Here is a 72,089-nt window from a genome sequence, read left to right as displayed (position 1 = left end):
TAATATTATATTTATCAGGTTGCGTTTAATTTGTAAGTAAGTTACTAAATTCTACTTTAAATAATAAACACTGCGAATGTAAACAATTTTGAATCGAATTATAGATTCATATTATCTCCTGCAAATTGTTTGTGCTTGCTAATAATTAGGTCATATAACAGTTAAATTAAAGGAAACATTCGTGACCAAGCATTTACATATTTAATAACAGACTTCTTTGTATGCACACATGATTTATCCAATGCATACGAAGTTGAGAAATAGTTTTTTCGCAATTTTCTGCACCTTTGTACACACACACGTGGTGTTATCTAAAGTAACTGCAAGCAGATCAATCGTAGGAGGAACGTGCCTTGGTGAAAAATAATGCAGTGCATTGATGCAGTGCGTTTACATAACCGCAAATGAAACTGACATACTGTAAACGACTAGTTTGAGTTTGTGTGTGTGCAGTTTCAGTTTCCTATGGGTAACCTCGACTTATCGGAGCGTGCACTATTAAAAAATATTTATGCCTCGGCCACTCCTCGCCGCGCGCGTATAGTACTTATGTTATAAAAGGTTGGCGAAACAATTTATAATATTATTAGTGCCGACAATCGTATTGCATGGTCGAGACAGCTTTGTATTGTGTATCAGCGCGCGTTTCAAAATCCATCTCTCGTCGTAGCCTCTTGGTCGTCATCGTTGGGCATCGTTTAAAGGGGGCCAGGCGCACACTTAAATCTAGCATTACTTGTGCTCTCTAATTAGACCGCGTACCTCATCGGATACATTATGCCCATTCACGTCCATGTCTCGCACACCTATATCGCATTGTCTGAGCGGAGAGTTTGATGCTCAGCGTAGATACCTAATGACTTTTCAGATGAATTATTAACTTTTCCAGTTTGCTTCACTGCACATACAATTCACGCACGATATTTGCGGGTGGGAAATTGACAAAAATTGTAGTTATTCTTAATTTTTCTGAAAGTTTTGCTTCACATTATTTGAAAAACATGTCTGTTTATAAAATGAAATAAATGTTGATTGTGTCCATTAAGTTCTGCAACGTAATTGAAGATTGTCGCCCATTTGTAATGAAAGACGCAACGCGCAAATTTCAGATGCGGCGGTGTCTCTATTTGGACTGTTTTACGAGTGCACTCACTGCAGCGCAAGCAATTTACCCTGCAATTAAAGAATTAGAAATTCAATTAGTATAAGCCAATATTTTCGGTTGCCTAATTTTAGTCACGTCTGCCGCTCCTAGCACGTATTGCCGCGCTCGTCGAAAAGGTGATGGACGTAGTTTTTATTTTCGACTGCCTAACGAGCGCCGTGATTTATCACATGCTAGTAGCTTTTAATTTCCTGTCAATATCTACACTGCGGCAACGTAAATGTTATAATAACATACTTCAGCTAGATAAATAAACAATTATCAAATAAATAGTTGCAAATTGATGCCTTTACAATCATAATTACAGACGCCGAAGCAAATTTAATATTCACAATGACGACGGAAACGATTACTGGGCCAAGATTAACATCGCACAACATGTCATGAAACATCATACACTCACTGATGAATACGTTTTACAAACAAGTTGGCTTTAAAAAGATGCCTATGTGAATATCATTTTGGGTGCTGTGTCGCCAATGAAATGCACGATTCGCCTTCGACGAGCGAGCATTAAACCGTAGAGGATCGCGGCGCGTACACAACAAGAAATGTTGAGCGGCGTGGCGCGGTGAGCTCCTTGGCTAATCGGCGTGACTTGCCGGACCAAGGTCCTTAGGTTCACCGGCCCCTCTGCGAGCCGCCGCTGCCGCCGCCACGTCGCGCCATCCGCATCCGACGTGTTTCCAACTCGCAGCCGTTCACTAACAAGTATTGATCATCAAACGGCCCAAGTTCACATACACGTGAGCAACCCAAACGAGCGCACTAAGGGATATATACAATTCAAGGGCGAGAATTGTTGCTGTTGCTTTTTATTTGGCAATTGAGTGATTGCTAATTAAATTGCCTCCGATGCATAATGGGAATCTGGCTGGGAAATGCGCGTTGAAAGTGACGACGTCGTGAGCATCGTATGATCATCATTTATGAAGTTATTACAATACACGCATTAATATAAGTGACTTGCTCACTATGACGATGCGCATCCAGTCAATTACGATCGCAGCGCGCGCGCTCGCACTCTTCGAAGACGTAAACTTTATTGCGGCCACGAAAGACAATCGTAATGGTGTACGGCGGGTCGACAATGGCCGAGTGACTAATACGTGCTTTTAACGATTGATTTATTAGTTTAATAACTGAAAGTACTCGCACTTTACAGCACGTTACAATAGATTGCACATTTAGAAAGCAACATCAACTACATGTGTTCGTTTCTTTTTGATTAAGGAAAAAACTTGGGCAAAAAAATTACCATCGCCGATTACCTATACCTGCGTGTAGGTAAATATTATGATAAAAACTATTTGTTAACATAATTTATTAAGTTGATAGGGCATTTTATGGAGGCATTTTTCATGCGATGGAGAAAATGTATGCAAATATATTATTATTATCATTATTATTATAATATTAAGAGTGTTGCCCTGGCGTTCCCTCGCATTTCCGCTTTCCGCGATTGAAATAAGTCATACGTGCCGCACAATAGATCCCCGCGCCGAGGCGTCATACGCGATAATCATCAGTAATTATGAACTGCGATGGAAAATTAAATTTTTCCAAGAGCACACAAACATTCAAAACACACATATAACTGGCCTTAAAAAGTCCCTGTTAAATATTCAAATGAGTCAAGGAATACGCACACTTTTCATTGCCCAGCACCGCGATCTAGATAAGTATGGTAATGGACTCCGGTGGATGCCAGCGACCAGGAAAAAATCCTGACCGTCAGAAGTTAAAGAAGCATATGGGTTGGTTCTTCTCTTCGTGCGCCTGTGAGTGTGTGTATAGTCGTCGCGCGCGCACGATAAGCGAGTGTATACTGCAGTCGGTAAAAACATAAAAAAGAACATTAATTTAAAAAAAGTTTAACAAAAACAGCATCGAAGTGAGTATAGAGGTTCGTAGACATACACGACCACGACTACCTCAACATATGCTAACTATCTATTTACATGTAGATTTTTGTGTACGAAACTTCACACCTCAACACCCACAAGACAACAAAACAACCAAAAGTAATTGAGCAAAAAGTACAATTTGTGATTTTTTGTTTCTTCCAGATGATTGTTGCCCACAGTCAAAACAAGTTTAAACCGTAGAAGCAGAGCAACTAGCTGAAATCGCCATCAACATTGTTTCACAGTATTTAACCATAACTTTAAAAATAATAACAAAAAATGTGTAAGACATTTAAGATATGTAATTTATAAGATCGTGTATAGATGGCGTTAGACGGTAGTATATTATTTCAGGAAATAAAACCGAAATTTAAATGTGTTTGTGTCACGCGTTGCCATACAAACTTGTAGGCACATGCTAATTGAAAATTTTACGTGTAATTATCCACATGATATAATTTAATTTCTTCCCCCTGGCACCCCAAATATCAAATTGGTATCTGACACGACAGCCTCAAACAATTCTGCTTGATAAAATACAAGTAAAGCAAATACCAGCAGAAGTCTGGATTCGCCGCCAAAATAAAAAGTAAAACATTTGTATACACATTTTCACCCCCGGTCTGCGGTCGTGCGTTTCTCCCTGACTGGCCCTGTCGTCGGTTGGGTGGCAAGCGCGCACAATTCTTAAAATATAAGCATCCACATAAAAGTTTTGCGCCGTCCTTAATAAATCATTGCGCCTCTGCGCGCCGCGGCACGCTCATTCGCATTACACATCTAGCATTTTAACGGCGTGTTTGATGTGTATATTTGGCTTTTATCGCTCGAACGGCGCAATTTTATATCCTGCATGCATTAATATCCTCCTAACTTCTGCGGCAAAGTATATTCGTGATGAAGTTTGTTCACGTGAAAATCTACCACGCACGAAGCAAAAAATCTAATAACACATTACATTTTTGGCGTCACAATTTCTATAAATCGTCAAGTCACATCTTAATATACATAAATTCATAAATGTACATCATAAACTTTTCCAATAAGTAATTCCGTCTAATGCATTTTAGTGTGTTGCTTTATTTTTTCTCGAAAATCATTCCGAATATTACAAACGCGTACCACATTGTCAATGTCTGAAACGCGTATGCATTGGAAACTATAAAATATTCAATCGCATTTCATATTAAAGCAATAATTCATGCATACGTTGTCTATTTAGTCAACGTTTGTTTGCGCTGACCGTCATTCTCGTCTGCGACTGCTCGAACTTTGGAAGAGTGTTCCGATTGCAGTTCTAATGCGTCTACGAACTGCATTTATCACTTGCACTGGTTATTTTTCTTCAACTTATTCAAATAATCGAATAACATTTATTGATCCAAGCATAAATTATTCGGCGTGTAAAACATTCAACTTATTGCGCAATTATTGAGATTTATGTCGAAACAAATTAGTTCAAAGTTATCCGTTTTAATTATTTATTTTCATTTAGTAATGTTTTTTTAAATTTATCTTACCATGAGCACCTCTCACGATATTACGCAAAGTCGGTTGTCTATAATATTTATACGCGCGATTTGTAATATTCGTGCGCATGAATTATTAATGGCGGCGACTAAAAATCTTAGCGCCATGCGGAGAAGAAAATCCAAGTAGAACATGCAAATGAGCATACGTTGTTTTCCATATTCAAAGCTAACATCTCACATAGTGTTTGTTTATGCATTGTACTTGTGTTTGTATGGAGTTGTTGTGCAAGACGAGTCTACAAATTGTAATCATTCTCACATTTCTCCTATAAGGTCAGCAAATGCTAATAGTTATTTAAATTAATCTATGTTATAACACAATATTTATATCATGAGCACCTTTATAAATCAATAAAATCAGCGCAAAATTATTAATTTTAAATCAGACAAGAAGAAACTAGCGCAGAAAAAGTCATACTATGTGTTTCCTGACAATCGGTGGCAAACCAATGAGTGTGAGCTGGCCGACAAACGTAGGATGCGGTTTGTATTCAATTTTTTTAGGAATTTTCAACACTAAGTAGTCATTCACACATCACTGCCACGTGATAATACATACATGTATGACCAATACACTCGACTGAGCCAAATAAACGTCTAGATGACAAGACATGGACGAATGCGGGAAGTTGGACTTTTAAAGATGGAAGAAGGTGCACATTCTGGATCCATTCGAATTGAACAGGACGAAGCGCATAAGCTCCACATAAAGCAGTCTGAAAATAGTCTACTTAATCTACGAGATGCACTTCGGCGCAAAATTGTTTCATCCTCGGAGACAGATGTTGCTGTGCAAACATATAATTGTGTCAATCTCAAAGGGAAACGTAGCCCAATTTTTTATAAGCATATAATATGAGGTAATAATTAAAATAAACGTGCGTGCGCACATTGCTTTGAGGTGCCGATAAATCCGTCGTCCGGCGGTGGATAAGCTACTAGAACGTGTGGCGCGTGGATTTTTTTCATAGCGGCTTTACTCTGAATTGAGTTAGCAGAATAAGGAAAGAAACACACAGCGCGGTTGTACACACATTCAATCAGAGTACGAATCGTTTGTCAAAGATCTGCCCGGCGAGACTTGTCAGCGCGTCCGACATCGTAAAGGATGTGACGTCAGTTCCTACACCTTTCGATGAAACCATTTGATCAGGGCTCGCGCGTTTAGATGACTATTCATCGCTTCTCACTTTTTCGGCTTCTTTGTGCATTTTATATGAATATCTAGTAAATGTAGAAGAAGAAAAAACGTAATTTTTCATCCGCCAGCATGTTAAATCAACTTTTCGCCTCCATTTTTGAATCGTAAATATGCATAACATTTGCTAAATCCAATTAAACATGTTAGCTGCCTTTGGGCATTAAACACTTATCTGACTACAAAATGAACCAATACTTACTATATGGTGATCAGTATTAGAACTAAAATTACGAACAAAACGATTTGTTTGAAATTCCCATGCATATTATTTCGTAAATAATAAATAATATTTAATGTGTGTCTATTATATGCGTGAGTATTGTACTTATAAATGAATTAAGCCTACTTCCTACCGTGCACACATACCTAGCATACACGATGTAATGCAAACAGCGTATTAATGTAAATTACTTGATAAACTTTTACTGCTCAACTAACTGTAAAATTGCGCCGCAACAAAACGTTGTGTGTTTGCATGGGTGCAATACTTGTTCGAGAAAACGTGATTGCGTGATGTTATAAATTGCGCATCTTATCGCATTTATTATAATTTCCTAAAGGTGTTATCACATGCAGACGTGGTCGTCAAGACTTCAAAATTAAATACCTACAATGTACACGATGCCGAGTATATAGTTATCACACACGATCAATACTGACATATGTGTTATTTATTGCTAATTTATTCGAGGTGAACGCATGCGCCTCGCCGTTGACTCAAAATTGAATTACATCATTGAATTGTTGGTGCTGATTATAGAGTGATATGACGTTGGGAAGATTTATATTCTACCTCCAGTAAAAACTGATCATACATCAATCCATGGTTAAAAACAAGAAAAAACCTGTTTCATACTCATGAGTTTTCAATGGTAGATATACTTCCGCTCCATAGCGCAGCATACGTACATAAGTGATGACGTCACATTTTCTAGGTAAGTCCTGCTTTGCCCTGAACCTTAAAAAAAGTTGATACTAAAGGTATAACAATGTTACTAATCGATAAAGAGCAAAGTGAAGAGTCGCGGAGGATATTTATTTATGTACACCACAACATACACTTGCATGAACAGGTCGCATCGCGTCAGTTCGATGAGGAACCGAGAAACACATTAGCTAAATTGTAGTTTTATAGTCTTGCAAGAAGCGAGGGTTTTATTCCGACGGAGAGCAGGCGAGACTTTTATACACGTCATTATAAACTATTTTTCCCTATCTATCCACGATGATATAGACGTGAGCCGTTAACGTGCTACGGCAGTCAAGTGGAGTTCCGAGTTAGGCGGTAATAACAAAGCGACTTTAAAACAAAACTACTATGTTTTACGCTATTTTCATATAATAGCCCTAGGAGTGGTTTCACCCTTTCCGATTGCCGGTCAAAACCAGCGACCTTTTTTTAACAATAAAAATTTTCAGCCAGTAATTAAATCGTTATAGAGAGGTGCGACGTACATCCTTGGTGGTCCGCGTGCGCAGACAATTCGGCGAGTTTACTGGCAATTAAAAAAACGCAAGCAATCACGCAGTGGAAAGATCCATGAGAATGCGATTTGGGTTGTTTGCTGGTAAACGTCCCGGGAAATATTTTGCGCGCGCCGGCAAATATTCAGCAGGAAAAGCACGGCTCACCGCTGATAATCGATCGTTTGATGGTGCCGCGCTTCGACGCGGATGAAACACATTTCTAAGAAGCGCCGCCAACCGACCGGTCCGATTACTGTACGCGTACTAAGACAGTTTATCGGGCCGACGTCGTTGTGTGTGCATCAATGTTGGTCACATTTATCATCTGTGCGATTCCTTGCACAACAACTTCCTGCAGCAAACCACACGATTCCAAAAATTGCTACAGCACACACATACGCGTAAAAGTAAAACAAAACCGCGTTGATGTCGCACAATGTTTCTGACAGATTCTAAACGTCGCATCGCATTGAGGGAGGCGAGGAGATTTTTATTTTTCCCTACAATTGTACATGTACTTTTTATTTACATAGCGCTTGCCGCACGTCGCCGTTCTGTGACGCTAAACACTCGTGGCGTTCGCGCATTTCGTAGCACAAATCGCAAATAAAAAATGCTTGGAAACTTCTCCAAGCACCACACTTGATGTAGAACTGGCTGCGTATGTTTTGAATGATTAGTTCTGTAAGCGTTACATGCGTTTCAGATATATATTTTATATATAGTTTCATTTTACTGCAGACTGAAATTGAAATGTACAGAGTGTAATTTTCATTGAAAGTTCGTTTCTTTAATGTATATATTTATATTTAATAAATAAAACATTCTCATTGTGTTCGACGCACAACGGACCCAACTAAATTTATTTTGTGTCGGCGTTTCTCGAAAATATTGTAAACGCAGTTGCGCAGTCAATGAAAACAAGCGATGCAATGACATCGAATGAATAATTTCGGTTTTGTGTCGGCGAGATGCCACAGCGCGATATTGTGCGTAAGTCGTGCTGAAATAGGAACGTGTTCTGTGGTTTTTTTTCTCTCGCGTTACTCGATTTTCTCCCCGAACAAAAACGCTTGTTGTGCACGGACTCTCGCGAATTCGTGCAGCCATGGCCTTTGGCAAAGTTCAAGATACCTGCAGTTTATTTATATTTGCACACACATTTCGCTCCAGACGTGCAGGCTTTAAATGCCTGCGCGGCCCCGCGGTGTTAACGTTAACCCTGTGTCCAGATAAAAATAGCAGTCGCGCGCGCGCCACTGATGCAACATCGTCGGCGCGATTATCACGTCGAGTGTAAATATCTCAACAGAAGGCCCCGCACAAGATATTAGCATTAATGCGGTTGGGTTGTGAAGATGATTGAAGATGGTGCAGTGTGACCTAAAATCACAGTACGATGGAATTTTGTCATATCACCGTACATAATGCACACGCAAGCCCACCAAAAAGCAGGATGTGATTTATTTGCCATAAAGCAATCTGACTGAAAATATCAGATGACGCTCTGCTGGGCTTTGGCTTAATGGAAATCCTTGGGGCCCAGATGGTAAGCGGCGCGATGCGGTCGAGGGTTACAGTGTCTGGGGCCCGCACGACACGGCGCGTATTCATTTACATCTTATACACATCTTGCTGTCCGAAAGGACATCAGGGGACTACGGATTGGTCAACATTTCCGTCCTGTGTATTACCTCTGCATTCCACATTCTCACTGACGTTAAACATCCCAGAACTTGAGTTACATTTGAAAAAAATTGGAAACCTGCCCGAATAGGATGCTAGTTGGTAATGACAATGAAACTTAAAAGTAGCACCTGTTACAGATTCGAAGAAAAATAATATGAGTAAATGTTCACTGAAAATTTGTATCTGACTACAAATTCCAGGGCAACGACATGTTGTCTAGTGCTACTTGCGTCAAGGGTGCAATTAAAGTTCAGAAGTCGCTAGAAATATGCAAAACCTTGAACGATGTTAGAGGTGCCGAATAGAGTAACATCCGCTAAGGTGGCGTATTGCCAAAGTGAGTCGCGTTCGCGGCCACGAGAAATGTTTACGTGGATGAAGATAAAATAAGCTTGTACCCAGTTGAAGTTTTTGGGCTGTCAGTGTCCGCATATTCCGAGAATGCGATTATTTCTGTTTGAAATGCACACGACCACACACGAATCGTCAACTGAGGCGCGCACGCCGCGACACAATTATCAATCTAACGACAACTAGTTGTCCACGATCTTGCATCCAGCAAGAGTACCGCGCAAGTTTAATCTTCCGATTACTTGCCTACCTCAGCAGCCGGCTGAAACGAGGCAATAAAGGCCAAAGGAAGTATTTATTTACAAACGCCTGTAAACATAGCAGCGCAGCGGCGTTTATTTGCGTTATTTTGCTTTTTCGTAATTCAAGAAAAGAGAAAGAAAGAGAGAGCAACAGCGATCTTTGCAGCGCACGGTTTTAAAGGTCCGCGTCGATCCCGATCGTATCGCGGGCCCACGGAATGGGATGTTTACGGTTTGGTTACCGACCCCTTGGCGTAAGAGTTTATCAGAGTGCGCGCACTCGCGCGACCGCAAACGCAGCAGGTAGCACCGTGTGCAGCACACACCTACAATTACATCGAACTCAGTGTGCTCTCTAGCTGTAGCTTTCAGTTTCCATTTGGAGTCTCTATAAAAAAAATTTCTACCGAAAGAAGAGCGCCCAAAGTGATTTAAATTTTCGCAAATCTGCTAGTGAGCCAACTCGCCGCAAACACGATATCAAACAACTTTGATTTCGTAGAAACGAAAATATTAGGCGTACAACGCCAGTGTCTTAAAAGCACATATAGATACTTATTGCATGTAGGTACCTACTTTAACATCGTGGCACGATACAAGCTCTTTGTTATTATTTTCAAAGCAAATCAACACACACACGCATAACGAAAGTAAGAAATAAAATGAAACACACACATAGACACAAAAACAAAAGTAGAGGTGCCTTTCGGTGTGTGTTCATAAGTGTATAATACATGCATGTAAAATTGCTACATATTTTAGTTGATTGAATATAAAACAATAAATTATAATAAAAATAAAACTACGTAATAAAAGAAAGAACGTGTAGGTCGATCTTGCAGGGATATTCACGAATTGAATTCCCATCCTGGCCCTAATGTTACACCGCGTGTAAAAGAATACGCATTGGTGGTTTGCTTGTATTATGGCTGTGTTGAACGACGAGCGAAATGTCAACGAGATTATTTCGTTTTCGCTTTTATGCCCGCTTTTATGCGATGCTAATTCAAATAATGTTACGTATTTATTGTTATGATTGTCGAGAGACTTTGCGCGAAATATGAACCCGATACACGGCCGTGTTCTGCACACAATTTGCGATGAAATTTATTAAAATCATTTTCATGGACGCCTTATACGTCCGAACAAACCACGTATCCACAAGAAAATGTGCGCATCTATACGAAATGCATGAAATGGTTAACATATTGGTAAACATATTGCGTCAATTAAAAATGTCGTCGATAATTGGACAATTTATTCACAGCTTATATTTTACAATGTGGTGATATTAATAAATAAATAAGTAAAAAAAAATAGGAAAATTAACTGTGAGAATACATCTTCTGAGTGAGCACTCCAATTTATACAATTTTGACAAATTAAATATGAATGTTTGTACTTGCCGATAATTTAATCAAATGATGGTAATATTTGCAAGTATATTAGGGATTGTCCATTAATCACGTGAGTCATGAAGGGGAGGGGTTTGTTAAAATCACCAGGGGAGGGAGTGGAGTAAGATATCACGTGTATTTATTTTTCGTCAAACGCACGATTTCTAAAGAGAAAACCGGCGTGTTGTTGTTGGGATTAAAATACACGTGATGATGGGGTGGGGGTGGGGTAATCTTAAACCTCACGACGTATCACCAAGGGGAGGGGTCCAAAAATGAAAAAAAGATCACGTGATTAATGGACAGCCCTTATGTACATTATTTATGCATGCGATTAAGAATATTATTTCTAGTTATCGGTTATAATTCGACGAAATGTGCGGATGCCAGACGGGGCCCATAAGTTGTACTCCAGCGCGTTGACGACAGGACGAGATAAAATCGAAGCGAAAACTCGTAAAACTACAGAAATGAGTAGCCGCGCAATATGCGCGCTGTACAACAGTGACATACACGTGGTTATTTACGACGTTTCAATATTTTTACACACGACGCACTTCAGCGAACACAATGCGCTCGTTTATTGCTAAGTAATTATGCAATAGTGTGAAATTAAATCACATGCACTTTAATGCATGTTGCATTCAGGCCAGATTTGTTGCGTTCGAAATGGGAAAACGCTGGAAAACAAAACACCGCCAACAACACAACAAGCACACACACTCCTCTAAGAGAACATCGATGATGAAAGTTGTCGATGTTGCAATGTTGCACGGGTCGCGCGCGCGCACGCGTACATAGCCTATTGAAATTTATGCTTCTTTCAATGCAAAATAACAAAATAAATGTTAACCTTCGCCCACGTGAGCGGCACAAGACGCAATCGCCTGCCGACGTCGACAAAACATCGTCGACATTAAATTGAAAGAAATCGATTTTTGAAAACTGATTAATACGCCCCTGATGCTAGGTGATACGAGCGAGTGCAACGGCCATTAGAAAGGGCAAAGGTCAAGGATTCAGATTCTACCTGGAAGATCAAATTAAAACATGCAGTTACTAGAAGCGGTTGAAAGTTTTGCGGCAACAAACGCAGAATTAACTACGTAAGTATTGCCCAAGTGACGGTGTTGAATGAGATTCGCGACGTACCCAAGAAATGTGGATCCTCGAGCAAAAACGACGACGAGGGAAGAAATATCCAAACGCCGGCAGTGAGAGAGCGCGCACCGCAGCGAAACGGGCGAGCATCGACTTGACTCCAAGCAATAATAACGTAGATTGAAAACTTACATAGTTTCGTCACGTCGACAGGATTCACTCTGGGATAACAGGCGCAACAGGATCCAGCGTGCGGGCCGCGTAGTACGAAACGAGTGTAGGTTTCAAGCACTTAAGTCCCACTGGAACAACAAAAATACGTTTTTCGTTTAACTAAAATGTACAAGAAGAAGAAAAAAAACACACACACATACTTGTAGGGCTTTGATTTAATTTCTGTTTTTTTTCCTCCTCCTAAATCGTGAAAAACACAATGTGTAACTAGGAAAATAATGACGTGTTTAGCACAAAGCGAATAAAACAAATGGAAGCGTCGAAAAATAAATGGATATTTTCGTAGTAGGATGTTCGAATATTTTTAAACACACATTCGTCTTGCTCGTCTCCGAACGATATTATACGAAATATGCAGATAATTTAGAAGCGAATGTTTGCACAGCCCGAAACACATCGCCGGTTGAGTATATAACTTTATTTAGTACATGAAAAAAATACGTTAAATGTGTACAAGTACATCATACGGAGTATGTGTACGTTCGAGTGCAGCGTAAACGCAAACGGAAAAAACAATTCGCTCGGCCGAGATTAAAAACAAGGTGGCGGAGTCTTTGATGTCGCTCACACTTATATCTGTACGTGCGCATACCGATATCGCACGTTTCAACATATTCTTCGACGAAAATCAGCGATGCGTCCAGAAAAAAATAATAAGATGTTCGTGCACAGTATATTTCTGAAGGTGCAACGATCCTGGTTGTATTTTCCATTTAAACCACCTAAACTGACTTTGAAACATTTGAATTATTAAGTAGGTATTGTTATAAAAGAAACTCAACTTTAATTTGAACATACTAGATATTGAAACTGAATGGATTTTTTTCGCTTGGTTGATTTGGAATATTTCAATTAACAATCGTCATAACTTATGTTCTAATTCAAATAACGCCACTTCCCTACGTTTCAGCTTTTCGTTAAATACCGCAACTTTAAAATGCAGAAAACTGTTCCAACTTATCAGATATCTTAAACTGTTTTAAATACACAGCGATTTGAATCCTGACTTTAATTCCTGGTGAATATATTATATCCTGATATCTCGATCGTGCAGACTGGTTTTTTTGTCAGCCGCAACATAAGGAGTTCTGCCACCAATGAATGTCGCGCTTGTGGTTTAGTTTGCTCGCATAACAACTAGATCCTTGCTGCAGCAACAAACTTTTAAGTCATGCTTTTTTTCGTTTCTTGCTTGCCTGTACCACTGAGACTTCAACGTCGCTGTCAGGAAGCGCTGCGACAGCGCGCAGTAACTTCATTTATTATTACATTATAGCCGAATGAACAGGACATCAACTATACCCAATTGACAATTAATTTGCTTAATTAATTTAACTTTCACAGAGTTTTTAAAACTTTTTTCTGTTTGCTGAATGTTCAACGAAAAGGCATTAATTAACAAGTGCAGGAACTGAAGATGTAAACAGCATTTGTTAATTATTTCATCAACCTTTAACTTTAATTAAAGCATGAATGAAGGAGATGGTTTATATCGCATTAAAGTCGAGTTCATCTTGTGCAAACACAACATTAGCCATTAGAAAATTTGCAGCGCTATGATTTTGAAAAACCGACCGATTCAGGGCTTCCTCAATCGAGACGGTTTGGTTAGCTGGCTGGCACGAAATAATATATCACGATATGCTTCATTATTTATAGGATATACATTCCGGCTTGTATCCGCGCACACATCATGTCTGCCTCCCGGCCGTTTCATCATCTCTAGCTATATCTCTATATCAGTGTATCGCATGCAAACCGAGCATTTTACTTATTATATCTCTTTCTTCGGTTATTACTGCTGTACACTGTATACGTGTATACCATATATGTAGGGAAACGTAGGGTAAAATGCGTTAGGAAAATATTGAGTTTTTTTGCCCATTTTGCCAAACTTTTCTCAATTCTATGATTTTTAATGTACAGAGTAAATAATTAAGGTCAAATACTTGACAAGGGACTAAAAAAAAAATTGAAAAAACTGAGTATATGTCCGGTAAATGTACACATTTGCCTGGTATACGTATACATTTACCACTGCATTTGGTAAATGTGTATTGCACGTGCACTTCTCATCGGTACTATTACCATTCTATATTCACATTTACTACCATAGGTTGGTAAATGTTTTTTGAACAAGGCGCATGTACCTACATATATATAAATAAAGATATATAAACTGTACATATATAAAAAAACTAAAATTGAGAGAAAATATTTGAAAAAATATTGCGTTGAAAAACAGAAATTACTCTCAGTGAATCAAAGCTGCGTTTAAGCTCCGCAGAACCAGTAAGAATTTATAAAACTGCAGTAACAGGTTTTGTTCCTGAGAGCGCAGCCTCAGCATCGGCGTCTCGGGTTCGTGTTTTATGCCTTTACTGAGGTTTACGTTTTTATTTGACCGGTTCTCGGCTGGCTGCTTGCACAGATTATGATCAAGTTAACAGCAATAAGGGTAGTGTAACTTAGACAAAATCACAAAAACACCATTTTTAAAAATGGTTAATAGGAAAAATGAGAAACGAATGTTGAAGACTTGGGATGACCATGAACATAGCATCGCATTCTACCCTCAAATAATTTAGATTATAATATGCTGAGTTATATTTTTTATGAAGATGGGAAAGTCACATGTTCGCATAAAACACGTTGAGTTCCTCCACAAACGCGTAGCATTTTTGTACACTGATTTCATCGACAGTGTGCGGTGGTTTTATGCACATGGGCACCTACAAGCTCGACTTTGCGACATACGAATTTACATAATTGAAACTACCGCCTGCAATGGTGTAGATTTTATTATAATCTTATTATGCTTTAATATATTTTTACGAGCGCGTGTTAAAGTTTCGGCATTTTACGAGTTGTTTTAGTAGTTTTTTAGGCCTGAATAAGCCATTACATATCATTAGAAAGAGTCCTTTGTTGGGTCGCTATTTTTTTTTATATTTGTTTTGAAACGAAGTCATGTGTGTGTATTTATTTCGTTCGTACGGAAACCTGAAACTTATATACAAATATTAATCTCAACCAAAAAATAAAATAAACCGAAAGCACCACCCGACGTATACTTTACGACTCTCTCATTATTTGTACCGTATTTTGACATTTTGCAGTGCTGTGCCTAAGTACGTTTATATGCCGTTTGATATTAAACTTATAATTAAGTTTGATAAAGTCATAACCACGCGCTACTGAAGTTCATCTTCGGGTACAAATACCACCCGGACAAGGCAGCACAGAAAAACCACCAAGTATCCATCGAGGGCGTAAAAAAGTCGTCGCGAGCGTCGGTTTTGCGGGTTTTAAAAGCGGGCCGCCCCTCCTGCCGGGAGAGCATAAAAATTATAGTTTTTCGAATGCTCTCGCCTCAATCGACGCGCTGTTTTCGGGAGACGGGCACTTAAAAACTTGTGCAAGCGAAACGAAAATTTTAAGAGTGTTTATCGGCGTGTATAAAACTCTCCCCAAGTTTGCGACTCGCGAGTTTTACTTCTTCCATCGGGAGGGTACACACACTCAGCACACATTTACGCAAGTAAGTACAAGTGGGGCAGCGGGAAATTGCCGCCGTAAAATGCGCCGGCGCACTTTTCTGACCGATTGGTATAAGAATAATAATCATAACAACTTTAAACGAGCGCATTTTTTTAACGACACTATTGCGGAAATTTTTACTTACGTTTACGACGCATTCAAAATGTGTGCGTGTGTGCTTGTGGTGGGCGCTCGCGGCGCGAAAACACTTAACGAATAATTACCATGTCGGATGGATGGTTGATGGACGTAGTAAAATCGATTTATTCGATTTACGCTGCGCCCACGTTGCAAATTCAAATTATCTGTTAAATTATTACCTTCGCATATACACGAATAATACGCTTATAATTCACTAGTGCGTTATGCAACGCCTGACTACCATTTTTCGCCAGCGATGCATAATTACTTTTATTACCTTGAAAAACCTAATCCCCGAGTCGGACGGTTTGGCACGACTCGGATTCCCAGAATCCAATGGTCAGCTTTCCCTCTCTTCAATGTCATACACTTTCTTCTACCAATCCAATCTATTACTTTCTTCCTACTTCCAAATTTCTTGTCACCACCCATCAACCTGAAGGGTTGCTGGTGAGGGACAAGGGTTTAGGAAGGTCAGTTATTCTACACATTTCACAAGCGACACTTCTACAGTTATTCCACACACTTCAAACTCTACAGTTCTACTAACTTCACTTCTCTTCATACTTCTTAATAAACATTGTTCGTGATAATAAACATCGTGTCTTTTAACACACATCAATTACAACATTTGCACTCACTCACCGATCCCACATTGCTAATCCAAAATAGTGCGCCCCAGTCGAACGGTAGTGCTTTACAATGAATACACACACACACGCCAACACACGCGCAGGTTTAGCGATTATGCTGCGCGCTGACTTGGTCGTAATAAAGCCGTGACGAAATTAGAGCAATTTTAAAGTTTCTCGCCGGTTGGCTGCCGAGTTCGCGAGTTTCGTTAGATGTCGTCGACTACGCTGGTTGCTCCCTTCGCAGTCGCACAAGAGGCACCTCTACGTGCCTGTTATTAAATGAACGCGAACCCCGGCGGAACAGTGACGGCCCCACAAAAGGGAACTTACCGGATTAAAGCTTTGTTTTAACGCTTCGCGGTTTCATAGACTTGTCAAACTTTGTGTCTCGACCCCAAGAGTGAGGAGCGCAGGCGCGCGCTTAACTTGTCTCTTACTCCCATTCCTCTCAATCCCGAAAGATTTTATTTACAGGACAAAAATGTGCAGCATTTAAAAATTAAGTTAAGACATTTTTTCCATAGCAAATTATTCCAATTCACCACTGCAGCCAGAAAAAGAAGAACATGTAACAGGTGTTCGAAATCGTTAGTCAACTAATTCCGCATCGTGTCCGCCTCGTATTCATGGTCTTCGTTGATGTGGGTATTGTGTGTTGTGATTTGTTGCTTTCGCTTCTCCTTCGTTGGAAAGATCGAGCTTTAAGCTTTGGACTGATTTTTGATGTGGTTTATTTTTATTATCGTGCTCGAAGGCTCACAATAGTAGTTGCAACATAAATGCCGGACGTGATTGAACGATTGTCATTTATAAACTTTAATATGTCCTTCTTGCTTCTTATAACGTCGTAAATGCGTTTTTATTGACGTGCCTATGCTGCGCGAAGACAGCGTCAAAAGACAATCATTCGGACATAATTAAACATGCTCTACGTTCCTCTCCAGCCGAACTGAATAACTGAATCTAGACCCTTATACTAAATCCAACCAAGAAATAAGAAATATATAGATATACAGAACAATATGATAAGGACGTGAGATCGTAAAAGCGTACGTATTTAAATTAATTTGGCTGTACCAAGCAGGTTCCTTTCAATGCGTATCTGTAATCTGATGAATAGATAGGACCACACTGCGCACAACTGGCTGAAAATAGGTCTCCTACCTACCTACCTACCGCTTTCATTCGCTTTCATTTGCCTACGTCTATTATGTTGACGTAACTACACTTGATCCGTATCATGAGCAAAAGTTGGAGCACGTTGTATGAATGTTTTAACAATCTCAGGCATTGTGTGTTTGATATTGGTTTCCGAGTTGGCGAATATCGTATTTCTTGAGCGCATAAATAAGGCAATTATTCCAAAAGCTTTATTTCTATTTCTATGGCTTTCAGAAAAAGTTTACTTTTATTGTGCGATTTAACTTCAAAATAGATTTAATTTCCTTTTGCACGTGAATCAGCAAAATTGATTTTTTTCAACACCAATGCAATTCAAACTTCAAAAATTAGTTTGCATGCACGTAATGATCTAAATGTCTGTAATTGCAATGAAAAGTGTCCATGTTCGAAATTAATTAATGAATTTTACTTATAGTTAAAAGTTAATTTAATGTCTGATTTTAATGGATTCCTTTTTTACGTAAACACTCATAAAGGAATCACTGTATTCTCGGATTGTCATTACCAACGAGTTCTTTCTCCTCCCTATCGACCATTAACCAGGCGACCCATCAAAAAGCAGTCTCTAGCCTCTCACACTAAAAATGCAATTCATTACGGTCGAATGTGAAATAAAAACACGAACATGCACACAAAATCGTCGCGATGACAGAGTGGCAACACGGCAACAAGTGTATTGTGGACCTGTGAGGCGGCCAACAGCGCCAACAACACAACAGTCCGGTTCTGCACACACTCTATAAGAAAAGAGAGACGCAAAAAAATAACCGCAGTCTTTTAAATAATGTTTTATCCTTATGTTAGGTACATTGGTTGGTGCAGAGTGCTGCACACTATACCTGGCGATGCTGGGATGTGCTCCAATCGTTCACACATATCGCCGGCATGAATTCAATACCCGTCGCTTGGATGGTTCTCCGTGGCCGACTGTAAATACACGCTTGCAGGGGGCAGATTTTGTAACGTTTCGAGAGTGCGCCAGCTCGGTAGACCCGCGAGCAGAATCGACATCGGTGCATGCCTTTGCATGGCCGAGCACGAAACACTGTTAAGGTTTACAATCACTATATGAAGACCTTTGCTGAGCACTGCTGCCGTCTGTGTGGGTCCCTCCGTCGTTCAATGAGTATTGAATTATAGGGATAAAATTTCTCTGGGGTATATTTAGAGTTACATGTTGGAAGGTAGACGAACCGACGTTTTCTGGATTTTAACAGATGGCGCTATATCGCGCAGATATTAATTGTAACGTCATGATTGGTAAGAAAATAAGTAAGTGTAATTAGAACTTAATATGTACTAAACAACGCGTTTTCACGTGTTATGTACCAGCGTTTTCAATCACTTGTAAGTTTTGCTTTGGCAATAATCACACTTAAGTTGATACTGTAAACATTTAATTACCCCCATTTGTCAATAACGGTATTAAATCTTTGCGTCTTATCGACATGAATGAAATGATTATAATAAATAATGTGGGCATTGTGCGGTCTAATTGCGACGATTTATTTGATAGTAATCGCCGCTTTGACATAATACAATTTCGGGCGATTTATTTCGCGCAGTTTGTGCATAAGTGTTCTTAATTTAAAGCAACAATATAAAATAAAATAAAATAACTAGGTTTATGCGTTTTCTTTTTTATCATTTTCTTTGTCATGCGCAGTAATCGATCTTGAATCAAGAATTTCGCAATAAAATACGAACTTAACTAGAAGCGACTTTTATTGCTAATTTATTTCGCGTTATTACGACCGTTCTCCTAACGAAAATAAAGAGTCCAAGTCCGAAATTATTTTATTATGCCTATTTACCTTCGCAGCGTTATTAAAATGTATCATAAATAAAAATCAGGCTAAAATTATAGACGGATAATTAAATGCGGCTGTAAAAGACGTGTTTTATTTCCGCAATCTTGGTGTACTGATATAGAACCGATTCATTTGCCATGCGCACGATTTGCTTCAAGCGAAATACTTGAACGAACGAATAATGAACCAAATATTTTACTTTTTCGTTCAGATTATTACTAAACTACTTAATTGTTATGTTTCATAATTCGAAGTCGTTTTTTTTAAATTACAGCTAAAACAAATATTGCCAAGCAAAATTTGATTGTGTGGATATTGAGTATTGTAACACAACTTTTAGGCAATAGTGAAACATTATAAGCAGTGTTTGAAAGTGCACAAATTTTAAACCCTCACTGGGGATTTCTGCTTAAAATGTGAAGTTATCATTCGAAATCCGTATGTTAATAGATAAAGTAAAATAAATAAAAATGTTTAATTTGAAATTATATACAACTAATAACTACCCAATTACTGACAATGACATTGAACATTTAAGAAAAATTATTTCATCTAGAGTTACAATGGTTCCATGAGTCAAAAGTTGTTAAGCGATTCGTAATTGGTCGTTAAAAGTTGCGCTTATTTGTTTGTTACTGCGGCGTTTTCCACGCTCTTCTTTTTTTTGTTTACACTAAAGAGCGGAAATGAAGTGACTAACTTTTATCGGGTGGGATGTAAATAGTAGGTTTACGGCAGGTAACAGGTGGTCCTTAAATCATGATTTTGCATTCGTTTTATGTTCATAAAATACTGCATTTTAATTAATGAATATGTCGATATGTTAATTTGGTATAATTTACTTCTCATGGTGAAGTTTTTGTTTACAATTCACCACCAAATATAACAAAAAACGCTGAAGAATGTAAACGGTGAAGACTCGCCGAGTTATCATATAAATGTTGAAAAACAAGTATAACAGCGACGTGGCGCAACACAATCTTGATTCATCAGATAAATACACATGAGGACGGGTGGGTTTTGCGTTTAGGGCTTGGGCCTCCTAGAAAGATTCCATAGAATTTTTTTTTCCAGTCTCGGAAGCGCGTCATAGCAAATCTACGCAAACGAAACACACACAACACACCGGCCCTGAAAAGGGTTCTTTTATCTTTTATAAATAATAACTGAAGAGGAACGTGAGGGCATCTTGATGCGGGTTCGCCGCATGTTTTCCAGCGCACAGCGGCTCGAAAACGAAGCCGACGTTTATTCAAAATAAGAAAAAGCAAACGCACGAGTACAACTTGTTCAAAGTATTATCTACATACTCGCAGGTTTATTCACAAATTCCTTTCAAATAAATACCCGGAAAGAATATTCAGTTTTCAGTTCATCTTTTACATTAGTGATGGCATTTGCAGCCAAGAGTGAAAATTCAAAAATGGGGTGAACGCGAATCATATAGAAATTCACAGTGAAGTTCCTTCAACCTTCAACTAAAAGATCATTGTGGTTCAAAAGAAAGCAATATGTTTACTCGTACAGTGAATTCGATTCAGAATACTAGTATCATCCTGCCCATCCACATGTACAATGCTTACACTCTGCTATTATACAAAAACAATGCTACGTATAAACATGGGCCGGCCATCTTTGGAAATACAATGGGTGCCATCCTCAATGGCGTAGATATCAAATTCGCGAATATTATATAGGAAAATAACTTATCCAAACGTTATCCGCGTGCGGTCTTTGCCTATTTTAGGTTTGCGTGACGTGGACGTGAAAAATACGCGTTTCTATGAGCACACGGCACACAAACCACTCACACCCACGCAAACAAGTGAACAAAGTGCATACAACCTAGACGAGTCGGCTTGGAGCAGTCACCAAATATTGATTTGCGACCTGGGTCTTGCGGCGCACTGAATTTGATGCATTTTGTGCGCTGCAACTGTCGATGTAGGTATATGTGCAGAGGCATTAATTGGATGTAATATCCGTGTTCGAAGCGACGTGAATAATCCTATTAAGGGATTTCGGTCTCCCTCGTGTGATTACAATTTGTTTATAACGTGCAGTGTTTTAGTACGTTATGCATTATTTTTTTTATTAATTGCTTACAAAAATAAAAGTAGAGGGCACAGTTGGATAAATCATGACGTTGAAATAATATCATTGGTATGTGCGTTTTGCCGAAAAGTGATTAGTTGTAATGAACGTCCAGGTAAATATGAATTACTGTCATTCGGATGATGAATTGCTTTTATTAGAGAGTGCTTTAATATGTTCCAACTCTGTTTCGGGCCGGACGGATGGACAATTGACCAAGGTACACTTTCCTAAACTTGCTGGCATACACCTATTTATGAATGACAGTTTATTTCGATGCACAGCCATCCATCTTGTTACTTTTAAGGCAGTTCCACTAATAAATTGCGGCTTTTGAAAATCGTAAATATATTAGAGTTTAAAGTAATACCTAATATTTGTCTTATAGTTAACCTTGCGCATTATTCTAATTTGTGACACCCAAGACCACCCTATTAGTTGAGTGTATGTTGTTTTTTAATTACGGGGGAATGTAAAAATAGTTTTACAACCGCCAGACGTTGGAGCACTTGGAAAAAATTCTACGCTGCCGTTTAGTTTAGGGAGGCATGTTGTTGTAATCACATGTTCGACCAATTTTATTATCAATAATTTGTCTCGTAAAATTCAGTTTTGTTGGCCGTAACTATAAATAAAATCGTCCCGAGGACTCTACATGTGTTACATAATATTGCAACGGTGGCGCCTTGGTGGCAACCAAGAAAACCATCAAATCTGTCATGTTGAAATGATAAACATGTTTCATTGTGCGGTGAAAGATGTACGGCGTCTAAACAATTAACAAATGAAATCAGTATTGTTATCCTCAACACAGACGTCATTTCATGGCCAGAGTAATGGATAATGACGCTAGTGCAGTTGTAAACAATGTTGATTTTAAGGTAGGTTCAAGCTATTTCCTCTTTAATTTTTTGATATAAGAAAACTTGCAAAAGTAATGAATCTAAAGTGTTTAAAAATGTAATACTTGTAGACACCTGTCTCGTACGTATTGCGGAATAAAAGGATTAACGTAATACGTTATTCATGCAACTTTTGCTCAACTTTTCGAGCGCACAAAGCACCGAGATTAAAGCTCAGATTCTGCACCGCGCGCAGCTAAGCACTAGCTACCTATTTGTCAACACGTACACACAAGTGTATTTCTGGCGGGCACGCCACGGGTTGGAAAAAGCAGAAGCAGCTCGCAGAGAATAAAAGAATAAGCGGCGCAATAATAAAAAATACACGACACGCTTGCTCTGCTGGGCTCGTGCATTGCGTTGATTCGTCGGTTCGTACTTAGGGACAAAACGCAAAAGAGGAAAAGGTAGAGACGCAGCGCTTACCACCTATTCACATATACACATAAACACATGCATACCCTCTCAGCACAGCAACAGCCCGCGACCAAAGAGAAATGTTAATATTAAAGCAACGAAAAGAGGTTTTTAAAAAGTAATCGCTTTCCTCTTCCCCAACGTTATCGCACAGTCTCAGAAAAACTCGGGTCTTAACGATTTTACTTCTGCTTAATGCCGAGTTTCTTAAATGAATCATTAAATATTTTAGTGGTAAAACTCGCGCTCAACTAAACTAAAAATTACTTACGTTTATTACTTTGTCAAACTCAAACTGCCAAACAGAAAGAGCTAAGAGGTTAACTCTGTTATTTTCTGCATTTCAGCTCATTGATGCAAATATCACTACGAGTAGGAATAGGTATAGCGTCCGAGCACTGCTCGAGCAAAAATGAGCATAAAACACACTTTGCACCTCGATATACGAAGAAGTAGCTGTATCGCAGGATCAATCGAATACTTTTTATCAAATAAAATTTAAAAATGAGTTTTTGACGTTACACAAATTTATTACACTGCTACATGTTTTATTACACTGTATCTTCATCAGGCAGGTTATTCTTCTCGCAACGATATTGGTGATAGATGCCCATATTGGGCCAATAGAGATAGATCGTGAAATTGTCTGCCCGACCATTTATTTGAATGAAATTTACTTACATTTATTACAATATCATACTCAAATAACACAAATGGCATGTGGCTATTTAGGTAATTGCAGCGTAATATAATTGTGAAATGATTTTTGAGAAGTTAATTAAATTACTTTTAATTAAATGATTAAACACCTAAAAAGCAGTACCCAGTAAATAGTGAGTAGATAATAACCATGTCTATTACTGATATAAAATGATGCCGAAGCGGGAACGGATTTAAAAAGGTGAAAAATCAAATGCAGCGAGAAGAAGCGGAAAAACAAAGAGCAGGAACGAAAACTTAGTAAGCGTAATGCGCTGACATGATTTGTGGCTGCGATATTTTCTTGCCTTCCATCTTGCGCGCGCCGTACGCTGAGCGAAATGTTCTTACTCTCGATGCGTTTATCTTGATACGGTCGTAATGTGTTTGTGGGTCACCTCGGTTACTGTATCATTTTCATAAAGCTAACTTATCATTTCGTCGATTTGGTTTCTCTTTTGCCGTGCATGTATCTCGGGCGCTAATTAAATTAAATTATACACATTCGATACACTCGCGCATTGTGGGCCTCCTCGCAGGCAAGAACTTGATCGTTTAGTTTACCACGATCCGGAGAACACATGTGTGTAATAATCACAGTAAGTACGCTGTACAGTTTTACAGCGTTTAATTTATGTCCGTAACAGGCACGTAAAATCGTGTTTTAATTGAAATCATGGAAACGAGATTGCATCAATTTAGACATTATTTATTCGCGGCGTGGTTGGAAAGTTCACAAGATGCATTCAATATCATTTTGTTGAATTCAAATTAATTAGAATGCGTTGAATCTAGTTGATCGGTAGTCAACTAGAACATAAACTGTGAAATAGTCGCTAATGCTTCGCATTTAATTGCATAATACATTTGGTTCATTGCATGCGATATAAGATGAATTATTATTACGTGTAGTATAGCATGGGCGCGCACATGGTGAACAGAACGTGCGCGTTTTACGACAGTATGACGAGACTTTAAAATTTCCATTTGCATCAATTCGCTGCCAGTCGTGGCGACGGTTCGAAACACTTGGGTAGAACTATACCCGAAGGATGCATGCATGCCATTCTGGAGCGTACAGATTTTAATAAACATAAAATGCCGTTTTACCATTATCCACCCTCCTCGACAACTCGTACTCTTAAGTTTAATACGGACATTTGGAAGTCATATTTGCTTCTATAGCTCTAAGGACACTAGTTGTGCCTGCGTGAGTAATACAGCGCACTCCAATTGCTGAAGACAAAAAAAACGATAATAATATTCACGAATATTGTAAATTGATATTTCGGCTACTGTTAATAATATTAAGTTAGAATCCATTTTTTACTCATTGGAAAAAAGTAATGAGTGTCGTGTGTTCTTGTCGCCCCCAGGTCCAATTAATACAATGTTCGCTTGTTTTTTCATTTGTTTTATCGAATTTATGAACAAGACTAAATATGCAAGTAGAGTAGGTAACCTACTCCATTTGCAGTAGTAACAAATTGGACAAACGCGATACCCATCATACATGGCATGCATCATGCAAGGTTTTTATTCCTCAAAGAATAATAATTATTTTGTTTCACTTTGTATATGATCAAAGTGTCATAAAGACAATTTCAATTAAAACACCGCTGATGGCCGCGGCGTTGCTGAATGTTGTTTAAGCAATGCCAATCTTCGTTAGGGATTTTTGTTTTGTGAATTGGTATTGTTGCTGCGTCAAACGAGTCGACAGATCTTTGGTCATATCGGCAGTGGTCTCGGCTTGGTGTTGGCTCGTCACACATTCGTGTGTTTATTATTTTACTTCGTGGCCAGAAAGTAATGACCAAGTAACACGCATATCATTGCATCGATAACGTTCGAGGTTCAAAAGCACGTTTTTTCAAGACTTCGGCTTCGACACTAAAAAGGAACTCAAGCATTGCAAGCTGTGTGTGCGTACTCTTTCTCTCCCACAGTGTTCATTAATCAAGTCTCAGATGCCTCTTCAGCTCCTCACATCTTCGTCACCTGCGGATCGCATGCAGTAAGGTAAAATCTCTTTTAATGTAATTTGTATTCGCAAGCGATTTTTCAATTAAACTCTCCTGGTGTGAGACAAAATTATGAATCCTTTTTGTTTCGGGCATTTCGGGTATACACTAGACCAGCACGTATTATTCCTTGACAGCGCGAAGAGCCGAGGAGTGCACTTAGTCTGCCACGAGATACCGGTTTACGGGTCCGAAAAGAAGCGCACACGCACACATCCAAATATACACACATACTCGACCGCCTCCTGCGGCTTGCTGCACGGAAAGAAAACAGTAGCCGATGTATGTGCATACGAAGTACGCTCGTTTATTATTACGGAATAAACGAGACACGCTCACCAAAAGCTGACAATTTATGGCTCGCGCTAATAAAGTTGTAGCAATTTTTTTATCGAGATAATTTTGGTTTGATAAGTTATTAAATTCATCTGCTCCTACCGTTACAATTGTAATTTCGCAAATGTTTTTTTAGGTTTCGAACCATCATCTTCATATTATGCTAAACAAAACACATTCGATTAAAAATCAATCAAGTTCCATAACCAACCAAATGTAACCTATAAGGAGGTATTGTTTCATAATATGGTGCCAACTGGAAGATAAAATAAGCACATTTTTGCTGACTTAGAACCGCATGGCTTTTGAAATTAATGATTTTTTTATGCGTGGTCAATGTAAATGAGTTATGAGCGTCGATAATTCATCATAATCGCAGTATTGAATGGTATTGTTTATTTTTTCGAAATAAATTTCTACCGATTACGGTAAGCCGATTTGCGTGCGTAGTGCGTATTATCGCAAGAGCAAGTCCCATAATGAAAAACATTAACCCACTGTGACCCAGTAACGATTCAGCATCGCATCACTCGGAGCATACACAGTAAATGTTATTACGGCGCGGTGCGCAGTCAACGGTGCGAAATGCATCGCACGCATGGTTCGGCGTGTATATTAGTTTGTCATTTCGTACGCACACTTAAATAAATAGGCATGGATGATGCTGCGCTACGAGGGTGTTCGCCAATGTGAAATGGAATGCCAGTCGGGAATTACACGAAATATATTCGCCACTTACAACGCGATTGAAACAGATTTTTAACGTCGTCCTGAGCTGCTACTTCTTGCAATGCCGAAATTTACGGCCGGTCGGTCGGCCGGCATTGTCCAAAAGCGGTGCAAGATTGGCAAATGCAATTTCGTCCGGCGTGTCCGTAAATCAAAGGGATGGCAGTGACCGTTTTGGACGTCCTGTATGTGGCTTCTGCGCGAATTCAGTAGGATTGGTGGGATGGCTATGTGCGCATGCATGTGCTGAGTGTTGTTTATGGATTTAGTTATGGTCCAGCGGGCTCAAAACACATCCCAACGGAAAATATACATTTTCAATCAAACGCACACGCATTAATTTATGATCATCATAAACTATATTTGATTTTTAAATTTTTATGCAATCGGAAAGGTGCACAGCACAATTCGATCGAGGGGCATATGATCGTGTGCAAGTCCCAAATAATAAAATGTTGTATATTTTTTACTTGAATCACTTGATGAAATGTAATTTTTCGTTTTGTAGTGAAATAATAAAATTGTCACAATTCATTATAATATGCAGTAATGTTGCGCAGCGTGCAGAATTTTCCCGGGCACAAAAATAATATAAACCAAAAATACCTTTTATTGTTATGAGAGCGTGTGGTTTTTACGGTGGTGAAACTGTTGAGCGCAAAAAGCTACCGAATGCGACAGCGAGGGAGTGTAAAAAAATAAAAACTGAAACAAAACGTTCATTTACATATTTTAAAAGCACCACCACTAGTGCAAATTACTGCAGAACCGTCCACACACAACACCACCGCCACTGTTGCCTAAAACGAACACTGCTCCCGCTGATGTGGTCGCCGCGCAGAAGTCAAACTCAGATTTTAATTTAAATATAGACGAGCTCTCTATATAATCATCTGGGTAAAAAATCCTTTGTATTTTTGAATATGCTTGCAAACTGCAGTCTATGCTTCCTAGGTGAACACATATATGCCGTTTGCACAGCTATACTTCGTATATTGCCCCGCATATAACCGCACGCGAGGATATTATTCTCTTCTCGACGCGCGCTGGAGTTTCCACCGCCGGTGAAAAGCGTTTTTTTCTTCTTGGGTTTTTCGGCGTATTCATAATTTTTTCTACTGCAACTCCTCGCAGCAGAAGCGGCCTCGGTGGGCAGTTCATTTAACAGGGCGCAATCTACCACATTTTTTAGTCTTACTGCCACACGCTTGTAAACAAGTCGGTGGATGCGTGTGCAATTTAATTATTTCCACGACGAACAGAGATTGCAATGCAATTTATGCAATTTTGAATCTTAAATTTACCTTTGCTGCATTTTTGTATTATGAATTGTAAATGTATGTTACTGTTTATTAGAAAATAGTCAAATATATAAATTAATACCTACATTCTCAAAAAAGTGCAGAATAATCTTTATGGTTTTATTTTAATATTTATTGCGCTGTTTGAAGGTCATGCTGAAAATTAAAACAGCTACTTGCTGCTCTAGAGAGAAAAAAAAACGTTTATTTTTAAGTAGTTGCTCGCAAGAAGTAGAGGAAGCTCAGAGACTAACTTTCTAAATGTTATCTTGTGCTTTAATTCAAGAAATTTGTCAAATCATTACTGTGCGTACGGTTATTATTGTTGTAACCTGTTGTAGCAGCTGTGCTTTAACCGACGGCCAGCTAGTTTGCATTATTATTTATTTAGATCGCGTTCCGAGAAGGTAGCGTGCGCATGACATCTTCAGAAAATCTGTACACGGACTTTTTCATCGCACACACGTGAGGGCATCTATGTGTTATTAGTTATGAGACGACACTGCTTAATGACGTCTTCATAATAAAGCGTTTAAATTATTCCTCACAATTTCGTAACTGGTTCGAGTTCATCCGAGATAGAAAGAGTAAAGGAGTAAGTTAATCTTGGCGAGCTTATTTGTGTCAGTTGTATGTGCGCGATGATTATCATTTTGCGTATGCCTATATGTAGTTATGAGGTGCGTGCAATTAAAACAGGAGCCCGACTAATCGCGCCGCGTTTACTTAGCCGGCAATTAAGTTAATGCTTATAGTTATAATACAAGCGCTACCAGAATGCGCGCCATCATCCACAGGTTGTGTGTATGATGAGTTGTACCTAACGGTAATGACGTTGGGCCTGCATTGGAATGCAATAATTTTTACGATATTTAGCGCGACGATGCAATTTATCATTTCAGTTGACTGTAATTAGGGTTGAAGCATGGAGGCGACGATGCAGCGTGTATGATTTACTATCCCTAATTCGCGTATAACGCAAGAACGCTAGACTGACCTACTACTACACTATGTCTGCTCCTAGGTACGAATTAATCCGAATAGCGTTCTAGGAGTAGAGAGAGTAGCGTATAAATCTCAATTTAAAATTCGCAATTTATAAGTCGTGGAAACCGCATGCGCGTTTGCGGGAGGATAATTTACGACGGGACATGCAAGGCGTGCATTTTGCGCAATCGCAAAGAAAGTGCCCCTAAAACTGCGCAGATAGGTCATGATAGGTTTGATTGCAACACATGGTGCTCAATGTTGGTAACCCTGGTTTGGTTGTAGCGGAAGCCCGTAGAAAGTTTATGATGTGATTTGCAAAAATGGCTAATTTATTGGACAGGCGCGTAATTAACTGACGGGCCAGTTTTGCAGCGCAAAATATCCAATATCTTCGTCGGGCGAAGCAAAAACGTTGAAGAACATAACTGGAGTACATGTGGGTATTAAAGCACCTTGGATGGGAAACAATATGAGCACCGCGCTCGCGCGGCGCATCTCATGACCAAGTTTATACCGCGCCATTCTCTCTCGCTCGACTTCCTTATGAAAATAAACCGTAAATCATTGCGGTCTTCCTGTAAATCAATCGAGAAAACTAAACAAGAAGGCATATGGCATGAAACATGAACAGGGTGATGTTACCGGTTGACTATTGACTGCCAATTCGATGACGCATGGGGCGAAATGTTCAGGAGCATCCTGTATGACACCGAACGCTAGCACAGAAAAAGAGACACGACGAAATCAAAGCGAGCGTTTGAAGGCAAAGCGTACGAGAGTAGGTAATCTGGTTGTGAAAAAAAGTTTCCTGAGTTTACTGCATTCGTGCCATATTTTAAATCCGTTCTAACCTAAAGTATCCAATGACAGCGCCGTGTTTGTCAGCCACCATAAACCATAGCTTAAGCCATATATCCTCACTAATTACAAGCAGAATTACGAGGACGTTGCGCGCGCTCTCGGCGTTGTGCGAGAAGTGAGAAGAGCGAAGCTGTGTGTTGCACAGCGCTGCTGAATGCCACATCGAAGAGAGTTCGTGCAGCAGCAGTGCTTGCATCTCTCGGATAAATAACATCCCCTGACCTTGAACTGTTGCCAGAAGAGTCGAGTGCATATTTTCAATTATAGTTTTGTATCTTATTTGCGGTTGGTAAATAAACGAAACACTCCAGGCGAACTCCGCAACTCTCGAGCACATCAAAGCTTTGCAGGCGATGCTTTTTGTGTGTGGAATTAATTTATACATTAAAGTGCGCGAAACAAGGTTTACGAGCAAATAATTAAATGTCATCTGGTCATAACTTAAACATTGTGCAGAAATCGTTTTATTGCCTCTCGAATTTTTGGACGACACGTTGTGCCTGTTTCGTGTCGCAGCCATCGCCACCCATCTCAAGTGTCTGACATTAACCATTCTACACATTTTTAACGATTTCATTTCCAAATGATATTTCCGTTATATGGCGGGACATGTCACCTTTGAGATCGAAAGTCGTGGTTGTTTAAATTTGTGCCGTAACAGTTATCATTATGTATAAACCATAAATCAATTAGCGTTTATTTAATAGATTCACAGATAATTATCACTCGTGTCGCTTTAGAATTTGTATTGAGTGTGCAGCAAAAGCATGAAACTAATTACAATTACATTAAACATCTTCGCATGTACAATTCAAGAGGTCGGTGACAATTTCGCGACAATTTCGCAGATCATAATTTATTTTTGAAACATCAATAGACGATCAAGAGCGCACGCATACTTTTCTAAATAGTAATAATAAGTGCTTTGAATGTATACCGCAACTTGGTGGCATAGTAATATTCCGATAGGGAGGAAATAAATTAAAAATATCATTAACATGAAAAAATGAAATGAAATTGCTTTAATATATATATGCATATTAAATGCGATTATATCAAACGCTTGACCACCCAGCCGGTCGCATGCGTTAGGAAATTGTTTTTTTATGCAAACGGCGATTAATTTAATAAAATTATTACTTGCCGGTAATAAATGAGTGCAAATTATGCATCGACGTTAACCCACTAAAAATTTATTTACAGGCAATAAAATTAATCTACTCCAATGTACCTAATGCGATGTAAATTTCTGAGGCTTGCAACATTGTTTCTGATATTTGCGGGATGGAAATAAAAACATGGCAGAAATGTTCCTCAACGGTTATATCCGTGTATTAGATATAACCTACGTATATATTGACAGTAATAAAAATATAGCGCAAAGGCCGAGATCGATTCGGTTTACATATACCTACACTCCGAGTCAAAATTTGACTCGTTTTGGATTTTAAAATTCCACAAAGAAAGTTGTGTGTGTTGTTCCGTTCCGCTACTGCTGACTAGGTATTGCCCGAGGGAGACATTGTGTAAATATGGGTACTCGAATTGAATTTGTTCCAACCTGTACCAAACTCTCTCGTTACCAGCGAGCGTGTTTCTTCTAGTCTGGCTGACGATTCGCTGTTCTCCGCGAGTTCTGCCTCTATCCGAATGGAAGCAGTCAGAAGTTATACAGGAACTTTAAATGGTCCTGACACATTCCAATAACATTTCGTGTAATTTTTTTATGTTCTGTGTTTTGTTTTTTCATGTAAAATAACGCAATAACAAAATAAAAACTAAAAAGAAAGCGGCGAAAAAACCTTCTGGTCTAGCGGTGTTTGTTTCGAGCGTATTTTTCGTTCCTTGCTTCTACCAAACGATTCCGCGTTTATTTCCTTCATATCCGAAAGCTTTGTGGGTTTATTTGAGCGGACAGAATAAACTGACACCAAACGGACTGCGTAGTAGCGTTGACCTTTTTTACATACCCGAACGTGTAAACAACCCACCTCGGAGGGGCCGGCCGACCGCGCGTCGGGAATAATTATATTTTTATGCATAATTAATAGTAATAATAATACAGTGTGATGACACTTTTATGGCTGAATGCTAATTTAGTGGTCTTTTCCGTAACTGTATTCCAACAAATCACGCACGTCCCAATGCAGCCTGCATATTAATCGAATAGCAATAGCAACCTAGTAGTGAACGACGTCAGTGTGTTTGCTGGGTCTTTTAATATTTTCCGATTCAAATCAATTCATAGCATCTCACTGCTTACGCTTTTTGCTTTGCAATATTTGGCTATAATATTTCAGGTAATAATTAATATATAAATCGATGCTTCCCTGGGTAACGTGATATTTTTATTTCTATGCGGTCGAAAACCGCAGTCGAACTCAGGTAGACCACCAAGAAACCCAAAAAGTTTAAATGAGTGAAACCCTAAAAACATAAACGAAGCACATCGTTGGATGATGAGAAAAAGCAGAAAACCAAAGCGGAGCAATATAAATCGCCGTGCGCGCACCGCAGACGGAATGACGACGACATTTCTGGACACGACTGTGTTGCACAACATCACGAGGCAGCGCGAGACGATTTTTAAGCGATTTACATTTAAGTTTCCTCGTCCATTTGGATTTTTAAGGCTAAGAAGTTGGTGCATTAGTGCGAAGACCAACTTGTGTGTCCGCGTATAGAGAATTAATGATTAACTTTTGTTTGATTTATGACGTGTTCTTTTAATCATCTCATTCGTGTTGCTTGTGCTTTTTTTAGTGCGAGGCATAAAAGTCGCCATTAATGAATATTTTTTCGTTTTTACAGCGAATTTTTATTTCTTGTTGTGTAAATCAAATTGGCTTTCAAACAAAATGTGAGATTTTTTCATTTTATAGTATTTCGGAATCTATTAACTTTAGTATCTTGCTCGCTGTTGTTTTGTTGAGAATTAAAGAGCAAGAAATAAATAAAAGTTCACATTTCAAAGCATTTTATCTTCACACTCTTACCACACATTATTTCTCTTGTTCCACCCTGCGTAAGTACAATAATTGTAAAATATTAAGATGGCCATAAATGTACCTAAACATGACTTCAGACTAATCGCGTATTTTCGCCATTTCCTTGTGGATTGCTTAATTTTGTAATCACGCATCGCGTATAGTAGGTATATTATACACATATTGCTTTAATATCACGAGCCGCCTGTTTTTATGTGTCATTGCAATTACGCGTGCCGAGCGCGCAAATAACTGCCCTGATGCCTCGCGCGCTCTGAGGATATGAAATTATTATTGAAGCACACATTTGAAGCAAAGCGAAAGGTCTGCACATAGCTGTGCACAGTGTTACCTTATTGAAGACGTAAGTAGTATTCAGCTTCTACCTCTTAACGCCTTATTATCACATTCAGACGTGGGGAATAGAATAGTGAAGTACGTTTAAAACGCTGTTCGTTGATAATAGCTGATAACGATTGTTGGCGAAATAAATGCACCGTAATGCAATGTAATGCAACGGTGTCAGTTCGCAATAAAACTTTTTTTTATCAAAAAGTGTTTATATTTGTTTTTCTGCCACCGTGAAATTAATCACAGATTCCAGCCACAAAAGTGGCATTTGATTGTGCGTCTAATTAGCTATTTAGACAGTATGCAGCAATTTTGGAAACTGTAATCTTTGCTTAGCTTTACAGCGGTTGTTAATCTTTACACAACACAAACAAACAGCAAATATTAAGTGCGTTCATAAAACTATTTTTTCTGCACGCTGCATCACAGTTCATCGGTGCTTCGAGGTTACCTCACGATGAGGTCGTTACATTGCACTAATCCAAACAAACTGCGTAGCGCTGCACTCGAGCATTGCATTGTAAACGAAGACATTATTATTTCACGAGAAAAAGTAACTACAACCTTCTTATTTCGGTACATATCAAATTGCTAATTTATTTCTGCGTTAAATATCAACTCATTTTGCAAAATGTTTTTATCTGGAAATTGTCGGTACAGAAATGTACCGTGAAATCTTTATTGCCAGACACATGAAGCGTAACACACGAACGTGACGCAGCATTTTTCTCATTCAAGTTCTTAATCGCGATTTGCATAATAATTTTATTAAACACAATGAATGCATGTAATAATAAGCACTTGTTAAGCGTCTTAAGCGTCTATTACACATTAACATAGAACCTAGACCATGTAAATAAGCGTAACATGTCGGTGTTCGCAAAGCGTTTGAAGTTTATTACTTTTATAGCTTTATTAAAATGCAAAAGATTTAAAAAACAACAAAATAGTACCTACCTATTATTTCGAACGGATGGTGTGGTGAATGTTTTGATATTTGACATGGCGTACTAAATATTCATATAAATGTTATTTATTTATAAACACGAATTAAAAATAAATACGTTTTACTGTATTACAAACACACACCGCATTTAAATCGCGACTAGATAACGCTTGTTTACGTTCAATAAAGTAAAAACCGGCGCGCTCACATGCAGATTGTATAAATATCAATATACATAGTTTAGAATAAAATAAAAATAAAACCATTTCAAAAAATGTTTTGCGACCGACGCTTTTGTTATTGTCTCGGGCGTTCGTGCGTTAACATGGTGCGTGAAAATGGAGAATTGTTTATTTTCCAACACTCACCCGCTCGTGACAGGTAGCCTAAACTGAAAATAATACGCGTACTTTTCTGTTTATCCGTTAGTATAAATAACACGCTACCGATATAGAAATGGTACCTTTGATAATAAAATTATACCAAATTGGTTGTACTAAAAGTATAAAAAGTTTACGCTTTTTTTGGTTGGCCACTGGCCAAGCTCGCCACGTCTATTTACATTACATTAGATTTTCTCATTTCCAATGGCCGGGATGTAAAAGCATTGGAGGTGTTGTACCCATAGAAAATATGTCCCGGGGCAATGCATGAAACGTCGAGAAAGGCCAAGATAGCCAATATCTGACCTACCATAACTAAATGGTTCCGATATCTAATCGAAAATGCGCAATTACATACATAAATACTTTGATCGCGCGCGCTCCTCGGCTACGGCCCGTGTCGTATGTCACGACACTTGAAGATTTATTTTATTGTTGCCACTGAACTGAGTGCACGCTTGTAAGCCGACGCTTGGGACCCGCCTGGGACCCGAGAAGACGGCGGCGGACGCAAACTCGGTTAAATATACGCCGACGTGCATGTACGACATCTTGATGATATTGTTTGCTTTATTATTGCACTCGCAACTGAGTAAATGAGGGGACTTGTTTTCATACTACGTATATTTTTGTTATTTACATTTTCTATTACATTTATCAAAAATGTTATTGTTTTCATTCACAAATGAACAGATTTATACTGTATGGTGAGTATGTGTCAGCCTACTGGGAGAGATGTGGTGGCTGTGAGTTTGACCTGATAGCCGAATATTTAGTTCAGCAAATATCGACTATCCGGGCTAAGGTCTACATTGTATATATCTCAAGTGTAGCTTAAGTATACGCTACTTAAGTATGTACTACACACTAAACATGATCTGAACGGATGATGAAGATTGTTAAATTCTAAAATAAAATGTAAATGATTAATCCGAATAAAATAGATGTAAGTAATCATACAAAATACTGAATGTACTGACACCTCTCTAAAATGTGATAAAATGCCTGCTAGACACCGAATACTAGTAGTATTGGAGAGGAATGAAGGGATGATGTTATTCCTGTTTTTTTTTATTTTAATTTTGGCCAAATATTCGGGTTTGTTTACCAATTGTGACTATTTAGGACATTTCAAATGCAAACCTAATGTGCCATCTGCATTAACGATTATGATATTACTGAGTGGAGATTTGAATATTTGAAATCGCAATTTTTGATGTTTATCTCTAAACTGGAATACACAATTGCCGTACAAGCCGCAACATAAGTACATAACAACACATATGTATATGTAAACGACATCAAGGTCGATTGACTTTGAACCGTTCTAGACAAGTTGGAACCCGATTACGTGCGCTCACGATCATATGATTTATAATGTACATTCGATAAACACGCCAATCATTGTTCAACACAAATAAGCGCAAGTGCGATTAGATTAGGCATGTTTAAAAATTAGCGAAATCGGTGAGAGGACGTGCAGCCGGGTATCGACGATATTGCAACATCTGATGCATTGATAACAAGTACACAGTACTTTTCTACAAATTTCGGAAAAAATACAAATCGGAACTGAACACACGCTAAACAAGTGACACACTTGAAGATAAGTTTTGAACTGTTTGCCGGCTGCCAGTCAAACAATCAAGGATTTCTAATTGTATTGACGTACAATGCTAATTAACGCCTATTTTAATTATCACGCTCGAGTCTAGTGAGTGTAAATCAGATGCAAATCGGGCAGACCTCTGATTTTTGATCGATTCTAATCGACGCAATAATTAATATTCAAATTGTAGAATTATCTCGTCGGTTTATTTAGACGTCAACAAAACGGTTGTAGTTACATGGCTCGAGAAACTTGTTTTATTTAATTATATCCGTGAGTATGAGAAATACAAATGTTGCAACACTACTCGTATAAGTTTGATTGATACACATTGACTGCACGATTTATTTGTTTAATGTAAATCGTAAATCTTCTTTCTGGCCCAGTAAATTAATTTAATTAAATGATTAAGTATATCAGTCGTAGGAATTAATCGAAAACCTATTAATTCTCTAATATCGTACTTCGTTCTCGTTAATTAATTCGGTGTAATATTTTAGGCGCTGTTTTTTTTTCACGCTTCTAATAACGCTACACATTTGAATTTTACTTCGGAGCAACGGCGCAGGTAATTAATTAAGCAAACCAATTTGTTTAGCATTTATTTTCGAACTGTTTATACAGTATGAAGCAGAATATCGTAATCGCAAATGCAGGAAGCATCTAGTTACAAAAATCGGAATATAAAGCAATTCGAATTTATTTTATTGCTTAATTAGAAGGCGCGCTGGATATCCGATGAAATAGGAGAATGCGATCTGGTGTTTTTATCTGTAGGATAATATATAGCAAGAAAAGTTAAAGAAAGAAAAACAAGCGTGCGGGAATTGCGACGCTGTAGCTGGAATTGCAACACCGGCACCGATGCGAATTGCAGAATTGCAATTGCGATTCGAATATCGAACGATGCTGCAAAGTCGGATAGAGGTAGTTTTCAAGGAATACGAGTTAGACGTACGAACCATAAATTATTCAGTGAAATAAAAACGAAACACGTTAACGCGATATATTGACGCGCACGCCGGCTACCTGTCTTGGCACAAGAAATATATAGATTATTATAGACCACTCATAGTTATAGAAAGTCAAGGTGAGATGCTGTTTCCATTTTAATTAAAAATCGCCGTATTTGAAGTGACTGTCATAAGTGAGGACATGAGAAGTGAACGAAACCGGCGCATGAGGCGATTTCCGAGATTCCGTACGACAAAGTTTTACGCCAGTTTGCCTTTTACGTTGATTCTCGTAGTTTATGTGCTTACGTTTTTCTTGTACAAGGATAATAAGATGCAAAGAGAATCTTTGACGTATTTTTCTTCCCGTATTTTTCGAAATGTAATTATCAATCAATAAAAGTGTAAAATTTTTATTATCCATGAAGGATTTTTTGGTATTAAAAACATAAAGTTCCCTAATTTATAACGACAAATATAGGTACACTACCAAAAACATATCAAACAATGTTTGATGGCGCATTATTAACAGAGGCGCGTAATTTGAAACATGATTAATGTGCATAATTATCAAAATAAATGACATTTGACCTAATTAATTGGCTGCTGGATGTAGTGTTAATTAAACGGGTGTTGTTTTGTGTGGTTGGTGTACTAAATTATTTGGTACACAACTAGGTTATCACCATATTTGTCAATTTATTACATTGTTGCTCTTATAATTTACCACGAAAAATATTCCAATAAATTTGCATCAAGCTCAAATTAGTGCTCATAACTTAATGCACGCAAATAATATTAGAAAACGCATTGCTCTGCCTTTAATCTGCGAATATGTATGTATTTAATTTTTGACGAAACTGTAGTAATATGCTGAATCACATACATGTTCAAGCAAGTTCTAGAAAGTTCGTCAACCTCTGTCAAACCACATACCACTTTGACTTCCTAATTAAAACCGAAAAACCTCTATTAAAATTGCATCCTTGGCTTTGATTTTAGCTCGTTGTTTTTTTTTCTTCATGGCTGACAAGCCGAGTGCTTTGCGAGCCGCTGAAGCTTTAATGCGACACCGCACGCGTACTTTCCACACGTCGTATCCGAACCTAATTAATGCCAAGCTAAACGGTGCCTATTAATTTGTTAGCTCGGTGGGTGTGAGTGTGTGTGTGTGTATTTTTTTCATTTCTCACATTTGCCATTTACTTGTCGAAACATGCTGCTGGCAAGAAGACAGGAATGTCAAAACCCTTCCGTCGGCCAAATATCAAAATTTCCGAGAAGATTGAAAAATACATATAATTGAGTTTTGCAGTTCAAACTACTAATATGGAGAGTTGTGATCGATGATTGGTGATGTTGTTTGCGATTTGTTATATGGCATTAATAGCATTAAATATACGTCAGACTCTGCGTCTACGATTCCGCGCTTTGACCTCGAACGTGTCGAGACAAGTCGACGTTTTGTACTGTCATGATTGCGTTTCGTGTGTTTACCGCAATCGGCGTCTATAATTTTGCACGTTACTCATACGCCTAACATGACGCGCTCGGTTTGGCATAATAACCATACCTTTACAAGATTAGAGCGATTACTGACCGCTTGAGTTATTTATTATATTGGTCGCAACCGGGCGAAGGTGGAAAAAGATATGAGTCACTGTGTCGGCGAACTCGGCAAGCATAGGACATGTGCATTTTCCGCGAAAAGTTCATGAAAGCTCTAATTCTAAAATATTGTACGCTATTTGTTTTCTGTTTCTTTATTATCTCGACGGCGGTTTATATCGGAATGGAACATGCTCTGTTCGAAGTTAAAACAAGTCTTAACTTGCTTTGACGATTAAACTCCTAAAAGCAAGAAAACAAACGAAAATAAATTACGGAACTCCGAAGGTATCTCGAACGCCTTAAACGGGAATAAGTTGCTCGCAAAGAGCTGGGAAAGATTTGCCAGCATCGGTGTCGCACTACACATTGCCTTGATATTTCTAATCTTAATCCAGTGCACATTCAGAGTGTATACAGCCCCCTTAAGTTGGTGGCGCAGCGGAAGATTACTCGTCTGAGCTTAAATCCACTTCAGGCTCCGAGACCAACAAACCGTCCCCAACGCGCACTGAATTAAGGTGGTGCAGCAGCAGATTTAAAAAAAATCTATTATGCATGTATTGTGTACAAGCATTAGAAGTTTAAGTCATTAGTTTGATCGACTACATACCCTGCCGCAACGACCACTGCCGCCGCCAACGGCGAAAAGTTACACAAGCTTGGCATGCCGACGAATTAAATACGCACGAACTTTAGCAAGCAGTAGGAAAAAGTTTCGGTGGCGTGTTTCAGACGCAAAGCCTATATCAGTTATTAATTCATTCCAACTAGTAATGAATATTTAAGAAAGTTTAATCGAAGCGTCGAGTTTGCACAGACCATGGCTTCCTATATCACAGGAACGACTCGTGGCCATTATCTGATTTGCCGACTTTTTAAATATTCATTACTTTGCAAAACCTAACTCTTTTCATTTCATCAACTAATTTGATACTCCTGCATCAAAGTGAAAAATTGAAGTATTAATAGTATTTTGGACGTGAGGACCATCTTCATCTCTATCTTTCCATCATTGTGAATGTACCTATTATATTATTGTGAATGTGCCTTATACTAGTTTATGTAGGAATTGTATATAATAAACTATTTTTTGCTCGAGACGGAGTCGAAGTTTATTTTAAAGAAATTAATTCTATAAAGAATTGCTAATAATACACTTCAGCGCACCATCTAGGAATCTCAATGCCCACTTTTATCCTATTTGAAAAGGGCTGTCTTTAGGGTTTTCCGGCAATTATTCGATTTTTTCTCACCGTTAAAACCATCCTTGGAATTTAACGAATATTTTAAAAAAAGAATTGGCCAAATTGATCTAGGCGTTGTTGAGTTATGCGCTTACCAACAGATTTTGCCATTCATTTTTATATTATAGATTAAATTATATTTCCTGCGCATGTAGAAAAATGAATTTATTTTTACAAATTGGAATTTTCAAAGGAAGGCTTCTATTAGCGCCAACGTTGCAGTGCAATATATTTGCAGAAATATTTTCCCCGCATGTTGACAAATCCTTTAACCGGTAATTTATAGCACGACATAATATTTATCCCCAAGTGTCTGACTGCGCGATAATACGTGCCAATGCACGCGGCAGGCTGCATTCATGCAAATTTCCACAATGAAGGAAATTGGAAATATTTCTCCGTCGACGCTAAAACCGTTAAATTTACAGCCGCGACAATAACTACGGCGATACCGAAAGCTCAAACTAAAATAAACTGATAGCTGCTGCTACGCGGGAAAGACATAAAAGTCGAGCGCAAAGCTTGAATGAAATCCCCCGTAATGCATATTCCACAATAGGCCATTGACATTTTTAATTGCGATTTTTAATAAATGGGTGTTTTTTTTTTAATTTTTTACTTTATATAAAATAGTTGGATTAGTACGAAGTTTTTTGCTCCATGTGCTCGCTAAGAAGCCCTTAGTACGGACGCGCATTTCAGCGATCGTCCATTTCACGTGGAGCACTCTTGTTTTTGCGCACATTTCAACTCTTGTCTTTTAGTGGAAGGTGCAATGAAAGAATAATTGGGCAAAGACACTCGGGCGCATTGCACGATTGCCACCACTCCCGCACAGCGAGTGACAAAGGCCCAACTAATGGAAGTTCGCATGCTGAAAACACTGAAATCGCTCTGTGCGCGCTTTTTTCGCCACGACCGGCCGCATTGTCGACAGTTGCAGTTTGGCGTATTACTCGTACTACTCGTATTACTCCCGCAAAAAGAGGACGTAATTACGTACGCCGCGCGCGCTGAGAGAGTGAGTGTATTTATGGGGTTTATGCGCTGTGCAGAGAATTGTAACAGCGCATTCATAATTGCATTGCACTTACTAAGTGGATAACTCGCGCTACATCAAAAACTGTCAGCGTTGCTGTCATATACAGTTTAATGCGAATTTAATATCTTAATAATTTAGTTTAATTGTCCACGTATCCTTCAACAAGTGCTAATGCGCGTTTGCGTGTGCAGTGAATGTGTCGCTTCTTTTAATTATGCACGGGAAATCAGCAAACCATTTATAAATATTGAATTGCATTGTGCACTTTGAGGTAATTGTTTTAGTAAGTACTTTAAATGGAAACATCCTATTCTGAGACTTTCAAAAGTATATTTATGGTGTAAATAATTAGATGTAATATTTAATACACGTGCACATTCTTGCATGCCCTTTCTATATTTCTATTTTAGACGAGATCTGCAATTTTCCTCCTTACTTGTTTATATTTAAAACCACGTCTTGAACGGTATTTTTATATTTTAGAGCACTTACATGCAATATTTCTTGTTGACAGCTAGAGATTTGATTTAAATGTAATTTTATGATCTAAAGTCATAGTAAATCCCACCCATAGCATGAACAATACCTAAACATTGAACAGTGCATTAAGTGCATTATAAATTTGCTGCAGCGACAATCAAACGTGCGATCGTTCGAAACAAATTTAATCGTAAATTTTTACTTTATTAAATGTCTGTCATAACAGCGCCGCAATGTCCAAACAAATTCGATGCTGATCGAATTTGTCGTGCGCAATAAACCTTTATTGTAAAATGTGTACGCCATTAATGGCTACGTTTCTAGTTCATAAAAGAATTGTTGGGGTAATTCAAGGTTTCACTTTCGGCATAATTTAAGTGGATATTCTATCAGATATGACTCTACTTGTGGTATTGTTCTTGTGTTATTAGATCAGGCATTCATAAAATTAATTAGGTTACAAGTTGGTTTTCCAAAACGATCTCAATTATTGCGCAAAGCAAAATTGAGTTTTCACATAGTTATTCACTTATATGGATTTGAGATTGTGGTTCATCGTAAGTATGAATCTTTATAGTAGATATTACTCAAATTAAATAATGGCTATAATGCAATTCGTTTAATCCTGGAACTCGATGCATGCAGGATAATTCACTTAGGTACGTGAAAACTTCTTACTGCTAGAATACTGCTCCAGGTATTTTCAAACCCATGATTTATAGTATATATAAGTGTATGGGGGTTACGATTACGACTAGTTATTACCTATATTGATAACAAAAAAAACTGCCAACTTCAAACAGTATTGATTTATGCGTCTTAGACTAATTATTAATAAAGTAAATGAAACCCTCGCCGAAGTCACAATCGCTCGCCGCTTATCCTTTTTATTATGCGTTCATTGGGTACGCCGTGCACTTACCAGCCTCAAAGTCCGTTTGATCTCTGCGTATTGCGTTTCTAACCAAAGAGCAAAAACGTTGCATGCCTGCGAGTCGGATAAATAAATAATGCAATTGTAATAATAGTTCTTGTAATGATTAATTATTCTCGACAATACACTCTGGCTTGGCAAGGTTCGTTTATTTATTAATATATCAAATACGTGCAATTATAAGTTATTCTCGCCAGCTTCAATTTTTCATCGGCAAAATCTCTTAACCACAGTGCACGGCGCATACACATCGAGTGTAAGCGGGAATTACCTATTTGTGTGCTTGACGGTGTTTCGTAAATAAGTGAACCATCTGTTTATTAACTATGCGACTATACCAGAATGGAATGATGCGAATGGTGCATCCGATTCGCATTGCAACAGTGAATTAAAAACGAATTTATCATGGTCTTGTTTCGTTACTTATATATGCTATTACTAGACTAGAAATTACTGCCTCGCGTTTTATTTCGATTTAAATTGGCGCATTACCTCCGTCTAGGCATTCGAAGTCCGAATGGAGTGCAAGAAGGTGGATGTGATACATTTATATCAACATTTATTACCTACTCAGATATAACTGCAAGAGGAAGATGAAAAACAAGAAATCTTCTAGATTTAGGTGAATCTCGCATTAGGATTATTGATGCATTATTTACTTCTGTATATTGTACACTTGATTGCCAGCGACAAAAAACTTAATTGAAATACGTAGTCAGTTTTGGTGTGCGAAAGCAACTGAACGAAGATATGTTAATAGGTATTACAGAAATCCTTTTTCGGCATTCTTTTAATTCATGTTTGCCGCCGACTTGCGCGCGGTCCTCGCGGATATATCCAGGTTTCCATTAATTTCTTGCTCATAGACATTTGTAAGAAAATAATAAAATTTTCTCGTTAAACTCGAGCCGAGTGCGCGTGCGCGATAGAAAATAACAATTTCATGGCGCATTAACTGTTATTACGATTTTTGAAAATATTAATTTGCTTTTTTATATTTCTCTGCATGCATGTGATTGTTGAGTGTATAGTTATGTGTTATTTGTTGAGCCCTTTTAACGCGCCCGTATGGTGAAACAATCATGATATACCATGCGAAATCGTAATTTCCATTTAAAATTATACGAAGGCAATAAAGTTAAATTCAATGAGCAATTATTGCACAAGCGTGCAAGGAAAGATCCTTCTCTGATTTTCTTCTGTCTTCTTTCTAAATGAAGCTGGTAGTATTTTTTGCGTATGCATGCGGCTCTGTTTGTTGACTTGCGCTGCGAGTAATTTATAAATTATCGTAAAATTTGATCACCCAGCATATGAATCATAAATTCAACTGATAAACATATTTCCGTAGAGATTGTAGGTAAGCAACACAATAAGCAATCTGCTTGGGTAATAAATCGAACAAATTCTGTGCGCCGGAGAGACAGATCTCAGCCGGCGAAAGGCTAGAGCTGCTAGTATTGAAATGTATTTTTGTAATTGCGTCAAAACCATACAAACTCACAATACGTTGGTGGAAATCTGATAAACTTGAAACCATGCATCGTATAACAATAGATCAATGGTTAAGTTCACCATGTCTACGTATACAATTTATAATAATCTAACAAAACTGTTGATAAAAATCTATAAATTTCGTTTTGGCTGTAAAAATATAACATCACGTTGGTTAATGGATTAACCGTTATTGCCCAAGCGAATAGTATAAATTCTCCCTGTCTCCCAGTTTCCTTGAATGGCTCTAAAGGTCTAAAGTTTCTATATCATTTTTATTGAGCTTTGTTTCGCCTGCAAATCTTTGCGTTGCCCTTCCGGTTTACTGGCTTGCTAGATACATGGTGTGCATAAGTACCCTATGTTCAATCTTTGCTTTTGATCGCTTATTACTTCCCCGACGGTGGAATATTGAGAAACTTTATGTCTGCAGCCATAAAGCAAGTTCGTACAAATCGGGCGTGTGCATACGCGAGGAATGTATTAATCAAATGTATATTTCGCGTATACAGCCACCATCTCTTTAATAACAACACTCAATAAAGCCGCAGTTTTTAGAGCTCGCGGGAGAGAGAGAGAGAATAAGTGAATGCATATGTAAATAAATAAAGTTCTATGGCCGAAGTCCGTGCGCTCATCTCGTACCTTTTATCGCGGGGTGTTCGCGCTCGATGTCGAAACAGTTTCACGGTTTTATGACTTTTCGTCACCGGGAAAGGTTTAAGATTCGGGGCGCTGGAGTGTGTTTGCGTATCATAAAAACTTGTGTTTCCACGTTCTCACTCGCTGGGAAACTTTCAGCATCAAATTGTCTAGTATTACTACAACTTATTACAGAAAGAGGTGCTAAATGGATTTGCTTATAACTTTTTTTTCCGTTTATATTACTTTGCAGGTCTGCAAAGTCTGGTTGCTGAAATTCGGCGCGACAATAAATCCGTAATAAAATTATCAATTCCGAGTAATTGATGCTCCTCGAATTGATGTGGCCATTAAGGCTAAAATTCGTTCGGTGAATCTAAAAAATCGGGTCAATTACACTTATTTGCTACCGTTGGTGGTGCACGAGTTGGCCCAGCTGCACGCATGACGGTTGCAAGGTGATTACTCAACTTGTTTATAATCGGAATTACATTATACTCGCATAAATTACGCATAATTTCACTGCGCCGTAAAAGAAATGGCACATCATTAAGTGTTACTTTATGAGTCTTCATGACGGACCTACTCCTATATTAATGAAATTGCGACCTTGAACATCTTCAGCCTGTAGCTTTCGTTGATTGCCCACCTTACATCTTACAAGGAGTGCATGACCCATCGGTTCTGTTTAAAAACATTTGGTGTGAATGCGGAGGCTTTTGATGGTAATTAGTTTAAGTTAAATATTTTTTGATTTAAGTTATGTGAGCTAATAAACATTTAATTATTTTCGTAAGATTCTTCTTATTTGGATACAACTAGCCACGTAATGAAAGTGGCGAGGGCAAAGCGCTCAGACGAGACAGAATTAATAGTGTTGGTGGCATGGACTATTTTCCCAGTCTCTGTTGCTCTTACTATCTCCGCTTTGAGTGAATCTCTCTCACTGACTATCATTGCTGATGCATTATTAATAAAGTTGGTGTTGAACTGAAGCATATTGCGCACACTCACCGCGCGGTGTATAGTGTGTGCAGCTTGGCTACTGAATAGATGATTCGGGGTTGGGTGAATTCATCAACCGATGCGATATAACTTACCGTGCGAGACGGTAACGTGCGTTTAGAGGTGTTGAAATTGTTGCGCTACCCTAGCAACCAGCCAGTATCGGTCTTGGCTGTGAGCGCAATTTCACTTGCAGTAAACTGAATCTGGAACTGGGCACAGATACAAGGAGAAGTACACGTTCACAATTAGTGTGTATCCTAGTGGAGTCTGCTGGTTCGATATCGTGAGGTCCGGCTGGGTATTTGCATGTTTGCTAGTTGAATGCTTGGTCATACGGTTGCCCCTTCACATACTCGTTGTGCGTCGGTGCATCCTGGCGCGCTCACCACTTTGATCATATTCGGTAAATGGGTATAGGTGCAAATGCAAATAGTTGGGATGATTAGCCACTAGATACTTTTGCGTTTATTCCAAATTTAGGTACACTCTATTGTGTGATATCCGATTATATCTAAATTCATTATTATTGGAATGTGATGCAGTTATTGTTTAAAAACAGGTGATGTAAGTTGCATGATGTTTTATGAATTGACGACAGCGTTTGTTTGAATTTCGATTTTGTTGAAACAAGCAGTAGTATCATTGCAAATGTGCGTATCAGCGTATGGTAAACAGGGTTTGAATTAAAATGGCTCGTGTATTTTTTTTATTGGCTAGCTGGTTGAAGTTTCCAGTGCATGTTTACGCTCTATATTTTAGTCTGCGCACTGTGTTTATCCCGGCTTTTATGCATGCGGAAAACTGTTTGTTGTGTGCGCCACTCGAGTAACGTTATGAAACTGTTAAAAGTTTTCCGCGCGCGGGCTCTAGGTACCATCGGTTCTCGCCCATACATTTATACATTAACTTGGCCGAAGAGAGCAAAGTTATAAATGAACACGAGCAAACATTTATTTTCCGTTTGCGGAAAACGCTCCTTCTGCGTTTGCATCGTTTTGCGTTTCTTCACTTCGTAAAGAATGATTATGTAAAACAGCCGAAGATTGAGTTCATGGCGACGATGTGGACGCCGAAGTACGCGACAAAGAAAAAAAAACTACGCGCAGGAGAAAAAAGTTTCAAGTTTTCTTCTTCTTCTGTATAGTATTATATGCGCACGCATAAAATCTTTAGTTTGATTTTTTCTGTTGCCTCACTTTACGCCAGCTACTACTCCCTGGGCGGCGGCGGCAATTTATCTTTTTAACGATTCGACCAGATTTTTGGAGGCCCAAACTCCCCAATATTTTTTCAGCGCGCGCGCTAGATAAATGATAAAATATGCACAAAACTACCAAATAGAATTATAGTAGGTTTTTTGCGACATATTTTTACGATTTCCAAATCATAAATATAACCAACTCGGTAGATAGATAAACATTCAAAACAATTTTTTTCGGATTTCTTGTGTTTTTCTGCGACATCCCAACACCACGATTTTTTATACCCGGCGCCCGGGTGGTACAAACAAAAAACATTTTTATTTTTCACGCAATATAAATATCAAAACATATTACAAAAAACAACCTTATATTTATACCCGATGAACATAAATTTCCATCGTTCTCGTACGTCACTTTGAGTACGTTGCAAAAACAAAGAAAGCGTCAGTCCACCATTGCATCTATTGGTCGCCCTATGAGTTTCATCCGCTGCGAATAAGAAAAATATCTTTTAATAGCAATTATTGTGAACATACTCGTAGAGCGTGCGACGCGGCGTGCCACAGAGTGCGAGCGTGTGTAATTGTTGCTGTCGAGCTTATTTATAAACCAGGAAACAGCGCGGAATTTTCTCCGGTTTTCCTAATTCGATGTTCAGTCTCATTTAACACGGAATTTATACATAACTCGGCCTCGACTGGCACTCCGAATTACATCCCATTGTTTCGACTTTATACGCCTACCCATTCCGGCTTCCAGCGTGATTATGCTCATGCTATATCATTCGGTTGTTGGCGTTTTTTTGTCTTCTTCTTCCACTAATTCTAACACAATGACAACGATTTACCATGACACTATGCTGTCGCTGATGACAAAAAATTTTTGTTCATCAAAAGCTGTGCTCTGATCGCGCACCTACTTTAATCTCGGACTGAAGTTGCTCGTTGAAGATCTTGTATGAGGAACTCTCGGCGTTCACTTTTTTTCCTGCGGGCGTATTTAAATCGCAAACGGCAGCAAAAAACTGTTTGCTCTGCTGGCGCATTCGACATTTTCGACAAATCTTATCTATTCCGGCTTTTCGCATTTTACATAATTCTCTTTGACTCTCGGCCGGGGCCTTGCGGGCGTTTCCTCGCCTGCTTTTTTGCTCTCAACAAGTTTTCAGCAAACTAACTGCAATTAGCATATATAGTCCATTTATAAAAGCGGCGTCCAATCATTAATATCAAATAGACGACATGATATCTTACAACTTTTTTTGCCTCCTCCCTTTTAAATCAATTTCCTTAAAGCTTATTAATGTTCCCCCGGCGTGATTGATGATTTCCAGCTTGTATAAAGTTGAATAGCTAAATTATGGCTTTTCGGGTTTGCTACCCTCCGAGATTAAAAAAATAACTGCAGTGTTTCCGAATCTTGCTTCAATTAACTTTAACAACTTGATCCACTAAAAAACAAGATCGTTTAATGTAATTTATAATTATTTAGCCTGCAGTAACACATTCGTGATTACATTATAAAGTTCCGCATTCGTACGATTCTTTATTTATTTGCGAGGCGCATAATTGTATAAATCCCGAAGGTATTGTGCTATTATATATGTATCTCGAGACATGGGCAAGTACAATTAATTATTACTCGGAGCGGTTTGCTTCTTTCTTTCGTTGGCTTTTTTAACATGTTTACCGTCTGTTTAATAGCTGGTTTGCGCGCCTACACGACCTTAGTGCGGCTCAAAATCAAACAACAAAAAATGTAAAAGTCTCATGGTCAATATCAGTAACGCTTTTTTGTGCGCATGCGAACAACCACTGACCTAACTTAACCGATGCATTGAACTCGTTGGGTGCTTTAATATTGTTAATAATTTAGTTTAGTTTAGTGGTTTTGTCGGTATGTTGCTTTCGGTTATTACGTCAATAATTGTATTTTTTTCTATCCACGAATGTTATATTTAGCCATATAAACATATGTATTCATTTGTTTAACTTTAATGGCTACAACATATATAATTGCAGTGTATCAAGCACAGCGCCGGCTTGACCGGCGAGTCAGGCCGGCGAGTTAATATGCAGTCAGTGAACTTTTGCAATCGCAGATGATGATGGTGGCATTGAGGCATCAATAAAACAATAAAACAATGCGTTACTTTAATACCTTCTTCTATACGCTGGCTTGTAGCCTACAGATTAATTATAATATTGTTTTAACATGCTGTGAGATGCATATCAGCCACACCAACATAATTTGTGGATATGATACAGCGCACTTGAGACAGTACTGATCATAAACAAACTGATATAGAACTTCTAGACGATGTTATTTTAGAACATATCGCTTATTGCATTTATGCAATATGCTTTTTATGTATAAACAGATAAAAAAAAACGACGCAAATAAAATCATGAACACTTTTACAAACACTTGAAATGTGCATATTATCAGTGCATCACAACTCGAATTGTGTTAGCGTAGGTCACATTGACAGCAACATAAAAATATCGCAAATTGCCAGACGAATAAATCTGTAGAGTAGACGTGATGCGCATGCGTAGTAGCCTTGAGAAGTGAAGTGAACTTTTAAAAACGCGCAAATCATAAGTCATAAGTACATTCGCATATCCGCCGAGGTGGGTAGTCGCACAATGCAATGTGTCCTTAATACGCATCATTAAATGCTCGGGCTAAATGTCGACGGTTGTATGCGCGATAGAACCGAAGATTATGACGAGTCAGTTTTATTGGGCGCACGCGCAATTGATGCGAAATGCAATACAAGGCCAACGCGCAGCACACCACACACAATAAATCGTCAGTTCTGCATTTGTAATATTTTTTCACGCCGCGCATCGATGATTAGCCGTAATGATTGACAGCCGGGTACACAGGCGCGCGGTGCTACAATTGACATGCCATCCATTTTGTTGCTGCATGTTTGAATGGCCGAGGTTATTACAGATCACCACACCACGCGCGACATGCATCACAGCAGGCGTGCTGATATTGTTAATTAGACGTCGTTAATCGTACACTATTTATTTTGTAAATAAATGATTTGATTTTCAAACTAAGCAATCCTTATTATCGATAAACAATCATGGATGTATTTGCTTTTTTGTATTAATTAGCTAGTATTGGATTAATGTTAATTCGATAATAAGATAATTTCTGTCCCTTCCATTCGTGCCGACTGGTTATATTGAAGTAGTGCGTCGTGCGCAGCGTATCAATTTTTGAAATGCGCATGCCGTGTATTTCTGTAATTTATGTGTGGCATATCAGAGACTATGTTTATGCTCGGATAATGGGTACGTGTGGATGTGTATAAAATAGAGACGTGAAAACAAATATTTAATTTCTCATGATTACTCACCCAACAGTCGAATTGACCGCTTAGCGGTTTTATTTTCAGTGCAAAGTAATGGCACTTAAGTGTGGCAGATGATAAAAGTGTGGGGACGCTGATGATGAGCTCTGTAGATGAGCGCGAATCGAAAATGGGGTTTATTCGGATATGCATGCATTCCTCGTAATTCGTCGTAAATATTAGGAAACGAGCAAGCACTTCGCGCGACCACTTTCTATCATGCTCACCAGCTCACCCGGCATGGCACTGATGTGAGAAACGTGCCATTACGTCGAAAACAAAGCACTTTTAACCTATCACCCAAAAGATAATTTATAATATTTAAGTTTACGTATACAAGCAGATATTTATGCGTCATTATGTTTGCTTTTTCCAGCAAATATTCGAGTGCTCGGCGTGAGGTTTTTTCTTCTTTACTGCTTCATCTCCTAGCCTTTCGCTGTGTGGTGTTTGCGTTTACATAATAGTAGTGATTCTTATGTGTGCCGGGCTCCTGCTTCGTCATTTTTTCTGCCTGCAACGAGGCAAAAACAAACATTCGGGATAGCGTTCGAAAACATCGTCAAAATTAAAAGTACCCGGAAAATGATAACCGCACTACGGCACGTCGTCCTCGAAGACGACATAGAAAACTTGGCCGAAAATAAAAAGCGCCATGATTGCCGAGAGTGCCATTAGTGGAATAGCATTTATTTGTTGTTCTTAGTGCGGCGAGCACGGACTAGATTCGTGATATGATTTGCACGATATCGCTGGTTCAGAATCTGCCCACCGGGCAAAACAAACACAATTATATCTCTAACAAATTGCACGTTTCATATTTATGTTATTAAATAGCGCCGCGGACGAAGAAATGCAGCGCATTAAGCGAATATAAGTACGAATGTGCCAGAATTGTCAGAGACTAGACAGACTTAGACATTTCTGCTTGGTCCAGAAATAACACACCACACGTATGCGGTTGAGGTTAATCCTTATTAAAGCCTATACATATAGATGATGATAGTAAAAAAGGGGCACTTCAAACGTTTTTTTTAACTGAATAATATCTTAAAATCCAATCTCTTTGCGACGCCATTACATCCACTTTAGATTGTGTTATAGAAGCGATAAATCATCGCAGTGGTATACACAAAAAATAAAATACATAAGCCTGTATCTGGGTATGCACGCTATAAATACACACAAATCATTTCGACACTCGATCATTATAAATGGTCGCTTTCGAAATATTATATATATAGGCGTATCTCGTTGTTAATGTCCGAGCCGTGTACAGCATCAGTGCAGTTTATGCACAACAGTAGTAGATATCCGTGCTTTTCTGATGTTCCCATTGTACGAAAGCTGGTTTTTTCTTCTCTCAAAGGCCCACGACCAACAGGATTTCAACATTTTGATGGGTCGATGAAGAGAGTCATTTAGTTGCCACTTGCATAACATAATAACATAAAATGTAGTCTAATCTGCAGATCAGGAATGGCGACACGTTTCTTTTCCGCACATTTGCCAAACGCGAGCGTCACGCTGAGTGACACAGGTTTTTAGCGGTTTTGCATATGAATCAGGACCCGGGTCTGACTTCTTGCACAAAGCATTCACGCACTCTACAAAACACGCAAACCCATCATATAGGGACCAGTTTCAAAATGATTTTTGTACACTGGACACATTTGTATACATATCTATCTGGCCTTTTGTATCTGCACGGAGTTTTCGTTGCCAACAAAAGCCAACCTGCCTCCCTGAATGGTGGTACATCTTCATAAAGGAATTGGTATGATTTACTATAACTTACTGGTACATGACACAATGCAAAGGTGTTGTCTTTTTGCGATCGTCATCATTAAGAGTAGAAAAATAAACAATGGAGTTTACTCTGTGGTTGAACGATTGTGAATTTATTTTCCAATGTTTGTATGTTATATACCTATTTATATTTATCCGAAGATGATGAAGGCAGTGAATAGGAAATACACGCATGGAAGTTTGTCGGTCTATGTTTGCACATCCATGCTAATTGTTAACAGTTAGCATGTGTAATAAAGTGTGCAAAGCGCCATAATGCATAATACACATGTTAATTAAAATGTCATTAGAAGTGAACGATGTTATCTGTGAGCTAGAGCGCGCATTTCTGTCGTTGTGTTCTTGCTCGCACACCCACAAGTTCATCTAAATTCAACATGTTTTTTTTTAACTCTACCTGAAATTAAAATTCAATTTTCTATTGTCAATATTTATAACTTCAGTGCGAAGGTACCAAGACCGGTAGCGAAATGTACATACAACTTTTTTTACAAGTTTAATTCGTTCCAAGTGAAACGCCGGTGAATGGAACGTTAATTGTGTGTTAATTAATAGCTGAAATTTAAAATTATCCAACGCTCCGCATCGGCAAACACACTATTTAGTGCGCGAGCGTATCAATCATTTGGGGTGGCGAGCGGGGCAGATAAGCATCGGGTGTTTCGTTAACCCGAAAGTGTATTCGCTTTGGATATTTTGGCGATAGGCCATCGCACGATACAGTGGGCCTGTTGTTGTACCAACATAACGTGCTGCGAGTTTTTACAAATGTGTTTTTAATTAACGCAATTCCTTGAACCTGCGTATACAGACGATACGACAATGACTGACTTCTTGGCGCGCGAGTACTTTCCCGGAATGTAATCGCTCCGACATAATTCATCTTCTTCAATGTACGCATGTTTTTGACATGTGGCGAAGTAAGCAACGAAACCATGTACAAATACTTTTGTACCATAAATTAAATTTTTAATTATTCCGCGGTTCAAATACGTTTTCTGTTTACTTTTCGCGCGGCGCGGAAGTCTTTTCAACAAAGCATCGGTCGGAAATTCGTTCCCTGGAGGGAGGTAAGGCGACAGTGACAGTGCGCAGTGTTTTTAATCGAGCAGGACTTTGTGCGCTGTATCATTGCCATGGAACATGAAGGATATAAATACAAATCTCACGTCTCTTTGAAACAATATATAGCGCGCCGTGTCTTCGTCCTCCACACGCAGACACTTTTAATTACATTACACTCGAAACCTCGTACTTGAGAGTTGGGGCGCTGGGGCCGCATTGTCTTTTAATGGTGCTCGCTTTACAAATATAAATTAAAGCGCTCCAATTGACGGCATTTTGTCAGCGTTTGAAAATATTTTGCTGAGAATTACGTGCCACGATTGTTTTCTCTTAGAAGGCCGAGGGAAGCAGTCTGAGATAGGTATTCCGCATCGTTGCGATTTTCGCTTTTCGTGTGTAATGAAATAATTACAAGAGATGATGGAATGAAAAAAGGTCTCGTTAACAATTAATAATGGAGCTTCCTTTTGGGGAATTACGATTCTACGAGATTATTAAAGATATTAGGAGATTAGTGCATGTAGTGTGTAATTTTTCGAGCGGCGCGAGCACTGACGCGAAGCACATAAGATATTAACTAATCCCTGGTACTACGGTCTTACGTCGCCTCCCATGATGTAATAAAATATTCCCTTTTATTAGGAGCATCTACCTTGCACATACTGGCTTCCAATGCCTGCCTATTTACGTCGTACCCCCATCTCCGCGTGTCAGGCTGTCATACGCTTTTCACAACACCCTTAGAGCAAATATGATACGTCTATCATGCAGCGCGCAGTCAGTGTATAGAATGATAAATTCATCCTGAAATTACCGAGACTACCTGCAGCCCCAGCCGAGACTAGGCAGAACCTGGACGCGAGAGAGATCAGCACAGGCATGAATACTTAAATTACATAGGCTAGCTGGGGGCTAGTTTTTTACAGCGTTTGCTGCACGTTCACCCTCCCTCAATACGTGTATCACGTCTACCTACATCTTGCATTCAGAAAATTCCTAGCGACTCTTTATAGGACTCATTATAAAGATCCTTATCGACGTCGGCTTTCAAGCGGCTTGAGATAATTAACGATTGCTGAACATTTTGCTTTACGATTTCTCTGGCGTGGTATAAGTATACCTATATGCTTTTTAAAATTCGAGTGTGATTTTATGAATGAGTCATTCTCGGGGAGGTAGATGGGCGAGCACATTCCTTCTGCCTCAGCCGCATGAACAGGAACATATTTGGGCTGTGTAAATCATCAAACGGCCGTAATAATAACTTACACTGTGGTTGAAACATACTCGGAACAGTTAAAACATACATAGTATGCTCAGTATGCATGAGTAATAAAAGTTCGAGGGGACATTTGTTGTTGTTTTTCTCTTCGGTCACATCAGCAAAGCGAACCCAGCCATCGTAGGTTATAATCAGTGCGGATCATTGTACCTTAATTGTTGTGGATGGATTTCGGAGTTGGACTTGTATGTAAATTGATACGCTCTCGCGAATTTCGAGGTTGGATACATCTTGGTGAACGCCGTGCGAAATGTATAATTTTCAATGGATTTGCATAATGTTTAGCTTGGTGTCTGTCAGCGGTATTATTTCCTGGATAGACTCCAATTCTAAGGTAGTAGGTGCGAACACTTCAAGTGGTTCTTGGTGGTGCATATGTTGATTTTGCAAACGGTCGATATCTGTGTGGAAAAATATGAAAAACTAATTTGGTTCTGATAAGCTTTCATTGCTGAAATCGGCTTGTAATCTACGTTTGAAGTGCGTTTTTTTCTCTCTCAAAGGATTTGGCTGATCAGATATGGATATGGTTTCTGCGTGCGGGGTTGTCAGTCAGATTTGGGGAATGCGTATGCGCGCAGACCCCCGAACGCTATGTTGGCAACAAGCTAGTCCCCGTCACTCACATGTTGCGGTTGCTGTTTGGATTCGGTGATCCTCATTGATGTACCGGTGCGTTTGTGTTATTAGTGGGGTGCCTTTAGTAATAATAACAATAATAGTGGCATATTATACTCCACTTGCGTTTGCCAGCTCGCCGCGCACCGAAGATACCGTCAACGGTGGCGGGGGTGGAATTACATTTGATGTTTCCCTCAGTTGCGCTGCCGCCCATCAACCGCCGCCCGCCGATTGTCAGCTTTGACTAATTGGCAGGGATCACAATGGTTGTGGCGGTAGCGCATCCAGCTTGAAGGCGCATTTCCGTTCGCCTTGTTGATATTATAATAATCTCTTCGGGATGGGTTGCGGCGACGCATCAGGAATTCCAGGTACAATGCGCAGGCAAAATAGCAACAATGATCGCAATCGCAGGCAATACAAGTGGAGCGCACAACCTTGCAGGTGACCCCAGTGTTGCACGCTTTAATTAACATATTAGGTTCCGATAACAAATGACCATTGCCATAGCAAATTGCAGCGACAATTTTTTATTTATAGCTGCCTGCAATATGTTACGTGTACCTATATATTTAGTATACGGACGACGATAATAGCTTTGCAGTAATAAACATTAGTATAAGTTAGAGACATAATGTTTGCGTAATAATATCCCATAATAGTCGCGGGTTGGTATCTGGTCGCATGTGCGTGCGATGGCAAATAAAAAACGAACAAATAAAGCATTAATTCCCTATTGCGACCTCGTCGCATCGAGCCCTACACCTTCGCCGGTCAATTCTCCCTAACTGCCTTCAATATTTCAATATACGCCACTAAAGTGGAATTCTATTTACGGCTCTGTGCCCGCTATGCGACGCGGGGCCGTTTACCCCAAAAATGAAAAAGCAACTGCCAAACAAATAGAAGGGCATCATATTTAGCGACAAGTGTTGGATATTTATTATTTATGCGAGACGAATTTTATCTGAAGCCGGGCGCGCGCTTGTTTCAGCAACTGGTATATCAGTCAACAATTCCATGGGGCAGGGGGGTCATGTGCATGCATGACAGCTTGTGTGTGTCAAGTCAAATTGCGCGTGAACAAATAAATTTAAAAAATATATATATACCTACATATATCTATATGTATATATTTAATATTTCTATCGCATGTCGCATATTGTGTTTTATGTTTTTCCTCGTTTCCAAGTGTGATTCTAAATTTACTCAAATTTCTAGATTTTTGGAAATTATTAATTCTGATTGTAATAGCTTATGGTTGCAACTGGCGACATTAGAGGAGTTTTATTAAAAATTTATAAACCAAAGGACATTTTTCGACATTGTCGACATTCAATATATATCGGATTGGTAACCCTTAATTATCAAGGATTGAAGGAAGCCCACTAATAGAAAAAGTTTTTGGTGGAAAATTACTATCAGTCCCTGTCACCTCTAACGGCTCTGTGAGGGTTGTACACTGCTGTGGTACTTACCGATCGAACGCGCAGTGGTGCCCAATGTATTTTTAATAGTCATTATAATTTCTTTATTACTATCCTTAACGATAACTATACTTGGAAGTTGGTAAGTGCGACGTTTCGGTAAACACGAACTTGTAGGGAAATTGAATCCTTTTTTTGAGGTGGAAAGCGAGGCTAAACCACACGTATTAAAAAAGGGGAAAGCAGAAATATTATGGCAGCAAGTTTAATCACGTCAATCATGAATATTTATTGCCGGAGCTGTTGTGGGTGAAAAATTGTGTGTTACTGCACTTGAAATTAATAATTTAGTCTAAAATAAAAACTATGCTGATCATATGCAGCCAGACAAAACATTTTCCGCGCTAGACAGCAAGTTATGACCGAGTCATACGCGCCACAGCAGACAGGCACGTTAATGGCGAATATGCAAAGTAGCGAAATAAATTACGGAGCGAATTTATTTGTGCATATTTTCAATGACTTTCAAAAGTATATTTCAAGTGCAAATTTCGCCGCGCTATTCCAAATGCGCAAGTTCGTAATTCGCACAATGTGAAAATACGCGCAAGATTAAACATGAGAACAAATGATATAGCTAACTCGCCAGCTGAAAAACGCTCAACCCGGATGATGGTGGAAATATTATCAAGCCAACTAGAATATTGTATATTCTATTATAATCTTTAAACAATACGTTAGAGTAGAAACGGCTAAATTACGTTTTTTGCTGCATGCAGTTATTAGCGCGTAAGTCATCTAGCAATTTGTTATAATTTATGTGTTTCCGTCGCCGCCAACGATATTCATTTCGAAATTTCTTTATATGATGCATTTAATTTGCTGATATTTAATCTTCCAGTATTTGATAATTTACTATGTTGTTATGCCAACATTAAAATGTTAAAAGTGTTTAATTAACAATCCAACACAAAGCGAAAATACACCATGCCGAGTCATTAAATGTAGTTCAAATGATTTTTGGGATAATATTCGATCCATGCGATGCATATGTGTGCATTTGGTTTCAAGTGTGTGTGGGCATAAGTGTAAGTAACCTAACCCGACCTTGTTTACATTTAATCATCTCGCTATTTGTTTAGGTGATAGATCCATGCGCGATGCAAATGTGTACGGCCAGTGGTTAACATCGTCCAGATGGTAGTTATATATGTGTGTAGATATTTACTCACCGCACTGACAAATAATGCCCGGACGTGTCTTGGGACGATGCGAGAGGGATGCACTACCCAATCGCAACCAAATCTACACGTAACGAGCATGAACATACATTAGTAATAACCAGCAGGACTGGAGCGACGAAAATATTATGGGGAAGCGACCTTTGAGGCACCACGGGTGTTATTGTATGGACTCGGGGCTCGGGGTCTTTTTTGGTGGACAAGGCAATGCGACAATAATCTAGAAACTAATTAAAATAAAACTAGTCGTGCGTATAAATTGTTTATTAATGCGTCGTCTATTTTTGGAAGCATTCAATGGAAACATTGAAAAATCATATCCCAAATGAACATTTATTCATTTTCCCTACGAAAATAGAATAGTCGGGTTGGGAATGAAGAAATTACAAGGACTATTAAAAATACATCGAGCGTGTGTTACCTTTGAAAGTGGAAAGCCATTACTTCTCACTCGGCTACGCTCGACTCCTTCATGTACATATCAAACCATGAATAACTTACTTGGAACGTCAAAAAATAAACGCGTAACTTTTGTGTCGCAAATGTTAATTTATTGAAATGAAATTTTTTGATATGTAATGCAAACTCGACGCGTCTTTTCATATTATTGATGAACACATCATAATACAGGATGAATATTGGGAGGAAACGCTGTCAAGTGTGCATATTGTGTTAAAAATGTTGGATTTGCCTCGATAAACTGCAAAAAAATTTATGGACTGTAAATACACAAGAGGCCACGTAGACGTACGCTGGCGTATAACCAAACTCGCGCGCTCGCGCGGTGGTTGAGCTCATTGGTTTGTGTTGGTTGTTCAATATTTATTTACAACATAAGCGAAACTCATTCACTTAGAAAACCAATATTTTGTTTTGTGAAATCACAAACGAACCACGACCATTGCAAACCATCGAACCGGCGATTCCATTCAGAATTAGTGAACGTCAACAACAACAAGCAGCAGTAAAATTCAAAGATTTTGTTGCGAAGATTTTTTCCATTTAAAAATGAGTTTCCAAATTTAACGAACGATAAATGAGTGTCTTGGATGTGCGTAGCTTTGTTGGAAGGCACGCGCGCATGTCGGAGCATTTTCGATTTATGATTCATCCCAAAACAGTAACACGTTCATCTCAGTCATCGCGGCTGCGGTGTCTTTAACCCTGACGACGCAACGTGTATGGCCAGGTAACCTTTTCAACTCTCACATCTCTGCCAGAGAGAACAGTTGAATATTACATATGCGCGTTCATTGTACTTACCTTAACAAATTTCTCTTCGCCCTGCGACACGATAATTAAAGCTAGATGGACATGAATGCAAAACGTTTGCTTGATTTGTTGTCACTTGAAAAGGTTAGCCGACAAGTTTCGCACAGGATGCTCGACAAATAAAATTTATCGCTCAGCTATGAGGATTTACAAGTTATACAACATACACAAACAGAATGTTGGCTTGCTGGCCGCTAGTGATAAAATCAAAATGGGTGTCATTCATACGTGTAGGAGAAGGGCGGCAGCCGGAAAAAATGATTAATGCTGTTGATACAAAAATAAGAATGCGTGTGGTGTTTAACATACAATGCCAGTATAAATCAAGACGCATGTGCGCGGTGAGTGCGATGCACCGAAATTGCGGAAAGTAGTTGTAATAAAGGGAAGAACCGGCATTAATTGCATTCGCCAGCCGCTGTTGCCGTGTCTGGTCTAAATGTGAATCATCATCATCATCGTGGTAGCATTGCCCGGAAAGTATTTAGCCGGTAGGCATAGAAGGCCCCATCCACGCACATCACATGCGCTATAAAACAACTCCCTCGCTCATCCGCCTGTGACATGATCCCCGCGTTTTCCTCGGGAAGTTTTATCCTGTTACTTCGATGTATGTGCACCGAGAGGAAAAAATACTAATCTTTGGTTCTGTTTATGACTTTCGGTTATTATTTTTCTTGTGTCTCTCGTTTTGTCATTACCGTTCCACGGCGAATTTACTGTCACTTTTATGAGCAATAAAATATTATTTATTTATCTCCGCCCGCACGCACAGCACACGGCAACAACAAGAATTCGCAACAAACGCGCAAAGTTTTTGTTTGCACTAAAAGTGCGTGAAATGTGCGCAGAAGTCCATCTGAGCCGGCCTAATAAATACAAATAGCGAATAAACACACGAAACGTTTGTTTTACGGTACAGGCAGTTCGTATACGAGTATGTTAATGAGCGGTGTACGCGCCCCGGCGTTCATTTTTCGTGTGCGCATAGTGGAAAACCACGTTAGACGCTGGCTCGCCGCCCGCCGAGCGTTTTTAATGCGCGCTTCTTAATAATATGCCATTTTATTATTAAATATGTTAATGAGGTCCTATAATAATAAACTCGGCATCCGACTGGGGAATATTAAATTTTGTTCATTAAATATTAATGTGCCCAGGTGGTCCCTTAGGTGGACGGCGCAAATTTTCATACACTCAAAATTACGAGTGTAAATAAGCAGCGTACTCGTAGCACACACCGAGCATTATTGTGCGTATTAATATAACATGACTTAATCGTTCGTAATTGAGGCATTTGCCGGACGCGAGTTTATGGCCGGCGCATCGGAAAGTTAGTTAGATGGTTTTCGCCGCTTGCGGTTTTATGCATGCTGAGATGACTTTTCGCCGCATCCGCAGTTTGGCTTGAAAATATATCGCGTTCGATCGTTTACATTCGCACGTACGCATGCGCCACAACATGCTAAACGTATAAACACACCAAGCAATTCGAATTAATTGAGGAGTCTCGGCGAGTGCACGACGGGCTGCAAAGTTCGTATATGCACAGCGAGCGAATTGCAGAAAGCGCAAAACTTTATTATCGAAGAAGTTGAATATCCTCAAACACGTTTTGCGAGTTTATCGAATTTACTGCAGCACTTTATATCTATAGTTTGTTGTAGATGAATCAAAATTTGTATCTCCAACAATCATGTGCTCGTGTTTATGTAAAACATGTACTTTTTTGTTAGCTTGATAGCTGCCCTCGTTCAATTTTCACTCTAGTAATAAGTCACATTATCACATCGCACATAATAAGTACATTTTTGGTTTATGTATACAATATCAATAACAAACTAAATTTTTATTACTCACTAGGCGTGTGGGTGTGAAATCTGTGTAGAGCAATATTTGATTTCGTTACATATTATAGATATTTGCCTCAGGGCGAGGATTCGCTCATAAACCGAGCCAGCGAAAAAACATTTACACAATACACATTGTTATGAAGACTAGGCTGGCGCTCTGGTGGGACGGCGGCAGCTTGTGATAATATAAAAGTGGGGAGTTCCAAATTACCTCGCGTCTCGTGAAATTTTATACGACTTTGGGATCATGCTTCTTCAATACTGTCGAGTGTACCAGCGCTTCGCCGCCGTCGTCGTTGACGAGTTTAAAACATTTTTTTATATTCGCACAATAAGGAGCGCTCTTTTTATTCGCCTGCCAGATTGTCGAGAGTCGAAATGAGTGAGGGTGTCGTCGGGCACGTCGGAGTTGAGTGAATGTGATCGCCAAGTGAGTTAGTCAGGGTTTTTTTTTCTCTGGCAGGGTGGGAGGGTTGCGCATTGTCTCTGCATCTTCCACCATCTTCCACACAGTCATATATATATTTATACACATGTGCGCAGAAGCACAACCGAACTTTGCTTTTTATTAATATACACCAGGCGCATCCACCATTTTATTTTTGTTGCGAATGTAAAAATATTTAAGAAGAAATGTATACTGCGCATGGTTTACAGACATTGCGATTTACGCGAGCTTGTCATGTGAAATGTAAATAGAATCCTTTATGCCGCCAGCTCGAAATTTTTGGCACATTTTTTAAAATAGATAAAAGAGTCCACTGATTTGTTTTGTCACATGTGCGCGCCGCTGTCTTTTCACGCGTGTGCCGACTTTCTTTTGTAGTTGTTTTTCGGGTGAATGATGGTGCTCGCGAAATGATTTAAGAACGGGAAGCGTGCCTGCTGCATGTTTATTCATGTGCGCCTGAAACAAAAGCACTAAAGATGCATTCGGGTATATTTTTACTGGTAGGATTTTTAACGAGAGGCGGCAAGCGTTTTCTACATCGCTATCTGGCGCCGTTATAATTCTAAATGCATTAGTGTGGGCGAATTTTGTCGGAGGGTGGGCTTTGGCAGAGAGCACTCGAAATTGCCTAAAACGACTATAAAAGGTATTTGTTAGGTATTAAGGGATTGCAACTAATTGTGTCGCGACACGCAATTATTTTTAGAGAATTTGTGAGGCCGAGGTACACGCACTGTGAAACATTAATTTTAGTCAAAATGAACCCTAATAATTTAACTACAATGCGTGTGCGCCACGGTATTATCACAATTGACGTTTTGCCTACCTCCAAATACCCTAAAACCTCCTACTACCCGTGTGAGTAGTGAGTAGTGGAGCACGGTACTATTTCGAGGGAGACAAACATAAATATTATAAATCTATCTTTAACATTGGCGTGTATAGTGTTGCTGAATTATTATAAATCACTCGAAACAATTCGCAACAATATAACTCTATGTGCAATTAATTATTCGACGGTGGCCATAAATTACGCGCGCGCAAATAAAATAAAACCCGCGGAAATGAAACTCAAAATAATAATAATATGCCCCGCATTTTCTGCAAAGCTGCAATTTATTGCGCTTGCAGGCGTACGTCCGCCGTGCGTGAGCCCTTCAACCTGTTGGCTTGCCAGTCAAGTTGATTTTAGAAATTTGCGCCTGATTATACATTCGGAATAATTCTAACGTATAATCGATAAAATCACAGCATTCGTCTTATGGCCTCTGACTGCTTGTCTTCAATGAAAACAAAATTATGTGGATAGCAAACTTACGTTAGTTTGTGTTCCTATCATTTGCATAATTATTTTAATTCAGACAGTGTGCAGGTCTTTTGTTGTAAACTAAACTTTTCAAATTTCGATATATTTTGAATATATTATCCCAACGATTTACCTGCCTGAGTATCTTTCTATATAAGATTTATTGATTTGGCAGGTGCCATAAACTGGTTAAGAGTTGATTGGGACCAATTCAAATTAACATATTAAAAATGTAGATGATATTTGATATTTGTGTGATATCATTATTTTAATATGTACACCAAGTTTTATAGCGTCCACTGAATGATTTTGGAATTTATAATAAATAATAAAATAAAATTTACGCCGAGCATATGGGATGGCTATCTATCTTATATATGAAATTTATCTGTAAAAAGCAGTGCTCGTAATTCTGCGTGTTTATGCCGCTGTGCCTCTTTGGCGTGCGGCGTCTGTTCGCTGTTATTGTTCCGCGTTTTGCCGCCCTCGTAATGTGCGTACAGAGAATAGCGACACAATAGCCTCCGACACACATAGTGTGGCGGCACGTTTGTTTGCATTATACGCGCGCGCGCGAGCGCCCCGGCGATATCTACGCGGCATTATCCGCGTGAAATATTGCTGATACAATTTAAAATTGCACTATAATTTGGAACTAAGCCATTTAATTTTGAGTTAATATTTTACGACGCGCATGATTTATACAGAACGATTTTCCGTGCGACGGCGGCGCTTTACTCCAATGGGATAATCTAAACTCTGCGCTGGGGCTGCCGCACACAAACAACACACATAGGTATATATGAAAAAATAAATGAAATCATGCGCGCGTGTGACGGGTAACTTTTTATTTTGTATTGACAAATATTTTACATCACAATTATTTTTTGCTTACCAGCACAAAAAGTTTCATTATACACTTGTTATTTATCTTTTTAGCGATAAAATGTTATTTATTATTATATATTGTTGTTTTACTAGTTTTGGAGGCGTTCTGTTTAAGAAGTGTCAGATATTTCGCACAACACATCGATAATCGCCGGGCGCACTGCTTGATATTACCATATTGCCAATTCAATTTATTTCAGTCACCCAAATAGATATCGTGATTGTGAGAGATAAAATTGTTTATTATTTTATTTAGTATTTTTCCAAACTGCAGGTACATATATCAGCCGGCTGTTTGCTGAATTATTACAGTTGCACATGCAACAATACGATACAGTACACCGTGCGCGGCAACGGCATCGTTTATATGCTTATGTAACATGAAACAGCGCTATGGGTACAGTACCAACAGCAGTCGACAGCAATTCTGGGTGGTGTACACGGACATTCTCGAATGTCTGCCCCAGCGAAGTTTAGCGTTCGAAAATTGGAAAAAATCGCATGCTCGATAAAAGTTTTGCACCCGCTAACGTGATCGAGTTCGCATCGCGAGTACAGCCAAGAGATAACACGCAAACAAAAATGTCCCTTTATAGGTATATATGTATGTTTAAAATATTTATAATACATTTTAAAGGCGATGTAAAATCGACTTGATGTGCATAGTGGGTAGTAAAAAAATGAAGCGATGAGCTTTAATCAGTAATCGGCAATTGATCGGTGCGCGAGCGCGCTGAATGGGCAGATTCAGCCCGCCCAAAATGTTGATCATAAACTTAGGCAATATACGAGTACATTGCTTGCACCGTGTGCACAACATGCCTCTCTTCAATCATAAAATGTTTTAATGCACGATATGTCAACGATTCGTCCGGCCGATTGGGCACATAAAGGAGGTACACCGTACGAGAGCTTTTGATGCCTAAAGCTCGTCCTTGCTGCGCGCTTTTCAGCCCCACACAGATAGGATCGGGGTTTTGGTTCGGTTTTCCTCTTTTCCTCATCGTTTGCCCAGGCACTTATACCCGAAACGCTTTCGAGTAGGAACTGGAGGTACGTAAATACTCGCTGCCAGCGCCAGCGCGTCACGTTCACATCCGGGGGCCCGAATGGTCGTTTTCATTTTAGTTTTACTGCTCGTTTTCCTTGCAACAATGTCGCAATTTTACTGCACTGCACAATGGTAGCATTGCAGCCTGGCACTGGCCCGATAGCGCGTTCAATAAAAAAATTCGACTCGAGAAAAAGAGAAATAATCAGGATTTTCGGGTGGCTCTCGCTTCACACTCAAATTACATTTTTAAGACTCTCGATTCCAACCGTTTTATTTTTTTATCTCTTCCAGATATCAATGGGAATAGGGGGGATAGTGCCGATCTTGCCGCCTTGTGTATTTTTACGCGTTTCCCATCGAGCATTCACACCAGTACGGATTTTTCAACCTAAGTGGGCACTATTCCATTTTCTTGCATGAATCAGATTCCTGCCATTAGGTGCATCAAAATATGGCCAACAGCGTGTGGCCTGATTGTGTGGTGGTTGCACAACGTTCTATAAGCAGTCGCAATTACTTCAGCCTACTATCGACTGAACACGATTTTCTTCTCGGTGCTGTGTATCAACTAGGTGGGTCCCGGTGCACAGTTAACAGACAATATTTTGCATTTTACTATCTCGTGGCGAACGTGCTCGCAGCGTTCAGAGCCGTAAACGCGGTATATTCGTTTTTGGGTTTATAAATTCAGCTGTCGATTCTAATCACAGATTGACATTTAGTGTGTTTGCACGTAATTGAAAGATAGTTATATCGGCGGACAGAAATGTCAACTACTATCCGTACGTTGGTCGCACAACGCACGAATGCCGCACTGCTAAATCAAGTCGGTGACTTGTACGTCGATCGAGTATGACCACATTTGTGTTTACCTTTGATCTCATTACTATTTGGAAACTCATTACTATTCTGCTTGTTGAACAAATAGGGGAGAGTTGCTGTACGCGTACTACATAACTTCAAATGCAGTTTTCATGAATTTCATGAATTTTTACAAACATTATGATTTATAACTATTTATTGACTATGAAAGATGTTATTTAATATGAGTTCTTAATTACTTATTGATAAATCATTGTCATATGAATGTATTTCCAAAACCATGCAAAAGTACAAGTTTCTTGTAGGAAAGCATTGAATGAAATTTTTTGTTCCTACCTTATTGATATCAAGAGAAGATAATATTACCATGAAACAACACACAAGTCTATCAATTGCTTAAAAAAGCCCGTGGTACAATTTATGCAGCAATACGTGTATAGTAGCATTCTTCTACTATTTTCTTATAAAACAAAAAGATGCAAAGTAATGTCCACTATACTCGCGTGCAACAACAATGACAATTCAAAAATCGGCTAAGTTAGATGATAATATTTTGCCATTTCGTTAATAAAATATTATTTAGGTAGGTACATATAGAATCTATACGTTTATGGGCGCTGACGCGCACTTGTGAGGGTTGAAGGTTAAGAATGCTGGTTGAGTGTGTGCGTGTTTAATCGCTGATGTGAGTGCGCCAAGGCTTCAGCGAGCGCATTGCAATCTGCGACTGAGAGAAAATTTAATCAGTGTAATGGCTTCGGTGTTAAATGCATAACATTCGTGGCAGCGCGTAGAAGGCGGCGAGTACATCGCATAACGATATGACGCACACTCCGGCGCTGCCGCCGCCGACCGCAGCTCCCCATAGCTACAAAGTTACCACACACGTTCGCGCGGCGACAAACACGTAATACGCGCCCGGTCTGAATCGGTATTAATGAGTTGAGTTGAATTTCGCTGCGCGCTGACGAGTTATTTGACAACATGTCGAAGTACTAAAAACTCGACCGGAGCGTTCTTCTGCCCTTCCATATTAAAATTAGGGTCACTGCGTAGGGGCATCTATGGATAAAATGCGCCCAAATATTTTATTAGGGTAACGTAATACACGCGCGTGAAGGCAGGTGCGCATCTGCATTGGCACCCCTTCACCTCGAATCAATCGTATATACATATAATGGCGATTGATTTATATCAGGGCCGTGTGTCAGCGCGTGTGTAGCGGGTGGAAGGTTTTATTGTATTTGATTATCGTCATTAAACGGGCACGGGCGGTGTCGTCCTAAAACGCCTAGTTCTCGGACCTAGGCCATTCCAGGCGCTACTCGCGTTCCCGCTGTCGAAATGCTCGACTGACTTACCACCGCTGAACCAGTCGGGTATGAAACCTAACAGCAAACACACCAGTCGTTCTATATGCATGCATGCGAACGAGAGTATTTGATCGGGAAATCGTGTAGGGAGGGTCCGATCGGACCGCACGTCGTCGATCGTAAAAAACTATTACGATGATTGAATATTCGATCAAACCCAAATTATGCCCCGGCAAAAAGAGTGTAAGGCGTAAAAACGGTTGAACCATTGAACACGATCGACTCTTAAATAGCCGAGTGAGGCTTTTTTTGCGTCGTCTTCAGCTCCTACGAGAGTCCTACATCCTATTTTTGACGCGTGGTTTTAGGAATATTAGGCATAAATCTCTCTCGGCGCGTTCCGCACTCGAATGTGCCTCCGGCATGAATGTATGGTGAACTGTATACCCGTCGCGATTAATCATAAGCAGTGGAAAGACCTGCAGAAGTTGCGGGAAAGATGCGCGCTTATATTTAAATAAGATATTTTTTAATCAGTTTTTGGGTACACCTATACACGAATACCATCCGCGGGAAGACTTTGATAAATGGCGCTCGCGCTTTTTTCGCTGTTTTGTGCGCCTTTCGCCTAGTTACATACCAGACGGATCTATGGATACGAAAGACGTGCTCGTGTCCTGCCTAGGTTCGAACGCCCAGGTCGTTTCCGATAAGTCCTCTTCAGCGTCACAGCCTGTGTCTTCTTCTTTATCACGCCATCCAGTCTCGCGCGTCTCGTCCTTATTGTCGACAAGCGAGCGCTTTCCGCCGCCGCCACCGCTCGTTGTCTCTTGTATTGTGTTTGTCGTCCACTTACAGATATTTATTGTGCAGCAAGATTTATGTCTAAATGTCAACTGAAAGAGGGTTGTTTCTTGTTTTTAATATCTGCAAAAACAAACAAAAGAACTGAATTAATGACAAATTATGAGACAGATTCCTCTCTCAGTGTCGCTTATGTTTCTATTTCTTCTGTCGGAAATATCGGAAATATTTCTTTTGGTGCAAAACACCAAGGATAAATGAGCCGCACAAACTATTTGGATGTCTTAATACTCGTATACTCAATACTGGTATGAGATAGACAATGAAAAAAAAAAAGAAAAGAAAACTGACATGTAAATGCATTTTTTAAAGCTCAAAATATATGTCACTGAGAGACATAAGCCTTTGTGAAGAATTCACAAACAGTTTACAAGTCCTTTGTTAGCACACGAAGGCTGAAATTCGCATTTTCTAATAAACAAAACGGATACGCTCGAAAGCATTTCCACTCGTCGTGTTTATAGCGCAGCGGAGCGATAGGTAATGCATTTATTATGACATTCGCATTGTTGCATGCATCACATTCAGTTGCGAGTAGCTGCATAAGTGTTTACAATGGGGCAAATTGGTGCGCTTGCATTTTATTAAAATAATTTTGCGTCGTAAAATCCTTAAATTCTCCCGCATGAAATATCGAACCGAGTTTATATGCGAGATCGTATTGCTAGTTACATTGTGCGAAACGTATTCGGGTGGAAATAAGATTTTCTATACTCGTATATTGCGCGCTTACATATACATCGGCTCTGGTGTGTGTAAACTATTTCGTTCACGCGACGAGAGTGACATTTTTATAATAATCTATTTTCAATATAGCGATGACGACGGCGACGCACACTTCGTCTGCCACACATCGATATGAAACTTGTAAAATGGGAAATTCGTCGTCTAGTTCGACGGTATTAGGTCCTCGGCTGCATTTCACTACTATGCGAAAAATTCGCTTTTCTGTTGCGACACGGCAGGAACATCCTCACACGAAATGACGAGGGGGATGGCGGGGAATGTGCGCTCGATCGTGTCCCACCACTGAACACTGAACATGGAACACAGGTTTGTTAAAGTGCGATATTAATGTTGGCAGTCGCATATTTTACACATGACTCCCTTCGTGGAGTTCTCGAACCTGGTTACCGTGCACGTGCACGTGTATTCGAAGCGTTATTCCACTGGACGCACACGTGTAATTGTTGACCTCGTTAACGCTACTAACTGACTCATCGCTGAATCAACCAAAAAATGATTTCTGTATAAGCCAACATAAGAAAATATATGACCATGTTCTATGTACGGGGCTGTAGTCTTTTTCGACTTATACAAAAATCATATTTATAAAAGTATGCGACAGCAGTAAAACACTATATATACATATACATATTACATGCGACTCAATTTTGAATTGAAGTTGAAACAATTTTGCTTCAAATGTCTCACGCAGTTTCTGAGGAGCACTCGGTGCGTTGATGATCAAACATCTTGCTTATACATGTGCTATACCCGTATACATTATGCAAATAAATATGAAAAGTGTAATCATTATAATACCTCGTGGAAGCTTTGATCACACGTTACGAATTCTCTTTGGTACGAAAATTGCCAGGAATCATTTTGTAGCTCGTTAGAAACATGAGCAGCGGCGGCGCACAACATACGTATCGCGCGTCTCGCATCAATAACGCTAACACGTGACATGATGAATAAACAGGCAAACGAGAAGGTCTGTTTTATTTGATTTTTGCATATCTGTGCGCGTGCATCAATTAGTTCTAATTGCAGCCGTCGTTGCCGCATATGCCCAAAATCTATTGCAGTAAGAATTATGTGTTTGCGTGTGTCTGTCAGAATGTTGTTCCAGAGATTAAGAATTGCAGCTGCACACCTGATTGAGTAAATGTCTTGTGAATAAAAGCCAAAAAGCAAATAATAATTATCTATCGTAATTTGCAATTTGGAGTCATCCGGTAAGCTGCACATTTTGCACGCTATCTAGATTCGGAAACAACTGATTTTTATTTTATTTTAAATACCATTGCGAATGAGCTCGCGTTGGGTGACGTTTCTTTATGTTAATCACTGTAACGTTTACCTTTACGTTTGTCGAAAATTTGCAATTATATGGGCAAAGTGGGAACTTTTTGGACACTCCTGAACATAATAGTCGTATGCAAAGGTCATATTCATTTTTAAAAGTTTTCTTCTTGCAATAGAAAGAATTCATTTATCATGGGACAATACACAGGACCAGCCACGTAACACTTAAAACATATTATAGGTGCATAAACAATGTCATATAGATATCATCATTTTTTTTGCTTTCGTGCTCGGCACACCTAAAATGTTTTACCTGTTCAAAATATTTTCCAATGCTAGACCGGAGCTGTTCCCATGAAGAGTTGTTGCTACCTGAGTAAAAAATTAGGGGCGTGAAAGTTATTACCGCTTTTTTAGTTTTCGAAAAGGTTACGGCGACTGCAGTTCACAATTATAAATATTTTTGGTTTTTGTTTTGGGTGTGTGGGGACCCCATACGACTCCAGTAGGTTGATGCATTGAGCTGGAGTACCAATTAGCGCCTAAAAGATGCCAGAGAGCAAGGGCGCCCTTTGCCGAGTTGCTAATTAAAATTAAGAACGCATTTTAACGAGCGAAAACATATAACCAAGTACTTATTCACTCCGCGTAATATGTATCGTCTTGAGTTTTTTTGACACTCTATTTTTTCAATTGCGTTCAGGATATTTCTCCGGCACAATTTTTATAATTTCAATGACATGTACATTTTGTGTCTGCCCTGCATAGTTCAGCTTGTCTGGTGTGTGAAGAGATGGAAAAGATGAATACGTATCTGTTAAAAACGGTGCGCGTCATTTGTCAGCTTTCGGGGTTTTCTTGATGCCAAGGATACGCTGATGGGACGACGTATTTATTCAGTTGCTGCGGAATTTCTTGTTAATTTGTATATTAGTGTTGATGCTCGACGCGGGCGTATATTAGATAATATAGCTCGCACGCTTTAAAAATAGTTAAACCCGCCTCTTTACGGGCGTTTTGATGAATTAAGATTAACGACTTTGGTGCTGTTAATAATTTGTTTTCCCGCCGACGATTGGTAGATTACCTCTACGCGTCTGCAGGTCTACAACCTGGGAGTATGCACAAATGATCTATACGGGGTGGACAACAATTTGCAGCAGATTTAAAAAGTCATATCTTAAAATTAAAACATTGAAAACCACAATACTTTTTTGGGTAGAATCCTAACATAGCTCTTCACAAGGCTCAATTGCACTGAATGTGTGCATTTCCATATAAAAGCAAACGTCGTCTTGTTATGGGGGGATAGAGTGTCGGATTGAATTTTTTTGTGTCGTTTAATTAACGGTATACCAGCATTACATAGCGCCGAAGTAAGTAGTCGATAGTAGTAAGTACGGGAAAGAACCTGGACATACGATTAAATCCTTTTAAATAGGCGCGAGCAAGTAAAGCAAAACAATGCGACGCGCATCTACGCTTATATGCATTTTGTATGGAGTGCAGCACAAACAACCAGATTTAAATACGATTACACGTGTAATCCAATTAGACTGACAAAATCAATCCAATCAGAATATGCCTTATAGGGTATCGAAATTAAATTAAAACCAAAATGAAATCAGCAAAACCGCGCACACTCACACATATGTTTTTGCAGGCAAGTCGAATTAACGTATGTGCGGATATCGAATTGTGTCGGCGTCGCTGTATATAACAAGACTGGGTCTTTACATTATCATTTGATATGATTTAATCAGGTTGAAAACAGATTTATTGTCACTGCAAATCATTTATACAGTTTCACTATCTGTTAATGCTCGAACGGTAGCGATAGGACGATGATTTGTACAAATATTGTCCACAACCAAAATGAAGTATAAAAGGTAAATATTTTGCGTGCGAATACCCAATTGTTATTAACATTTCTAACTTTTTCTAACATTACAGACGTTAATTATTAAATCGGTCTGAATGAGAAAAAATGTAAATTAGATATTTAATATGTTAATATGGCCATTTAAATTAATTTGCATATCGTAAAGATGTCTGCATAAACATTATAAAATTGCTTCCACTAAAGGTTGCTCTACTGCACAAGTTCTTTTTTTTTCTATTTCTGAACACATACTAGTCACAACAAATATACGTCTTGCATTTATGAATAATTTATACGTCACAATGAATTAGGTATTTATACACATAAACATTTCTAGTTTTATTGCAAATTGTTACAAATACAAATTTCTCATTGAAGTTGAAACAATTTCTTCGTCTAACTACGTCTTATTATTAATATAATATTCATAAACAAACTTGGTGACTAATGGGTCTCTAAACGTTCTGTTGGCTACGCTAAGCACTTACATTGCAATATGCAATACACATGTAATGTAAGCTATTCTAAAATTTGTTAAATCACCTGCGATAGACGTAGTTTTGTTCGAAGGTTCATTAAATAAATTCGTGTTTGAATCATTTATGAGCGCGACCCGGCGCGTATTCTACTAAACTCGACCGGAACAATACAAAGCAATATAGTAAATTATTAATCGCAAATTGTTCTTCAACACTATTGGCAAC

The 72,089-nt window shown here is 39.0% G+C and overlaps 1 long non-coding RNA gene across 2 annotated transcripts; it reads right to left on the bottom strand.

The window, feature by feature from the left end:
- Window positions 1-11,907: 11,907 nt before the first annotated feature.
- LOC135799321 (uncharacterized) lies at window positions 11,908-50,428 on the bottom strand. Of its 2 annotated transcripts, none has more exons than XR_010549989.1 (3): window positions 50,211-50,428; window positions 12,104-12,354; window positions 11,908-11,981 (listed from the first exon to the last, which is right to left on the bottom strand). It is a non-coding gene; the product is annotated as an uncharacterized lncRNA (long non-coding RNA). The 2 variants fall into 2 exon arrangements; XR_010549990.1 differs by lacking the exon at window positions 50,211-50,428 and adding an exon at window positions 16,245-16,580.
- Between the last annotated feature and the right edge of the window lie 21,661 nt (window positions 50,429-72,089).

This window comes from Atheta coriaria, unplaced genomic scaffold (genome assembly GCF_025399875.1).
Source record: "Atheta coriaria isolate IRGN ID8LTWV9N9 unplaced genomic scaffold, Caltech_Dcor_3.1 hic_scaffold_9_pilon, whole genome shotgun sequence".
Classification (NCBI taxonomy): Eukaryota; Metazoa; Arthropoda; class Insecta; order Coleoptera; family Staphylinidae; genus Dalotia; species Dalotia coriaria.
This window is presented reverse-complemented; position numbering and strand designations above follow the sequence as displayed.